We start from the raw sequence: 72089 nt of genomic DNA, 5'->3' as shown, positions 1-72089 counted from the left end.
TTACTTCATGTGTTTCTTGACTTCCTACTTTTGCATTCCAGTCCCCTATAATGAAAAGGACATCTTTTTTTGGTATTAGTTCTAGAAGGTCTTGTAGGTCTTTGTAGGACCATTCAGCTTCAAACTTCTTCATTACTGATTGGCACATAGACTTGGATTACTGTGATACTGAATATTTCGCCTTGGAAACTAACAGATCATTCTGTTGTTTTTGAGATTGCATCCAAGTACTGTATTTTGGACTCTTTTGTTGACTATGACAGCTACTCCATTTCTTCTAAAGGATTCTTGCCCACAGTAGTAGATATAAAGGTCATCTGAGTTAAAATCACCCCTTCCAGTCCATTCTAGTTCGCTGATCCCTAAAATGTCAATGTTCACTCTTGTCATCTCCTGTTTGACCACTTCCAATTTGCCTTGATTCATGGACCTAACATTCCAGGTTCCTATGCAAAATTGCTCTTTACAGCATCGACTTTGCTTCTATCACCAGTCACATTCACAACTGGGTGTTGTCTTTGCTTTGTCTTTATTATACTAATAAAGTGGAGGAAATCAAAATATATCAAAAACTGTTTCTTAAAACAGCATCCCAACATCTCAGTTTGTAAGACATTTTCATCCTGAAGAATTCTGTTTAACAGGCAAAGCATTAGCAATCCTTTTCCCTCTCCCATCTACCCTCTTTGAAAAGTTCTCATCTTATTCCATAGGCCAGCAGATACCTTTAGCTGAATGGGTAAAGATCAGATACTCATAAAAGTAATCATAAAGACAAAAAGAGATAATTGCTTTCAGAATTGTCTAAATATAGCCTCCTTATATTGGACTCCTTCACACTGAACTCGAAATTAAGAGGAATGGTAAACTTTGGTACAGATGTTAAGTCATTCAAGAGAAAACATATGAAAAAAAGAGACCTTAAAATGTATTTCGATATGACTATGAATTCAGTTCATCATATATGAATTATGCTGGGTTAGCAGGTAATTTTAGTTTCTGAAGTTCAAGGTGCTGAGTATGAATCTGCTTTCAGTACACAGTAGTCTGCCCTGGTTGGCAATATTTAAATTCAAAAGTTGTTGTCTGCTCAATCTTCTCAACCTCAAATTCTCCTCTGTACGTCCTGCACACATTCAATCTCTTGTCTCTGATTTTGCCTGATTTAGTGAGGAGCAACGTCTATGTAAAGATGTTGCTCAGTCAGCACTTAGAAAAGGAAGTAAAATTTGTAGCATTGGCTCTGCTGGTAGATAAGCTGTAAGAAAAGATTGCAGTTATTAAAATAAGATAGTGACTGTTGGGTGCCTTTGCCAAGAAGTTTATTATAATAGGATATGGATCTTGTTAATTAACTCAGTAAAAAGTACTAAATCTAGAAGGTTCTTTCTGGAAAATATAGATGAGACAATTTATATGCTCTAAAGTGTGTTATAAAATTGGCACCTTTTCATTCAAAAATGAGTAGTGCCTACTAGGTGCTTGCTGGCAGGCAGGATAAATTGAACATTCAACTGAGGCACCAGGATACAAGATTTAAATTCCAAAGTAAAGGTTTAGGTATAAAAGAATATTTTTAGAGGTTATATCAAGATTCAACTACATACTTGAAATGTCTGATTTACTTTGAGGCATAAAATTATCAAGTAGGGTTATTGAAATGGCAACCCACTCCAGTATTCTTGCCTGGAAAATCCCATGGAAAGAGGAGCCTGGAGGGCTCTAGTCCATGGGTTACAAAGAGTCGGACACAACTGAGTGACTAACACACGTGGATATTGAATGAAAGAAAATTTGAAGATTGACTTTTTTTGGAGCAGTGGTGTTGGGGGTGGGGATGGTGGTATATTTCAAAACCTGTGCTCTCCAGTGGAGCACATGTCTTCAGGTGTTGTGTCTCCAGGTGTTGTGGGGAGGGACTGATGGTGTTAAACATGGTGGAAGTGTCTCAAGGCTGGAGGTTGCCGCTATCAATCTAAGGCTAAAGGCAGATGGGATGGGTTTGGTGTACTGGAAGTAACTTCACTCTCTTCCAGTGGGGATCCTGTGCTAGAAATGCCAGCCCTGATCAATTTAAAGTGTGTTCTCCACTTAAAACTTTCTATTAGAAAGCAAGGAGATTCGAGTAAAGAGGTACTCTCTCCAGTGACCACCAAATAACCAATAGTTGCAGAAGAGGAGAGGCGGAGGGAGAATAATCAGGTGGGGAAAGAAAGTGGAGGCCCCCAGCAGGAGCGGGATCCACAAACCCATGAAATCATCTATGAAAGAAAAGGTCAACTTTAAACAACATTATGCCTGCTGCTGTTGCTGCTGCTGCTAAGTCGCTTCAGTCGTGTCCGACTCTGTGCGACCCCATAGACGGCAGCCCACCAGGCTCCGCCGTCCCTGGGATTCTCCAGGCAAGAACACTGGAGTGGGTTGCCATTTCCTTCTCCAATTCATGAAAATGGAAAGTGAAAGTGAAGTCTCTCAGTCGTGTCCGACTCTTAGAGACCCCATGGACTGCAGCCTATTAGGCTCCTCCGCCTAAGGGATTTTCCAGGCAAGAGTACTGGAGTGGGGTGCCATTGCCTAGAGTATATAAAAAGTCAAGTTAAACTTTCTGGACAGTTTCTTTTTCTTCTCCTGCACGCAAATTATAAAGGTTCCAGGAAGGGTAGACAGTGAGCTGGATGAGGACATGCAGAGAAAGAGAAAAAAAAAAAAATGCTTATACCCCTCCCCAGAAGTCAGCTACCTGCCTAAATCCAGACCTAGCTGATAGAAGGTCCAACTGCAACTCATATTCAAAGTTTTTATTATTGCTTTGGATGTATTTTAATTGATAAATGGAAATAATTCTCATTTCAGTTTGTCTAAGAGTAAGCAAAAAGACATAAGTTCTACCAGTGTTTTCATTTAGAGGAAGAGGAATTTTTCCCTAATTGAGGTGTTTAAAGGGAGACAAGGAAATAAATATAAAGTTTGTATAAAAACATCATTCATGATTACATTAGCTCTTAGAGAAACAAAAAAGATGTGATGCAGTTCCTGTCCTCAAAGAGTTAAGTCTGTGATATCATATATTTAAGAGAAGACTGATACTAAAATGGGTACAGTGGAGATGCTTGGAGGGACATTTAACCTATACACAGAGGGATACAAGAACATTTCCCAGGAAGATGCACCATCAGTTGAGTCTTGAAGATGAGATGCTGTGAGCTGTGTTCTGGGCAGACAGAGCTGCACAGGCAGCATCGGGATCTCTTTTTCTAGAGAGAGAACCTTTGCCTAAATGCACTGACATTCTTGCTCTATTTAGTGGACTGAGCTGGACTCGAGACCCAAAAGGAGCTGCAAAAGTGGTTTCTGCATTGAGTCTGCAAAGGGTGGAGCCCTCTGCTTTCTGCTTCCTCTCTTCTCCCCTCCACCTTCACCTGTCTGCATTCCTGGGATGAAAATTTCCTTAAGACAGAGGACATTCTTAGCCTAAACTAGAGCATAGAGAGACATATTACATATTTGAAGTCTAAGAGGCTTCCTCCAGATCTTTCCAGTTAAATCCCTGTTCCCTGCCTTCTTCCACTCTCCCTCACCCCGCTCCCCGCCAACTGCCCCACCCCACTCCACCAGGACACCAGTTCAAGGTTCTAATTTGGGGGAATGAGAGGTGGGGGAGAGTCTGTTGACCATTTCTGACCCAAGTAAACCATTCTTATTAACATTTCATTGCTTTGATGGGATGCACTATTTTGACTTATTTGGAAGTCTAGATTGGCTTTTTACTTATTTTTAAGTCCATCAGTTTATTGTATATATTGTATATCTACAAAACTCCTCCAAGAGGAAAATAAGGTGGACCATAGGAAGGCAGATACTAACCAGCAGTCCCTATGCATTTAAGATTCTTGAGATTTTTTTCAAGAGGATAGAATAAACTAAAAAACAGTCCACAAAGAACCACAGGTGCCACATGAACTCCCAGGAATCAAGTTGGGGATAATCTAAACAAATGAAGAAATGAGCATTTTACCCCACAGGTCATTATTCTGGTCTTCTCTACTAACTCTGCAGTGGGCAGCAAAAAGTTATGGAGTTCTGATTTTCATTTCTGTGTCTCTGAATTTGAGGAACCACATGAAATAAGACAAGAGGGCTCAGTTTAGGGTCAACACTCTGCTTCTTGGTCTTGGGTCTCTTACTGTCCAGTCAAATGGCTCAATGAAAACCACTCATTCTCTCTGGGTCTCCTCTTTGTTTTCCAGAAAAGTGCCTTTTCCATTTCAAAATGCTGTTTTTACAGTCTGAGATAGTGATGCACTTTATACTGTCAGATGCCATACCAATGTTAGTTATTTTAAGAGGAGACTTAGTTTTAAATCCTGGATACCATGCAAGCTCTGGAGCATTGGAAATCTTTCACATCCTACAGGCTGTACTTGGCTGGGCAGGTTATTTAATCTCTCCATGCAAATGTTTCTGCCTATGTACAATGAAAACAGTGACTGTTTTGCAAGATTGTTGTAGGTTCTAGCCATATGGATAATGTAGATTATCCATATGGAGTAACCAGCTGAGTGCCTGACACTTATAAGTATTCAAAGTTTAAGGCTAATTATTTATTATATTAAAGTAATAATAATTGCCTTTATTTTTTCTGTCCTTCTAGAGTTGCTCCAATTATCTAAGGCTGGAACTGGCAATAGATCCCTGGGAGTTATGTCTAGTTTCTGGATACTGTCCTCTCTCTATCTAGCTGAATGATAGACAACATCTGGCCAAATAAAGCAACAGAGCCTTGTCTCATTATGCTGTTGTATGGTGGTTGCGTACATTCTCACTTTCTGAACTCTGTAGATGTGGGCATGATGGCACTCTCATGCTTGATTCCCTCTCTACCTTTTGATGAAGGATCTAGCAGGGATCTCACTGGGCACAGAGATCTAAGATCATTCAAAAGTCAAACAGATATGAGGGTTTGATTCCTCCACTCCAGGAAGGTGGTTAGAACTCTTTTTTTCTTTTTTTCCTGGTATATGGTAGCAGCTGTTACTTCTTACCAAGCAGACAGGCCCAAGTTACCAAGTTCTTCTCTTTCTGGGTGCCAGGTGCTCTGTTAGTGGGAACACATGGCTGTAGTTATGCTGAAGTTCCTTACTTATTTATGTATTTATTTGGTCGTACTGGGTCTTAGTTGTGGCATGTAGGATCTTTAGATACAGCATGTGAGATCTTTAGTTGAAGTCCTCAAACGTTTAGCTGCACCACACGGGATCTTCAATCTTCCTTATGGCATATGGGATCTTCTAGTAGCACATATCAGAGAAGGCAATGGCACCCCACTCCAGTACTCTTGCCTGGAAAATGCCATGGGTGGAGGAGCCTGGTGGGCTGCAGTCCATGGGGTCGCTAAGGGTTGGACACGACTGAACGACTTCACTTTCAGTTTTCACTTTCATGCATTGGAGAAGGAAATGGCAACCCACTCCAGTGTTCTTGCCTGGAGAATCCCAGGGACAGGAGAGCCTGTTGGGCTGCCATCTATGGGGCCGCACAGAGTCGGACACAAATGAAGCGACTTAGCAGCAGCAGCAGCGGCAGCAGTAGCACATATGGGATCTAGTTCCCTGACCAGGGATTGAACCCAGGCTCCTGCATTAGGAGTACAGGGTATTAACCATTGAGCCACCAGGGATCTTTCAGGTTTTGTCCTTCCTACATGCAGGCTGATTCATGTCAGTCATGACCAACTCTGTGCGACCCCATGGACTGTAGCCTGCCAGGCTCCTCTGTCCACGGGATTCTCCAGGCAAGAATACCAGAGTGGGTTGCTACTACCTTCTGCAAACTAGAACCAAAGTCAAGTGAAGATTTGGGGAAGGACCAATAATTAACTTTGTCTTTTCACTCAGCTAGCATTTTTGGATTCATTTAGTCTATAACAAGGGGCTTCCTTGGTGGTTCAGACAATAAAGAACTTGGCTTTATGGAAGACCCTGATTTGATCCTTGGGTCAGGAAGATCCTCTAGAGAAGGAAATGGCAACGCACTCCAGTATTCTTGCCTAGAGAACTCCATGGACAGAAGAGCCTGGTAGGCTACAGTCCCTGGGGATGCAAAGAATTGGACACAACTGAGTGACACTTTTACTTTCAGTCTATAACAAAAAACAAACAAACAAACAAACAAGAAAAACTTTGGAATTGATTTCATTCTCATTTTTGTAAATAGTGAAATTATTATATTTTTGGATCAATTTGCATAAAATTTACATTTTTTACATATTGAGTTTTATAATTCATGGCCGTGGATTATTCCTATGTCTACTTACATCCACTTTGATTTTTCTCAGTAATGCTTTCTACTTGCACTTAAAAAAAAATTTTTTTTTTAAAAGTTTGATTTATATTGGAGTATAGTTGATTAGGGCTTCCCTAGAGGCTTAGCAGTAAAGAGTCACCTGCTAATGCAGCAGACATTGATTCAATCACCTTCATAGATCACAGCTTTGTCATGTTGAAGTGGCTTGAATAACTCAGTGAAGCTATGAGACATGTGCAGGGCCACCCAAGATGGATGGATCATAGTGAAGAGTTCTGAAAAAAACATGGTCCACTGGGAAGAAAACAGCAATTCTAATATTCTTGCCTGGAGAACCCCATGAACAGTGAAAGTGAAGTCACTCAGTCATGTCTGACTCTTTGCGACCCCATGGACTGTAGCCTATCAGGCTCCTCTATCCATGAGATTTTCCAGGCAAGAGTACTGGAGAGGGCTGCCACTTCCTTCTCTAGGGGATCTTTCTGACCCAGGGATCGAACCCAGATCTACATGAACAGTATGAAAAGGCAAAAAGATATGATTCTAGAAGATAAACCCCAGCCTCCCCCCAGGGTGAAAGGTATCCAATATGCTACTTGGAATGAGCAGAGGCCAATTACTGATAGTTCCCATAAGAATGAAGTGACTGGGTGAAATTGGGAACGATGCTCAGTTGTGGATATGTCTATTAGTGAAAGTAAAGTCTGGTTCTGTGAAGAAAATATTCCGTAGCAACATGAAATGTTGGGTCCATGAATCAAGGGAAATTGGACGTGGTCAAGCAGGAGATGGCAAGATTGAACATATACATTTTAGGAATCAGTGAACTAAAATGGACAGGAATGGGCAATTAATTCAGATGACCATTATAGCAACTTCTGTGGGCAAGAAATGGAGTAGACATCATAGTCAACAAGAGTCTGAAATGCACTATACTGTACTTAGTTGCTCAGTCATGTCTGACCCTTTGTGACCCCATGGAGAGCAGCCTGCCAGGCTCCTCTGTCCTTAGGGATTTTCCAGGCAAGAGTACTGGAGTGGATTGCCATTTCCTTCTCCAGGGAATTTTCCCAACCCAGGGATCAAAAACAGGTCTCCCACATTGCATGTGTATTCTTTACTGACTGAGCCACCAGGGAAACCCAAGAATATTAGAGTGGGTACCCTATCTCACCCAGGAATTGAATTCAGGGTCTCCTGCACTGCAGGTGGATTCTTTGCCACCTGAGCTACCAGGGAAGCCTGAAATGCACTACTTGGGTGCAATCTCAAAAAATAAGAGAATGATGTGGGTTCGTTTCCAAAGCAAACCAAACAATATCACAGTATCCAGGTATATGTCTCAACTACCGATGCCAAAGCAGCTGAAGTTGACCAGTTCTATGAAGACTTACAACACTTTGTAGAAATAACACCAAAAAAAGATGTCTTTTTCACCATAGGGATTGGAATGCAAAAATATGAAGTCAAGAGATACCCAGAAAACAGGCACGTTTGGCCTTGGAGTACAAAATGAAGCAGGGCAAAGGCTAAAAGAGTTTTGTGTCAAGAGAACATGCTGGTCATAACAAATACCCTTTCCCAACAATACAAGAGAAAACTCTACACAAGGGCATCACCAGATGGTCAATACTAGACTGATTTTGTTCTTTGCAGCCAAAGATGGAGAAGCTCTATACAACGATTAAAAGCAATACTTAAAACTAACTGTGGCTCAGATCATGAGCTCCTTATTACAAAATTCAGGCTTAAATTGAAGAAAGTAGGGAAAACCACTAGATCATTCAGGTAAAAATTGTGATGAATAATTCAAGGGATTAGATCTGATAGAATGCTGGAAGAACTATGGATGGAGATTCTTAACATTGTACAGGAGGCAGTGACCAAAACCATCCCAAAGAAAAAAGAAATGTGGTTGTCTGAGAAGGCTTAACAAATAGCTGAGGAAAGAAGAGAAGTGAAAGGCAGGGGAGAATGGAAAAGATATACCCAACTGAATGCAGAGTTTCAAAGAATAGCAAGGAGAGATAACAAGGCTATCTTAAATGAACAATGCAAAAAATAAAAATAAAAAAATAAAGAGGAAAACAATAGAATGGAAAAAGCTAGTGATATCTTCAAGAAAATTGGAGATATCAAGAGAATATGTCATGCAAGGATGAGCATGATAAAGGACAGAAATGGTGAGGACCTAATACAGGCAGAAGAGATTAAGAAGTGGCAAGAATACACAGAAGTATATAAGAAAGGTCTTAATGACCCAGATTTATCACAATGGTGTGATAAATCACCTAGAGCTGGACATCCTGCAGTGTGAAGTCAAGTGGGCCTTAGGAAGCATTACTATGAACAAAACTAGTGGAGATGATGGAATTCCAGCTGTGCTACTTAAAATCCTAAAAGATGATGCTGTTAAAGTGCTGCACTCAATTCGTCAGCAGATTTGGAAAGCTCAGCAATGACTGCAAGACTGGAAAAGGTCAGCTTTCATTCCAATAGCAAAGAAGGGCAATGCCAAAGAATGTTCAGACTACTGTACAATTGAGCTCACTTCACATGCTAGCAAGATTATACTCAAAATCCTTCAATCCTGGCTTTAGCAGTATGTGAACTGAGAACTTCCAGATATACAGGCTAGATTTCAAAGAGGCAGGGGAACCAGACATCAAATTGCCAACAGTTGCTGAATCATGGAGAAAGCAAGGGAGTTTCAGGGAAAATGTCTACTTCTGCATCATCAACTACACTGAAGCCTTTGACTGTGTGGCTCACAACAAACTGGAAAATTCTTCAAGAAATGTGAGTGCAAGACCACCTTACTGTCTCTTGAGAAACATGTGTGCAGATCCAGGAGCAACAGTTAGAAAATTATAACTGGACACAGAACAAATGACTGGTTCAAAATTGGGAAAAGAGTACAAGGATGTATGTTGTCATCCTGCTTATTTAACTTACATGCAGTGTGTGTGTGTGTGTGTGTGTGTGTGCATGCAGGCACGCGTGCTCAGTTGCTAAGTTGTGTCCAACTCTGTGCACCTCCCTGGACTGGAGCCCACCAGGCTCCTTTGTTCATGGAATTTTTCAGCCATGAGTACTGGAATGGGTTGCCATTTCTTCCCCCAGTGGATCTTCTTGACCCAGGGTTGAACCCATGTCTCCTGCATTGGCAGCTGGATTACTTACCAGTGAGCCACCTGAGAAGCCCTATATGCAAAGGACATCATGCAAAATTCCAGGATAAATCACAAGTCAGAATCAAAATTGCCAGGAGAAATATTAACAACCTCAGATATTCAGATGATACCACTGTAATAGAAACTGAGGAAGAAATAAAAAACGTCTTGATGAGGGTTAAAGAAGAGAGTGAAAAAGTTGATTTGAAACTCAACATTCAAAAAACTAAGATCATGGCATCCACTGTCATCATGTTATAGCAAATAGAAGGGAAAAAAGTGGAAGCAGTGACAAGATTTTATTTTCTTGGGCTCCAAAATCACTGTGGACGGTGACTGCAGCCATAATCTTTAAAGATGCTTGCTCCTTGGGAGGAAAGCTATGACAAACCTAGACACCATATTAAAAAGTAGAGACATCACTTTGCCAGCAAAATATCTGTATAATTAAAGCTATGGTTTTGAGAGTATTAACAGCCTCAGTAGGAAGGCCAGAGGTCCCCAAGAGGCAGGAGGAAATAAACTGCAAATGACAGACTTTAAAAAATATATATTTTTTTCTTTTCTCTTCTAATCCTGTGTTGTCATGGAGACACCTGGTTCCACCTGAACTTAACTTTATCTCAAACCTTGAGGTGACCAATGCATTCTTCTTATGGGAATGTTTTCTTAAGTTACATCAATAAACTATGTATTTGCTTGGAAATCTGCCTTTCTTCAAGATTCATGTCAATTGTTTTATGGCTGGGGATGACTCACCTTGTGCCAAGATTATCTCAAAATGCATGCTGTGAGTGACGGGCTGGGTGCAACTATCTCAGTTTTGAGATGATTCCTTTCTCTGATTAGCAGCTTGCTAACAGGTATATAACTCCATGTCTCTATCAGAAGCTTCACTATCTCTTTTATACTTTAATAAAACTTTGCTGCACGAAAAGCTCTGAGTGATCAAGCCTCGTCTCTGGCCCCAGATTGAATGACTCTCCTCTGGAGGCCATTAATCCCAGAATCATTCATGGCGCATAGCATCAACCTTTCAGCTTTCTCAGTAGTGACATATGGATGTGAGTGCTGGTCCATAAAGAAGACTGAGAGCCAAGGAATTGATGCTTTTGAATTGCGGTGCTGGAGAAGTCTCTTGAGATTCTCTGAGACTGTGAGTTGATCAAAGCAGTCAATCCTAAAGGAAATCAGCTCTAAATATTCATTGGAAGTACTGTCGCTGAAGCTGCAGCTCCAATACTTTGGCCACCTGAGGCAAAGAGTCAACTCATTGGAGAAGACTCTGATTGAAGGCAAAAGGAGGAGGTGACAGAGGATGAGATGCTTCTATAGCATCACTGACTCAATAGGCATGAATTTGAGCAAATTCCAGGAGATAGTAGAGGACAGAGTAGCCTGGTATGCTGCAGTCCATGGGGTAGCAAAGAGTTGGGCATGACTTAGAAATTGAACAGCAACACAGTTGAAGAACAATGTTGTGTTAATTTCAGGTGTATACAGACTGATTCAGTTATACATATACACATATATAATCTTTTTCAAATTCCTTTCCCATTTATGTTATTAGAGAATATTGAGCAGAGTTCCCTGTGCTATGCAGTGGGTCCTTGTTGATTATCAGTTGTAAACACAGTAGTGTTTACATGTCAGTACCAAACTTCCAATCTCTCCTCCTCTCCCAAATCCCATTTTTTAAAAAATTTTATTTTGTGGTTGAGATGAAGGCAGTTGACAACTCTTTATTAGGATACCATGCTTCCAAATCTACCTCCAGAATGCAACAAAAATAGAAAAAAATATTTTTCTTGTCCATTGCTAATCAATTAATATTTGCTAATATTTATTGGTTGATAAATATTCAGTGATTCTCCAGAAAGTGTATATCATTACAGTCCCACATTCCTGTATCTGAAATTCTTGGGGTCAGAGGTGCCTCTGGGTTCTGAGTTTTTAAGATTCAAGAAATGCAATAAAGCACATTTATATTACATGATGTTGTTGGAGGGGTATATAGTAGCATCTCATAATCAAATATGTTCTTATTTCTGTTTACACTTCTGTGAAACATGCACAGTCAAGGTAGGCAGGGTGAATAAAGGCTCTGAAGTCTCCCATCAGTTCAGCATATGGGCTTTGCTGCCAAATTTGGTTTTTGAAAGAGTTTTAGAATCACACATCAAGTTTATGATTTTTAGATCTTGAAATTTCACATAAAAGATTGTGGACCTTATAATCCTAACCAAGTTGTACTGAAACGAAAGATCTAGATGGAAAGGTTTCACTTGTGCCCAAGTTGTGCAAACATTTGGAGCAATTCATCTCATACAAAAGGGGACATTTACTGACTTTCAGATTATGTATTTCAGTATTTGGGGCCCCAGTGTCCTTTGTGTACCTTTGTACATTGTTAGAACATTAATCTTCAACCTTAGCAAGTTGCCAGCTACACTCTTTTTTTTTTTAACTTTACAATACTGTATTGGTTTTGCCATACATTGACATGAATCCACCACCGGTGTACATGCGTTCCCAAACATGAACCCCCCTCCCACCTCCCTCCCCATATGCGAGACAGCAATAGAGACACAGATGTGTAGAGCCAGCTACACGCTTGACTTCTGCTGCTGCTTTCAGCCTGCTGCCATCTGTTGGCCATTCCCACTGCAGCACAGCACCACCATCCAGCTTCTCCTGAGTCAGAAACTCAAACATTATTTCTGTGACATGTTTTCTTCCTCACACTGCTCCGACTCTTAATTCACCATGCATTTTTCTCTTCTCTTTTCTTTTTCAGTCACAAAATCAGGTCTCAAATCTGCTCCACACAGGCACTGAAGTGTTTGTTTATAAACATTGTTCGTATTATGTCAAGCTATTTCTTAATATACTTTAATAGTTTTCTACTGCACTTAGAATATAAAACAACATTCTTTGTAAGAAGTTTAATTTTGTCAGCAATCTGGCCCCAGCTTGTCTCTCCAAAATTATATTACATCATTCTCTTCTACCTATTTGTTTTTCTTGGAGAACTCAAAATTATTTCTCTTTTAAGCAATCTATCTATCGTGTCCTATACTTGATTCTTAATCTCCAGTTCATTGTCTATGTCTTCTGCGTGTGTGTGCTAAGTTGCTTCAGCTGTTTCTGACTCTTTGTGATCTTATAGATGGTAGCCCATCAGGCTCCTCTGTCCATAGGATTCTTTAGGCAAGAAAACTGTGCATTCTTGCCTAAATGCTATTAACTTGAGAGACTTTCCCTGAAGCTTAAGTAGCTCTCCACTCTGATTCTTGCTCACAGTATTCTGGTCTCTCACTTCAGTTTATCACAATTTGATGATTAACTTATTTCTGTGCTTTTTGGTTAATGTCTGTCTCCCCCATTATGCCATAAGACCCATAGAAGCGGACTCTGTATTTTTGGAATCATGACTATGTGCCTAGTATTCAGCAGAAAGCCTGACATAGGGTAGGAGCTCAAAAATGTTAGATAAATGAGTGTTTGAATAAATGAATAACTGGTAGTGACTAAGAGCTAACAAAGCACTCATACGCATTATCACATTTAATTGCAAATCAACCATGTCCTAGCAGGGCAGGTATTATTAGCTTTAGGTTATAGGTAAACATGCCAAGCTTAAAAAGATTAAATGATGTGATTCCAATTACCTAAGACTAAGAATAATGTCTTAGCTTCAGATTCTTAGCCTACCTTTTGTTATTATTTTCCTCCAATTCCTCTATGCTATTTCTCTCTCAGTCTTGGGAAATGAAAGTGGATTTTGAAATCATGCTTATGGATTTCAATAGGAAAAAATTTATACAACAGAGTCATAAGTTGTTGACTTACAATGCTGAAATGCATCTTGCTCCTAGTTGTTTCCTTTACCAACTTTTGCAAAATTTCAGAAGGATATAATATTAAAAATAACTTACATGGGTTCTCAGAAGCACATCTATAAAGTGGTTAAAGAGTACACTAAGATACACCTAACCTTGCATTCAAGGTTGTGCTCAGGGTTGAAAATCAAGTGAAAGGAATGAAAATCTGCCTATTATAAGGGAAAGGTATTTATACTAAAGAATGAAGTAAAAGCAGCTTCATTTTATTTAAGAAATTTATTTAATGAGAAATCTTACTGAGGCTTCTTTGTTGATTAGGGAGTGTTTTCCAGGTCTTATGCATGCTAAAACCTTGTAGACACAAATAAAGAATATGTGAAAGTGAAAGTGAAGTCGCTCAGTTGTGTCCGACTCTTTGCGACCCCATGGACTGTAGTCTACTAGGCTCCTCCGTCCATGGGATTTTCCAGGCAAGAGTACTGGAGTGGGTTGCCATTTCCTTTTCCAGGAGATATTCCCGACCCAGGGATTGAACCCTGGTCTCCTGCATTGTAGGCAGATGCTTTACCATCTGAGCCACGAGGGAAGCCCCCAAAATGTGTAATTGTCACCAAATAACTCTGAATGAGGACATCAAGAAATGAATTTGTATTTCAATGGGGAAAGTTATCCTAGGAGACACATCTCCTCTTGACTTTGTATTTCTTACCTATAAAGTGAAAGACTTGACTAGATATTTTATAAAGTAATTTCAGTTCCTAATAGTCTTTGATATGGATCCAAGAATTAGGAGGGAGATACTGTAAGCATTCTATAATTCTTAATATCAAACATGCAAAGTGGACTGACCTATTTCTCAGCCTCATATCATTCAGGTTTTAAAATAATGTTTAACAGATAGAGTAAGTGAGGGCAAAATTATGTTATAGATTTGGGCAATTTCACAAACCAGAGGCAATTGCCCAAATCTATAAGAGACCAACAAACAGCTTCCCTCATCATTTCAGTTCAAAATCCACTAAGTACCAGAAATGGGTTGGCACTAAGAGAACCAGTATGGGTCAAAAACAAGGCATCTATTACCAACAAAAGATATTACAGTGGACTTCCAAATATACCTTATTTTTTTCAGGGAGTATAAATGTTAGTTTTTCAAGAGTGTGTTCTTGAACTCTTACATGGGAGACGAGTCTGACTGGAGAATGGCTATAGGCACAGTGGCATATTGTGCAGTCTATTTGCTCATGATTCATACAGGAAAGGATAATGACATCATGATTCAGCCAGTTAAGAGCCTGGGCCCTGAAATCATAGAGACCTGGGGGTTTGAATTCTGACTCTGGCATTTGCTTTTCTTTGTGGTCTTGAGAAAGTACTATTTTGTCTGTTGCAGTCTATTTAATGATAGGAATTGCTCTTTCTATAAATGAGATGATTCATGTAAATAGTTATACCCTAAATGCTACCTTTTGTCATGTAGATTGTTTCCTGTTTAGGAAAATTATCTCTATTTCAATACAAATTGTTCACACTCCCAGATTATAGATAAAATGAAAGGAAAGACCATATTTATTATTAAAAGTTACTAAGAAATGTGTAAGTTTTAATTATTATAAGTCAATCTGACAAATAGATAACACATTATTTGAGATAATAAAGAACTGCTTTAATTAGATAATAATCCTGCCTCCTATTTTGTTGTCATTGTGGTTACTTCAGTCTCATTTCCACGACTTTGCAGAGAGTCTTTTTCCCACCTGAGCCCAGGCTTTCTGGGGGCTGTTCTTTATGGTCACACGATTATGTTAGACTATAAAGCTCACAGATTGCAAAGCAGCAAAAGCTGTGTGCTTAGTGTCCATAATTGTAAATCCACCCATTCTTCTTCCATTTTTGTTCATTGTAAATAATCACATTTTTGTACTCAACTGGAGAGCATCATGTACATTAATTGGTACTTAGGTTGCTACTGGCTACTACTTTTATTTTGGATAGGTATTTAAGACAAACACATGTAAATTCCAATGCAAGCAGCACTTCAGTTATTTGAATTCTTTATATGCAGTCCTCAGAGAAAGCATACAGGCATTGGTCTTGACTATCTAGATATAAATAGAAACTTATTGCACAAGAAATAATGTGAGAACTGGCATCTCACATCTCGCACAGGGTGACGTATCTTGTGAAGGAGTGAAGAGACAGGAAAAGATATAAACACCTTCTAAGCAAGTCCTACATTTCAAGCAATTTGCAGTGAAAAACAAAAGTGCTTAGTGCTTTTATTGAAAATGTTAATTTTATGACCAAGAATTTTGACTGGATCATTTAGAAAATCTTGATGTGGATGTTTGTGGCTGCAGGCTGTAAGTAGGATAACTAATTTTGGATGATACCTAAAATATGAAGGAATATACACCAGAAAGATTAGAGTCCATTGCTAGCTGCATCATATTCTGGAATTTATGGTCACTCTGGGTATCAGGGTTTCCCTGGTATGAATCATAGAACTCAAGATCTGGAAGTTGCTTAAAAGATCCAATCAAGTTCTAAAATTCTTTTACAAAGTACATGAGCATGTTAAAGAATTAGGAGAATTAATATAGGAAATAATTCTTTTCACTTCTGTTTAACACAGCATTTCCCAGATTTGGCTGTGGAAACATATTTTTGAATAAAATATCTATTAAAATCAAGGAGTCAAATAAAAGGAACATCTGCTTAAGCACTGACTGCAAAAAGAGAGCTCATCAGTTGAAAATATTCACCTGATTGTTAACACATGTTGCTGCTCCTGCTGCTGCTAAGTCGCTTCAGTCATGTCCGACTCTGTGTGACCCCATAGATGGCAGCCCACCAGGCTCCCCCGTCCTGGGATCCTCCAGGCAAGAATACTGGAGTGGGTTGCCATTTCCTTCTCCAGTGCATGAAAGTGAAAAGTGAAAGTGAAGTCGCTCAGAAATGTCCGAATCCTAGTGACCCCATGGACTACAGCCTACCAGGCTCCTTTGTCCATGGGATTTGCCAGGCAAGCGTACTGGAGTGGAGTGCCATTGCCTTCTCCTGTTAACACATAGCATCAGTCAAATTCACAGCATTAGCATTTAAGAATATGTCATTATCAATTAATTTTCAGGTTTTAGGGCCTCTCATTTTCCCGAGGACAGTATTCTAGTAGAGTGGGGATAGTAATAATTATACTAATAGCTGTTATGTTTTGAAAAACTACTAGATGTCTGTCATTATGCAAGCTATTAAGCATGTGCAAATTTATTTAAACAAGTCTGTAGGGGATTAAAGATATTATTTCTTATTTTAAATAAAAGAGATTTCAAAAATGCTATATGACCTACAAAAAACTTACACTTAATTAAAGTAGATTTGAAAATTATATCCATGCTTTCTGCCTCTAATTCGAGTGCAGAGGGTAAGAAATGAAAATCTACAGAAGGAGGTCTACCTTCACTGAAGTTTCTGCACAGTTAGGGAGTAGCAAAGGTCGAAGGACACTGAATCCTAAAAAGATTGGTCAGCTGAGCCATGGGTAGGGAGGAAGGCATATATATATATACCCTGGTTGATAGCTTGTCCATTCTGAAGCTGATGATCAGTCTGTAGGATTATGGGGCTCAGAGAACTTCCTAAGCTAATTTCATGTATCACTTTGTCCTTTAATAAATCAATCATTTGAGTCTGTTTTTCTGAGGGATCCCTTCTAACACCTAATTTTGCAGTAACACAACATATAATGTATACATTAAGGAGAATGCTTTTCCTAGTGGAAAATCTGCAGCTGTTATTCTTAATTATGTGCATCTCTAAATATTATTTGAAAAATTACCAAGCTCATTCTTATATTAATAGCTGCTAATAATAAATCAATAAAGTGAGAGTTAATTTTTTCCAGTATATGAGGTAGGTTTAAGATGATAGAATTTAATTATATTGGAAGGTTAGAAAGAAAAAAAAAGAAGTCTTACCTTCAGGGTGTTGGATGATAGAGGAGAAAACTATGTTTTGTGTTAAATCTTTGGTCCTTTCACAACATTTGCTCACTTTTCATGGATAATCAGTGATCAAAACTTATGTCTTCCCTTTAATCTCTATTGCTATTGCTTGTTTTCTACTCTTCAGCTCTGGTTCATGGACTGGTCATTTCTTGACCTGGGCTGTCATGCCTCTGGGATAACTGCCTCTCTTGACTTCAACCACAAAACAGCTTGTAGACTAATCTTTGAATGACAGCTTGGAAACCTTACTACCCAACTGAAGTGTTTTGATGTCACAATGCTCCACATCATGATCATTCACCAATGGGGCACAGCCTTACTTTTTTGGGAATCATTTTCAAATGTGCTCTAGATTGCAAATATATCTCTAGCTACATGACATACTTCTAACCCTCAAGTATGGCAAGGAATCTCAATTATTCTGCTCAGTTCTCTTCCTCAATGCTCTCCTTCACCTGGGTAGACACTACCCAATTCAAAGTTCACCTCAGATGTTACTTCTAGAAAACATCTTCTGAGATGAGTAAAGTGCTCTTGTAATAATTTGATGCTATTGGATATAAATGTTTTCACCTCTCCTTTGAGTAAAATGATGGAAAGGATTCTGATTTATCCCTGAATCTCAATTAGCCAAACCAGTAAATATCTATTAAGTTTTTAAGAGTTGAGCATTGGATACCACAATGCAGTTCCTGAGCTTACATGAGTTATAGTGTCATTGGAAAACAGAAATGTATGGACGATTTAATATCATAAAGTAAGCATTGCGGTAGGTACTCAGTGAACCATGAAAGCACAGATGAGATGCAAACTCAGTGTGAAAGAGAAGGGTAATTTCATGATAACCATCCCTGGTTCCAAAAGACTAAATATGTTCAATAAATAATTATGTCACCCACCACTTTTTGTATACATGCATTGCTCAAGATTTAGCTAGGCTACAGCTCTGTGGACATCACAGATAATCCTTAATAGGTTAATCCACTGGGATAAAATCCATTTAGGTTTACAAAATCAAGTATCATTGACCTAGTTCTTCAGGAATAAATCTAGGGTTTTTCTTTATTTTTTATTTTTTCTCTATGTAGAAATATAAAATATATCTTGTAGTTTTTTAAAAAATGTTACAGCTGTAAGAGATTTAGAAGTGTTTCAATTGATTATAAAGTGGAAATTAACTGTTTGTGGCTTCCTGGAGGATAATGTTAAGAATGATTCTGAAGTTGTGTCTTGGCTGCATGGGAAATGGTGCTATAACAGGTTGGCAATGTCTGCCAGGGGGTGAGTGATAACAGCATGAAAAGTGCTCACTCAGCCTTAGAGGTTGTTGATTTGATTCAAAGCAGGATTTCATACTTGAAGAAACTGAGGCATAGAGAGGAAGTGACTTTGTAATACAATAAATAAGGGTCAGAAATAGGAACAAATATTATTTATTTTGTTTTCAAGGCCAGTGAACTCTCTCTTGAATAGAAGTATTATTTCTGATATTTTTCAGGGCAGAGAAAACCAATTTTGAGAATTTTTTTTCCTCAAAGACTGCAAGTAAAACAATACAAAGGGCTCATGAATTTTAAGGAAAAATTAGCAGTACTTTTATATAATTATCAATTCTGGATTCTTTATTCTCATTAGAGATTAAAAAGGGAATAACAACTTTTATACTGCCCTTGAATAACACTTTATCGTGTATAAGTTGGCATTTTTTGGAAATCTTAGAAAGCCCAACATATATATGACATAGGGAGCCAAATTTGGTGCTCTGTAATGACCTAGAGAGGTGGTATGGGGTGGGTTTTTGTGGGAGGGAGGCTCAAGAAGGAGGGTTTGTGTATATATATATATATATATATATATAACTGATTTATGTTGTTGTATGTCAGAAATCAATACAACATTGTAAAGCAATTGTTCTCCAATTAAAAATTGTAAAAAAAAGAAAGCTCAATTTACCAAAGAAGGTAGGGAAATGTTAACTAAACAAACAGATGTAAAATAAAAAGTTCAATCTCCATATTTTTTGGATTTTCTCAGTATTATTATTTCTTTTTTTCTCCAAATGTAATTATTCATAATGCACAAAATATCTTCTGAGTTTTAATTAATAGATCCAATTAAGTAGTTTCTACATTTTACAAAAAGAAAAATATATGAAAATGTACTTTTAGCTTTTACCTTTAGCTTTCTTATTTACCATCTATTTCTTTCTTATGTGATAACCTCCTTCCCAAGTCATTTCAATAGAAGATTTTTTAAATTGTGAATTGTTCAAAATACATTGTTTTATTATTTAACACTATTCAGAATGCTGCATTTTACTACACTGTCCAGTAGCACTTTCTGAAATGATGAGGATGTTCTTCATTGCCCAGTATGGTATGTGCAGCCATTGTGCATGTGACTAGTGCAACTGAGGAACTGAATTTTTAGGTTTTACTTAATTAAAATTATCCTTAATAGGGCTGTTTCTGCACTTAAGTATCCTAGAAGCAGCCACTCTGTCCTCATAACAAGTCAAAACCTGAACAGACTGAAAAATCTACAGCTCTTCTAGAATCTTGGAAGAGAGGCGAGGACACAGGAAAATCACTGCTCTGCAACATTTGAGAGACAGAAAAATTCAGCGAACAACAACTTACCTAAGCAGAGACACAGATGGAAACATCTGTGAGAACCAATACTGGTATAGGAAAATTTGAACTGTACTGATGAATTTCTAGAAGCTCAGTGTGGAGAACTCTGAGACTTAAAATCTCCAGGGGGACCCAGTTATAATGAGGCCCCCACAGTTTTGTGAGATTTACTTTCAGGAGTTTGATTGACCAGGTTTCCCTAGTAAATGCTGGAGAAAAGTTCCCTCATGCTTCTGGCAGGGGGAGAGGAAAAACAATGATTTTGAAATTCACCAGAGCACTTTGCTTCTCTTAAGAAGGTCAGCTCTTAGGAGAAGCCAGGTAATCAGCGTGTAACCTGCAGGGGTATTACTGCAGCCTTACTGATCTGGGTAAGGGAAATACCCAATTCTAGTGAGGTCTAGTCCTCCATGGGGGAGAGGGAAAACAGCCATCTCCAGCCAACTATAGCCGTCCTCCCCCCCACCTAAGCTGTGGAGAGAAAATAACCAAAAACACTTATGAAAGTCACAGTCCAGAGGTATAGGCCGACTAAGACTGAGACCTGATCATAGAACTATACAGTGCTTCCCCTTCTCCTATACCTCACTGCTACATTACTAAAGTCCTATTTACAGCAGTTCCTTTTTCTGGTGTATCATGTCTGCTTATAAAGAAAAAAATTACAAGCATACTGATGGTGAAAACCCAAATTGAAGAGACAGAGCAAGGATCATAACCACACATGGCAAAGATGTTGGAATGATCAGACTGGGAATTTAACACAACTAAGGTTAACACACTAAGGGTTCTACTGGTTAAAGTAGACTGTTGTTAAGTTGCTCAGTAATGTCCAACTCTTTGTGACCCCATGGACTGCAGCATGCCAGGCTTCCCTGCATGCAAGAACAGATGGACATGTAAGCAGTTATGGAGATCTTAAGATAAACCAGAAAGAAATAGCAGACATAGAAAACCCTATAGCAAAAGAATGTTTACAGAAATGAAGAATTTATTTGATAGACTTGTTAATAGACAGGACATGTTTGAGAAAAGAATCTTTAAGCTTGAGAATACAACAGAAACCTCAAAAACTGCAAAAAAAAGAAGAAGAAGAAGAAAAAAAAAAAAGAAACAGAAAAGATATCCAAAGATTCTTGGGACAACTATAAACAGACAAAAAGACAACTCTCAGAGTAGGAGACAATATTTAGAAACAAAGCAACCAACAAAGGATTAATCTCCAAAATAAACAAGCAGCTCATGCAATTCAATATAAAAAATAAACAAACAACCCAATCAAAAAATGGGGAGGGGAATCTAAGTAGACATTTCTTCAAAAAATACATAGGCATGGCCAATAAATACATGAAAAGACTATCAACACCACTAATTATTAGAGAAATACAATTAAAACTACCAGGAGGTATCATCTCATACTGGTCAGAATGGCCATCATCAAAATAATCTAAAAACTGTAAATGCTGGGAAGGGTGTGGAGAAAAAGGGAACCTTCCTACACTGTTGGTGGGAATGTAAATTGGTGCAGTCACTATGGAGAACAGTTTGGAGGTTCTTCAAAAAGCTAAATGTAGAACTGGCATCAGTAGAGTTCAATTCAGTTCATTCGCTCAGTCATGTCCGACTCTTTGCAACCCCATGAATCGCAGTACACCAGGCCTCCCTGTCGATCACCAACTTCCAGAGTTCACTCAGACTCACGTCTATCGAGTCAGAGATGCCATTCAGCCATCTAATCCTCTGTTGTCCCCTTCTCCTACTGTCCCCAATCCTTCCCAGCATCAGAGTCTTCCAATGAGTCAACTCTTTGCATGAGGTGGCCAAAGTACTGGAGTTTCAGCTTTAGCATCATTCCTTCCAAAGAAATCCCAGGACTGATCTCCTTTAGAATGGACTGTTTGGACCTCCTTGCAGTCCAAGGGACTCTTAAGAGTCTTCTCCAACACCACTGTTTAAAAGCATCAATTCTTCGGCACTCAGCTTTCTTCACAGTCCAACTCTCACATCCATACATGACTACAGGAAAAACCATAGCCTTGACTAGATGGACCTTTGTTGGCAAAGTAATGTCTCTGCTTTTGAATATGCTATCTAGGTTGGTCATAACTTTTCTTCCAAGGAGTAAGCGTTTTTTAATTTCATGGCTGCAGTCACCGTCTGCAGTGATTTGGAGACCCCCAAAATAAAGTCTGACACTGTTTCCCCATCTATTTTCCATGAAGTGATGGGACCAGATGCCATGATCTTCGTTTTCTGAATATTGAGCTTTAAGCCAACTTTTTCACTCTCCTCTTTCACTTTCATCAAGAGGCTTTTGAGTTCCTCTTCACTTTCTGCCATAAGGGTAGTGTCATCTGCATATCTGAGGTTATTGATATTTCTCCCAGCAATCTTGATTCCAGCTTGTGCTTTTTCCAGCCCAGCATTTCTCATGATGTACTCTATGTAAGTTAAATAAGCAGGGTGACAATATACAGCCTTGATGTACTCCTTTTCCTGTTTGTAACCAGTCTGTTGTTCCATGTCCAGTTCTAACTGTTGCTTCCTGACCTGCATGTAGGTTTCTGCCATATGACCCAGTAATTCCATTCCTGGGCATATACCCAGGGAAAACCATAATTCAAAAAGATGTATGCACCTGAAACTTCATTGCAGCACTATTTACAATAGCCAGGATATGGAAGCAACAAAAATATCCATCAGCAGAAGAATGGACAAAGAAGATGTGGCACAGATATGCAATTTAATATTACTCAACCATAAAATTAATTAAATAGTGACATTTACAGAGACATGGATAAACCTAGAGACTGTCATATAAAGTGAAGTAAGAAAGAGAAAACCAAATATCATATAATATAGCTGGTATATGTAATCTAGAAAAATATTCAGGTGGGCTTATTTGCAAAGCAGAAATAGAGGCACAGATGTAGACAACAAACTTATTGATACCATGAGGGGAAGGGAATGAGATGAATTGGGAGATTGGGATTGACATATATACACTGTGCGTGTGTGCGTGCTTAGTCACTTCAGTCGTGTCCAACTCTTTGCAGTCCTATGGACTATAGCCCACCAGGCTCCTCTGTCCATGGGATTCTCCAGGGAAGAATACATGAGTGGGTTGCCCGTGCCCTCCTCCAGGGTATCTTAATGACCCAAGAATTGAATCTGCATCTCTTTTTTTAAAAAACAATTAATAATTTATTTGGTATCAATACAAATAATATTTTTGCTTTTACTAGAAACACCTTATTGTAATAGTATTTTAAGTGAGATCAACAAAACTGAATACCATCATTGTTTCCCTCTGTTTTCTTTTTTTTTTTAAATTTTACTTTATTTTACTTTACAATACTGTATTGGTGTTGTCATACATCAACATGAATCTGCCACGGGTGTACATGAGTTCCCAATCCTGAACCCCCCTCCCTCCTCCCTCCCCATACCATCTCTCTGGGTCATCCCCGTGCACCACCCCAAGCATCCTGTATCCTGCATTGAACATAGACTGGCGATTCATTTCTTGCATGATATTATACGTTTCAATGCCATTCTCCCAAATAATCCCACCCTCTCCCTCTCCCACAGTGTCCAAAAGTCTGTTCTATACATCTGTGTCTCTTTTGCTGTCTCGCATACAGGGTTATCATTACCATCTTTCTAAATTCCATATATATGTGTTAGTATACTATATTGGTGTTTTTCTTTCTGGCTTACTTCACTCTGTATAATCGGCTCCAGTTTCATCCACCTCATTAGAACCGTGAATCTGCATCTCTTAAATCTCCTGCATTGGCTGACAGGTTCTTTACCACTAGCACCACTTGGGAAGTCCATATATACACTACCATGAATAACTAACGAGAACCTACTGTATATCACAGGGAACTCTATTCAAAGCTCTGTGGTGACCGAAATGGGAAGGAAATCCAAAAAACAGGGGATGTATGTACATATATAACTGATTCATTTTGCTTTACATAATTAACATAAGATTATAAAGCAACTATATTGCAATAAATATTAATAAAACGTGAAAAAATACAACATTGAAATTTGTAGGATGCAGCAAAAGGAGTATTTAGAAGGAAATTTATAGCATTATGCAAGCATTTTAGAAGAAAAAAACCCAATAATCTAAATTTCCATTTTAGGAATCCTAAAAGGATGAGCAAATTAAATCTAAAATAACTAGAAAAAAATAAATAATAAGAATTAGAGCAAAAACCAATGAAATTTAAAACTGGAAATCAAAAGAAAAAGTAAAAAAAAAACAAAGAAAGATTATTTGGACATATTAATGAAATCAATAAAATTCTAGCAAAGCTAACTAGGAAAATAAGAAAGAGAACACAAATTACTAGTATCAGAAGTGAAAGGGGAGCATTACCACAGATATTGTGGAAATTAAAAGGATAATACGGAATGCTGTTCAGTCACAAATTTGTGTCCAGCTTTTTGTGACTCCATGCACTGTGTAGCTCACCAGGCTTCTCTGTCCTTACCATCTCCCAGAGTTTGCTCAAACTCATGTCCATTGAGTTGAAGATGCCATCCAACCATCTCATTCTCTGTTGTCCCCTTCTTCTTTTGCCTTCAGTTTTTCCCAGTATCAGTCTTTTTCAATGCGTAGGCTCTTTACATCAAGTGGCCAAAGTAGTGGAGCTTCTGCTTCAGTGTCAAAACTTCCAATGAATAGTCAGTGTTGATTTTCTTTAGGGTTGACAGATGCGATCTCCTTGCAATCCAGGGGACTCTCAACCATCTTCTCCAGTCCCACAGTTCAAAAGCATCAGTTCTTTGGTGCTCAGCCTTTTTCACGGTCCAACACTCATATCCCATACATGACTACTGGAAAAACCATAGATTTGACTATACAGATTTTTGTCAGCAAAGTGATGTTTATGGTTTTTAATAATACACTGTCTAGGCTTGTCATCTTTCTTTCCAACGAGCAAGAGTCTTTTAACTTCAAGGCTTCAGTCACCATCAACAGTGATTTTAGAGCCTGAGAATATAAGATCTATCACTGCTGCAACTGTTTCCCCTTCTATTTGCCATGAAGTGATGGGACTGGATACCATGATCTTAGTTTTTTGAATGCTGAGTTTCAAGCCAGTTTTTTCACTCTTCTTTTCACCTTCATCAAGAGGCTTTTTAGTTCCTTTTTACTTTCTGCCATTAAACTGGTATCATCTGCATGTTTGAGGTTATTGATATTTCTCCTGGAAATCTTGATTCCAGCTTATGACTCATCAAGCTCAGCATTTCTCATGATGTACTCTGCATAGAAGTTAAATAAGCAGGATGACAGTATATAGCTTTGTCATATGCCTTTCCCAATTTGGAACCAGCCAGTTGTTCAATATCCAGTTCTAACTGTTACTTCTTGACCCACGTACAGGTTTCTCAGGAGATAGGTAAGGTGGTCTGGTATTCCCATCCCTTGAAATATTTTCCACAGTTTGTTGTGATCCACACAGTTAAAGGCTTTAGTGTAGTCAGTGAAGCAGAAGTAGCTGCTTTTTTGGAACTCCCTCACTTTCTCTGGGATCCAACAAATGTTGGCAATTTAATGTCTGGTTCCTCTGCCTTTTCTTTTATTTATTTTTAAAATTTTACTTTACAATACTGTATTGGTTTTGCCATACATCAACATGAATCTGCCATGGGTGTACACGTGTTCCCAATCCTGAACCCCCTCCCACCTTCCTCCCCATACCATCTCTCTGGGTTGTCCTTTTGGAAGTCCTTGGTTTAGATACTGCTGAAGCCTAGCTTGAAGGATTTTCAGCTTAACATTCCTAGCTTGTAAAGTGAGCACAATTATAATGGTGTTTTGAAATTCTTTGGCATTATCCTTCTTTGGAATTGGAATAAAATTGGAATAAAAATTGACCTTTTCAGTCTTCTGGTCTCCGCTGAGTATTTCAGGTTTGCTGACATATTGAGTACAACATTTTAACAACATCATCTTTTTAAGATTTTAAATAGTTCAGTTGGAACTCAGTTACCTCTACTAGCTTTGTTTGTAAGTAATGGTTCCTAAGGCCCACTTGACTTCACACTCCAGGATGTTTAGCTCTGGGTGAGTGACAATACTACCGTGGTTATCTGGGTCATTATTTAGTTCCTGTCTGTATAAGAAATACTATAACCAATTCAACGCTCACAAATTTGATACCTTAGTTGAAATAAATCAGTTCCTTGAGAGATGGTATGGGGAGGGAGGTGGGAGGGGGGTTCAGGATTGGGAGCTCATGTACACCCATGGCGGATTCATGTTGATGTATGGCAAAATCAATACAGTATTGTAAAGTAAAATAAAGCAAAAAAAAAAAAAAATCAGTTCCTTGAAAGACACAACCTGCCAAGATTCACACAAGAAGAAACAATCTGAATAGTCCTATATCTATTAAATAAATTGAGTTAAAAATTAATAACTTTCTAAAACAACACCAGTCTCTGGTACAGAAATTCACTGGTGAATTCTACCAAGCTTTTAAGGAAGAAATTATAGCAATTTTCTACTATCTATTTCAGAGGAAAGAAGTCCCAGGACTCATTTTATGAGGCCTCCATTATCCTAACCAAAATCAGACAAAGATACTACAAGAAAAGAAAACTACAGGCAAATGTCTTTCATGAACACAGATGCAAAAATTCCCAACATAATATTAGCAAATAATATCCAACAACATATACAAAGAATTATACATCACAATGAAGTGGGATTCATACCAGGTTTACAATGATGGTTCAACACTCCAAAGTCAATTAATGTAATCCATCATATCAATAGGCTTACATTTTTTTCATGCAATCCAATAGATGTGGGAAAAAGTATTTGACAAAAATCCACCATACGTTCATAATTATAAAAAACTCTGAGTAAACTAGGAATAAAAGGAAACTTTCTCAAGTTCTTAAAAAAACCTACAGAACCATTAAAACTAATGTTACAAATTAAATTTTTTTTCACTAAGACCAGGTACAAAGCAAGGATTTCCCTTCTCATCACTCTTTTCAGCTTCATACTGTAATGAATGAAGACAAGATAAGAAAATAAAGGTATACAGACTGAGAAGGAAGAAATAAAACTACAATTGTTCAGAGATGAGATGCTGATTTATGTAGAAAATCCAAAAGAATCAACAAAAATCTCCTTGAACTATTAATAATAAGCCACTAGAATAAGATTGCAGATTACAGGATGCAAAAGTCAATTGTTTTCCTATATACCAGTAATAAACAAGTGGAATAAGCAAGATGAAAAGACAGCCTTCAGAATGGGAGAAAATAATAGCAAATGAAGCAACAGACAAATAATTAATGTCAAAGATATACAAGCAACTCCTGTAGCTCAATTCCAGAAAAATAAACGACCCAATCAAAAAATGGGCCAAAGAACTAAATAGACATTTCTCCAAAGAAGACATACAGATGGCTATCAAACACATGAAAACATGCTCAACATCACTCATTATCAGAGAAATGCAAATCAAAACCACATTGAGGTACCATTTCATGCCAGTCAGAATGGCTGCGATCCAAAAGTCTACAAGCAATAAACGCTGGAGAGGGTGTGGAGAAAAGGGAACCCTCTTACACTGTTGGTGGGAATGCAAACTGGTACAGCCACTATGGAGAACAGTGTGGAGATTCCTTAAAAAATTGGAAATAGAACTGCCTTATGATCCAACAATCCCACTGCTGGGCATACACACTGAGGAAACCAGAACTGAAAGACACACCTGCACCCCAACGTTCATTGCAGCACTGTTCATAATAGCCAGGACATGGAAACAACCTAGATGTCCATCAGCAGATGAATGGATAAGAAAGCTGTGGTACATATACACAATGGAGTATTACTCAGCCATTAAAAGGAATACATCTGAATCAGTTCTAATGATGTGGATGAAACTGGAGCCAATTATACAGAGTGAAGTAAGCCAGAAAGAAAAACACCAATACAGTATACTAACGCATATACATGGAATTTAGAAAGATGGTAATGATAACCCTGTATGCGAGATAGCAAAAGAGACACACACGTATAAACAGTCTTTTGGACTCTGTGGGAGAGGGAGAGGGTGGGATAATTTGTGAGAATGGCATTGAAACATGTATAATATCATATAAAGAAATGAATCACCAGTCCAGGTTCGATGCATGATACAGGATGCTCAGGGCTGGTGCACTGGGATGACCCAGAGGGATTGTATGGGGAGATAGGTGGGAGGGGGGTTCAGGATTGGGAACATGTGTACACTCGTGGTGGATTCATGTTGATGAATATTGTAAAGTAATTAGCCTCCAATAAAAATAAATAAATTTAAATAAAAATGCATTTACATTATGAGATCTATATGAAGGAAACTACAAAACTTTGATGAACAAAATCAGAGATGAACTAACTAAATAATATTATTGTCATGATTAGGAAGATACACTATTTTCAAGCTGCCAATTCTTTTCAATTTGATTTATAGAGTCAATACAATCTTAATCCAAATCCCAGCAAGTTATTTTATGAATAACATGAAACTGATTTTCATGTTTATAGGGACTGACAAAATACTCAGAGTAGCCAACTTAATATTGAAGAAGAAGAGCAAAGTTGGAGGACTGATGCTCCTTGACTTCAAAATGTACTGTAAAGCTATCACAATCTATATGACATGGTATTGGTTAAAAAATGGACAAATAGATCAATGGAGCAGAATACAGAGAACAGAAACAGACTCACATTAATACAGACAACTGACCATTGGTAAAGGAGCAAAGGCAATACAATGAAACAAAGTTTCTTCAAAAGTGATGCTAAAACAACTGGATACACTACATGCAGAATACACCAAGAACTCTTAGAACTTCACAATAAGAAAATAAACAAACTGATTTTTTAAAGGACTAGAGATCTTAACAGACATGTCACCAAAGAAGATGTACAGATAGATGGCAAACAAACATATGAAAATGATATGCTACATAAATGCCATTAAGGAAATTTAAATTCAAACAATACATACCATTACATACATAGTTAAATGCCCCAAGTCTGGAACACTTACAATAGCAAATGTTGGCAAGGATACAGAGCAATGGGCTTGCCTGGTGGCTCAGACAGTAAAGAATATGCCCACAGTGTGGGAGATGTAAGAAATGCATGTTTAATCCCTGGTTCAGGAAGATCCCCTGGAAAAGGGCATGGCAACAATTCCTGTATCATGCCTGGAGAATCCCATGGACAGAGGAACCTGGTGGGCTACAGTAGTCCATGTAGTTGCAAAGAGTCTGACGTGATAGTGATGAACACTTTCACAGAGCAACAGGAGTTTTGTTACATTGTTGGTGAGAATGCAAAATGTGCACTTTGGAATGCAGATAAAGAAGCAACAGTTAGAACCAGACATGAAACAATGGACTGGTTCCAAATCGGGAAAGAAGTACATCAAAGTTGTATATTGTCACCCTGCTTGTTTAACTTGTATGCACAGTACACTATGCAAAATGCCAGGCTAGATCAATCAGAAGCTGGAATCAAGATTGCTGGGAGAAATATCAACAACCTCATATATGCAGGTGACACCACCCTTATGGGAGAAACCAAAAAGGAACTAAAGAGCCTTCTGATGAAAGGTGAAAAGGGAGAGTGAAAAACCTGGCTTAAAACTTAGCATTCAAGAAAGTAGGATCATGGCATCTGGTCCCATCACTTCATGGCAAATAGATGGGGAGAAAGCAGAAACAGTGACATATTTCATTTTTTTTAGGCTCTAAAATCACCGTACATGGTCACTTCAGCCACAAAATTAAAAGATGCTTGCTCCTTGGAAGAAAAGCTATGACAAACCGAGACAACGTATTAAAAAACTGAAACATTACATTGCCAACAAAGGTCCATACAGTCAAATCTATGATTTTCCAGTAGTCATGCATGGATGTGAGAGTTGGCCCATAAATAAGGCTGAGCACCAAAGAATTGATGAGTTTGAACTGCGGTGTTAGAGAAGACTCTTGAGAGTCCTTCGGACAGCAAGAAAATCAGATCAGTCAATCCTAAAGGAAATCAATCCTGAATATTCATTGAAGGGACTGATCCTGAAGCTGAAGCCACAATACTTTGACCACCTGATGCGAAGTTCCTACTCACTAGAAAAGACCCTGATGCTGGGAAAGACTGAAGGCAGGAAGAGAAGGGGGTGACAGGATGAGATGGTTGGATGACATCACTGCCTCAATAGACATAAGTTTGAGCAAGCTCTAGGAGTTGGTGAAAGACAGGGAAGCCTGGCATGGTGCAGCCCGCGGGGTCACAAAGAGTCAGACACAACTGAGTGACTGAACAACCACAAATAATTCAGAAATTGTGACACTTGATATTTATCCAAAGAATCTGAAAGCTTACGTCCATAAAAAAGCCTATACAAAGATACTTACAGTAGCTTTATTCATAATTGCCAGCCAGTCCTTTAGTAGGTGAATGGATAAATAAATTATAGCAGATCTTGACAATGAAATATTATTCAATTCAAAAGAAATAAGTTATGGAGCCACAAAAATATATGGAGGAGATTTAAATGCACATGACTAAGTGAAAGAAGCCAATCTGCAAAGACTGAATATACTGTTTGATTCCAACAATATCCTAGTGAGGAAAATGAAAAACTATTGAGATAGTAAGAAATTCAGTAGTTATCCAGAATTGGAGGAGGAGAGGTGAGAGTCAGAGGACGGAACATTTTTAGGAAATTGAAAATGGTCCTTATGATATTATAATGATGAATGCATGTCATTCATTATACATTTGTCTGAATCTGACTATGCCGAAGCCTTTGACTGTGTGGATCACAAGAAACTGTGGAAAATTCTGAAAGAGATGGGAATACCAGACCACCTGACCTGTCTCTTGAGAAACCTATATGTAGGTCAGGAAGCAACAGTTAGAACTGGACATGGAACAACAGACTGGTTCCAAATAGGAAAAGGAGTACGTCAAAGCTGTATATTGTCACCCTGCTTCTTTAACTTCCATGCAGAGTACATCATGAGAAACACTGGGCTGGAAAAAGCACAAGCTGGAATTAAGATTGCTGGGAGAAATATCAATCACCTCAGATATGCAGATGACACCACCCTTATGGAAGAAAGTGAAGAGGAACTAAAAAGTCTCTTGATGAAAGTGAAAGAGGAGAGTGAAAAAGTTGGCTTAAAACTCAACATTCAGAAAACGAAGATCATGGCATCTGGTCCCATCACTTCATGGGAAATAGATGGGGAAACAGTGGAAACAGTGTCAGACTTTATTTTGGGGGGCTCCAAAATCACTGCAGATGGCGATTGCAGCCATGAAATGAAAAGATGCTTACTCCTTGGAAGGAAAGTTATGACCAACCTAGATAGCATATTCAAAAGCAGAGACATTACTTTGCCAACAAAGGTCCACCTAGTCAAGGCTATGGTTTTTCCTGTGGTCATGCATGGATGTGAGAGTTGGACTGTGAAGAAAGGTGAGTGCCGAAGAATTGATGCTTTTGAACTGTGGTGTTGGAGAAGACTCTTGAGCATCCCTTGGACTGCAAGGAGATCCAATGGACTGCAATTCAGTCCATTCTGAAGGAGATCAGCCCTGGGTGTTCTTTGGAAGGAATGATGCTAAAGCTGAAGCTCCAGTACTCTGGCCACCTCATGCGAAGAGTTGACTTATTGGAAAAGACCCTGATGCTGGGAGGGATTGGGAGCAGGAGGAAAAGGGGACAAAAGAGGATGAGATGGCTGGATGGCATCACGGACTTGATGGACGTGAGTCTGAGTGAACTCCGGGAGTTGGTGATGGACAGGGAGGCCTGGCGTGCTGCGATTCATGGGGTTGCAAAGAGTCGAACTTGACTGAGCAACTGAATTGAACTGAACAATAGTAAAACATCAAGAGAGAACCCTAATGTAAACTGTGGATTTTTTTGGTCATGATATATCCATGTAGGTTCATCACATAACAAATATGAAAGGCTAGTTAGACACGTTGATGATGGGTGAGGCTGTGTGTACGTGGGAAATCACTGTACTTCCCTCCCACCTTTGTTATGAACATGAAATTGTTCTAAAACATGAAGTTCTTTAAGGAAATTAAATAGCCACATATGACAAATGACTTTTGTATGGGGCAACACATATCTACCAGGTACTGTTAGAGTTACTCACTCTATATTCAAAGGATACATGAATAAATTTTGAAAATTCTTGCTTACTTCTGAGTTATTTGCATTAACTCTTTTTTTAAATAGGATTTTATTTTTTATCTATTTAAATATTTAGTTATCCATTTGTATATTTGGCTATGCTGAGTCTCAGCATGCGGATCTTTTAGTTGTGGCATGTAGAAATTAGTTCCCTGACCAGAGACTGATTCCAGGCCCTCTGCATTGGGAGCTCAGAGGTCTTAGCCACTGGACCACCAGGGAAGTCCCCTACATTATGTATTCTTAAACACATTCTCCCTAGACGGCAGCAAATTCCTTAAGTTCCTTTTTGATCCAATCCTCAAATTATTTCTTCTGTGGACCAGCTCTTTTGACTATTATGGTATTAATTTAACATTATTTAAGAAGATAAGACACTTATCTTTTATTTTTCTTTCCTGAGCACTGTCTTTACTGTAGCAGAACTGTTTCCTTCTGAGCCACCAGGGAAACCCACTGTAGGAGGTATCTGGATGCAAAACTCTGTCTAACTTTGGGGTATGCAGCCATAAGTATGCACATGTGTCTTATTGATGAAAATGAAGACACTGCAATGGGGTCAACAGTTCTAGGATTCAAGTAAAGATATGCCCTTGATAACCTTTTCCATAAATGATATAAGACCAATGATTTTTTGCCTTGAAATAAGCTGGCTTTGGCCTAAGTTGTATGAAAACGCATATTTTAAGTAGTGAGAGGAAATTGGGACACCCATTCCTCTAGGGTAAGTGTTCTGAGCTTTGTTACATTTTAGTGGTTTTTATTCTCTAACTGTAATTGCTGACATTATTTCCTGGGCTTATAAAATAGTTTAATCATGGGACAGACAAGAAAAGAAGAGAAACACCTTCAGAGTTGGAAAATTAATGATAAAAGAAGAAAGTGATAAAAGAAACAAGTGATAGAAAATCAAATAATAAATGCAGAGAAAGTATAAATGCAGATAAAATAGCTAAAAAAGCTATTCTGTCAAAAGTTCAGTTAATAATCTTTTTGCCTGACAGTAAGAACAAAGTAAAATAATGAGCTTTTAGACCCCCGCTGCTCTTTTCACAGTGTATCTCTTTCTTGCGTTATTTGTGGTCTATGTTTTAATTTATTACAAGCTATTGGAGTTGGACACGACTGAGCGATTTTATTTTCACTTTTCACTTTCATGCACTGGAGAAGAAAATGGCAACCGACTCCAGTGTTCTTGCCTGGAGAATCCCAGGGACGGCAGAGACTGGTGGGCTGCCATCTATGGGGTAGCACAGAGTCGGACACTACTGAAGTGACTTAGCAGCAAAAGTCATTAAATTACATGTCTGTACAATGGATTTAAACCAAAGTGAATAAGCCTTCCATTTCAACTATTGGAAGAAAATTAAAAATATAGATACCATATATGATAAAAATGAAAACAAAAGGGTGTTTTTTTAATCAATGGGAGTAATTCAGTAAGAAAAATAATTCTAAGTATCTGTATTATGTAAACCAGAGATATTTTATCAACCTTTTGTCACTGTAACTCCTTCCAATAACTGGATGGCATATTTCAAGGCATCAGTCCTATAAAGGAATGTGACATTTTTTCATTCATTTGTAAAATGAAAACATACCAAGACCTAGTATATGTCATTTCCTGTGCTAGTTGTCTGAGATAAGGAGAGTAGGTCATGGCACATGCCACTAAGTTGCTCATAGTCACCTTGAAGTCCCTTCCAAATCTATCCTTTGTTTTTGAAACAGACTATCAGGGCACCAACAGAGTTATGAAAAAGAGGTCCTGTAGCAGTAGAGGAGAGGCGAAAGTTAGGGAGTTAAGGAAAGCTTACCATAGGAGATGATATCTGACATAAGCCTTAAATGAGGGAATAGATAAAGAGCATTTGTTTAAGTGGAAGCACAAAGAAAGGCATGAAAAACTGAAGACACTTCCAGAAGTTCAATATTGCAGGAATCAATGGTTTATGTGGACAAGTAAAAGGCTTAAAGCATCCAGATGTTGCAACATCTTATATGACATGTAAAAGACCTTCATTTTGTGTATGCAGGTAACAGGAAAGTAGAGTTTAAAAATTCTACTTTTCATCCAGTTTTTCAAAAGTGGTCTTTTCAAACTAGATGAAGTATGTGGTTTGGGAAGTAATATGTCAGATCTTTAAATTAAAGGTACTTCACCTTTTGGTAGTTCATTATTTGATAGATCACTATTATGGTCCATAGAGACCATGTCCTAAGTGATGTATAAATCATAAAATCCACTCTGCTATCTCTAGTATGAGGCCAAGATTCAGAGATAATTAATAGTTGTATTTATTAAGAAATAATAATACTAACTCAGTCTTTATGAACATTAATCAGATCTTCCCTAAATGACTAAACTTCTATTTGATTTAATCATTGTATGAACCTAGAACTCACCAAGACCCTATACACCCATGTATTTACTATTGCCTTTCCAACCATGGTAAGACTTCACATCCAGACTTAAATCAATTTGTTTAAGTCTTTAAAAATAATTACAGAGGTTTTTCTTCCAGATAAATGAAACTAAACAGTTTAAAAATTAAGATAAATCTAACCACACAAGTGATTGCTACTTTCCCACTCCATTTCCTGATCAACCATGCAGATAATCAAAACAATGGAAGATGTCTTGGATCAGTTAGCATGATATAGTTGAAATACATTTACATACCAAATATACAGAGGATGTTCCTCTTTGGCTTAAACTTTCTTTTCTCTTAATTAATTTTAAATAGGAAGAGTCTTGTATTTTTAACGTTAAAAATATGGCTGATTCATGTTGAGGTCTGACAGAAAAATTCTGTAAAGCAATTATCCTTCAATAAAAAATAAATTAATTAAAAAACAGGCAACAAAAATTTGATTTTTAAAATAAGAATATTTTTTAAAATGATGACTTTGAAAACTTTTACATAGGGATCTTTTTATCAGTTTGAGTTTGAAATATACAGTTTAAATTAACTTTCTCAATATTTTCTCATAGTACTTTATTATACAGTTTAGCAATTTCTTCTGGATTTGCTCTTAATGCAAACTAAAGTAAATCATTAATGGGAAATGTATATTTCTTTTTTAACATGTGATATTGGTCAGATTAAAAAAATGTGCAATTGTGAGATGTACATTTGAATTTTAAACCAGGTTTACAAAAATGACTGGTATTAGAAAGATTAAAAAATGTCATATGGACTTAGATGTAGATAAATTATAAAACTCATGCACTTATAATTTTTAACTTAAAAATATACATTACATTTATTTTATTGACAGTGATAAAGTAAGCACCTTAAAGGAATATGCTGGAAAGATACAAAGGATCAAGGTTTGGCAATGACACGTATCAGGAAGCTCTAAATGGTCTCAGAGAAATATTGACAAGAGTTTCATGGGTTCTCCATCATGTTCGGGTTACCAATTCCAAATTTCCCAAGTTTCCCTTGGGACTCTTAGCTGCTACATAGACCTGGTACATCTGCACGAATCTTCCTCCCTTAGCGGGCATGACATTTATTGAATGGATATTAGGGATTCATGGAACTGGTTGGAGGCAGAAAGCTACATTGGAAGAACAGGCAGGGACCTGGAAGCTTGCGAGGACTTCACTCCAGGATCCACAGGCATGGTCACCCTGCAGAAACACTCTGATCCAAATGCTGGCACTGTGATGAAGGTCATCTCCACCAGTTTGGCAACTCAGGTTCAAAGTCCAGGAAGTGAACTTCCGAGGAGCCTGTTCAGTAATTGTGCCAGAGCAGGAATGTAACATTATTGCTTTGGCTTCCATAGTGGGATGCGGGAGCCACCTTGCAGGATGTTACACAAGGATCCCCAAAGATAGGGACTGACACTATCTTTTGAGGGCTTGAGGCTGGACAATTAAGAAACAACACATGTTTATAACACAGATCTATCTTTTCTGCCCTTCAGATACACACAGTTGACATACATCTCTATTTATGTGTTTATTCATTTATTGGTGGTGAGATGATGACTAACAATGATGTATGCAAATCTCATTAAAATAGTTAGTTGAGGGATATGCTGGCTCTAAACCAACATATGTAGTGGAAAGAAATATATCAATAATCAACCTTCTGAAATATTGGCATTTTTCTCTTCCGACATATTTTTTATATCTTAACTCTATTTTTTTAATCTTCACTTATAAATTCATCTTTTGCTTATTTTTCCCCTTACTCCTATATTCCATCACCACCTAAAATTTGTCCCTTTAGGTATGTTTGAACTAATATAACTGTTTACAATTGGGCTATCCATGAACCAGGCCAATACATAAGGATTTGCCTTTAAGTAGTATATTTGGGAGACAATCTCAGAAACCTTCATCAGGGAGTTGCCACAGAGAAGGGAAGTGGTAACCAAGTCACCACTGTGGGTAACTGGAGTTTGAGCCCACTGGGAAAATCTGGTAGCCAGGGCAGAACACACATATCAGTAGGATTCCAGATGAGGAGAACGAGATCTGAGATATTTTATATTCCAGTTTACATTAATCATTGGTTTAGATTCTCCCATGCTTCCCTGGTTTGTATACAGATGGTCAAAATGAGCTCTTGCAAAACAGAAAATCATAAGGCAACAGAATGCAGTGCTAGCGGTTGGCATTCAGCCCATGTAAAGTGAAATGGTAGGGATGAGGGATTATGCGTGGAACACCTGTGGCATCCACTACAGTCATAGAACTCCCTCTTTCCCTGCCTCTAGGGATGCATCAGCTGCCTTGTTGGCTCTACTGGAATAAGATGAAAGTCCTGACTGAGTACAGAAATCGTAAATATTTGCTGCTGCTGCTCCTAAGCCGCTTTAGTCGCGTCCGACTCTGTGTGACACCATAGATGGCAGCCCACCAGGCTCCCCCATCCCTGGGATTCTCCAGGCAAGAACACTGGAGTGGCTTGCCATTTCCTTCTCCAATGCATGAAAGTGGAAAGAGAAAGTGAAGTCACTCAGTCGTGTCCGACTTTTAGTGACCCTATGGACTGCAGCCCACCAGGCTCCTCCGTCCATGGGAGTTTCCAGGCAAGAGTACTAGAGTGGGGTGCCATTGCCTTTTCTGAGTTAATATTTAGGGACATGGATACAGACCATAAGCCATCAGGATCAAGACTTGTAAAAGGGTGAGAAGATTTAGGATGTGAGCAGGATATGGGAGTGGCATTAAGTAAACAAAGATGGGAAAACTGGGGACCAATGGGAAACTAAGGTAAATGCAGAGATGCTCTTCCCAATCCTCCCATCTGGGCTGTGACCCTCATCCCCAGATGATGGGTTGTTGCTGGCTGACAGCCCACCACTGAGTCCTTCTCTGCCAATTGCCTTTGAAAGAGAGTTGTCTCTCCTGGTGTTAAGCCATGTCCCCATCAGCAGCCACTTCTAATGACTCATTAATATAGGGTTAAAAGGCTCTGATTTCTTTCTTGGGGCATCTTTGAAGGGTCAGGCCTACTTAAGAACTCCCTGGTTGAAACCACTTTTGAGACTGAATCCACTCAATGTCTCCTTCTGCCCAATCCTTCTCACTTTACTTTTTAAGGCAAATTTTTATTATTTTCCTAACAATAATAACTGGCAAACATCCTATAAACAAAAGTACTTCTAAAAGTCTGTTTTCTGGGAACCACAGCCAAAACACAAACAACAGTGGAGTGGACTATTGACAAAAGTGAAAGTATGAATCTTATTGAACTTTGCACAGGCATAGTAGATGGTAATTGCCATTACGTGTATTTATTTACTCCAAGCATACACAGAGATGAGTTCTGATGCTTACTCTTAGCCCATGTATAGTTGTTAGTTTTTATTGATGCAGGGCTTCCCTGGTGGCTCAGACTGTAACTGGGTTCAATGCCTGGGTGGGGAAGATGCCCTGGAGGAGAAAATGGCCAGCCATTCCAGTATTCTTGCCTGGAGAATACCATGGACAGAGGACCCTGGTGGGCTATAGTCAGAGGGTTGCAAAGAGTCATACATGATGGAACAACTAACACTTTATTTCATCCTACCTGTATTCTAATATTGAGCACTTGCAGCTTACTTTGAATTCTATTGTATGCAAATACCAAATAAATGTTGAACCATGGGGAATTATGAAAAAGGAATTATTTTATGGGTTGTCAAGAGTAAAAGCAGCTCAGAAAAGATTTCAACAGAAAAGTAAGGTTGTTATCCAGGGAGTTGGTGTTGTTGGGTGTATCACTCACTTGTCAGGTCTTATTTTGTTAGTGCCAATCTATTTCTTTCTCAGCAATATTGAGAGGAAAATACTAAGCAGGTTATTGCAATTGCTTTTCTGTAAAAATAATGACCTACATTACCAGGAATCTTAATGTCACCATGTTATTTACCTTCCATAGTTTCTGGTTCACAGGTAATTAAAGCCTGCAGTCGACTTAGCAGACATTTATTTTAGTATGATGTTCTCCAGCCCCTCCCCATTTTAAATTAAAAAAGAACTTTTACTTCCAGTGATTTTGCCTTATCTATAGTGTGAAATCACTTCTCTACTGTAGGAACTCAAATATCTTGCTGAAAAGGCGCTCTCATTTTCTCACTGTTAAAATCTCATTTCTTCCTTATTTATCTTAATATATCTTACATTAATAGTTCCATGGGTAAAGAAGTAGGAATGAGAGTGGGGGAAAATATTGCAATTCTCAAGACCTTCTTTTCAGAATAAAAGTAGGTTTGGCCTCTTTTTTTCAGTAGACTATCTTGGAGCATTTCATAGATTTTAGAAACAAAAATAGTGTTGGGAAGACTGGGACCAAAGACCCTTTATATTCTCTTCTTCTCAGCCATGTTAACTTTAGATAAAAGATTTAATTACAGGAGAAACCTTAATATGATTGTCTGGTGTGTATTTTTACTTTTTGTCAAAAAAGTAAATGAAAGAAGTTTTAGAGTTTCACCAAAGTGATGTCAAGGACATAATGAGGTTAAGTAGCTAAAATTAGGCTCTTGGGCTTAGAAAAGAAAATAATTGACTTGTGAAAGGAATTGTTAATTAATGAAAGTGACTTCATCCAAATAGCACAATTTGCTAGTCAGAGATGAGAAGCTGTGATAGGTCTGATAAGAGTAGATGATGATAATGTGATGTTTTCTGAGATCAAGAATCAGTGCTCATTTCAACACCCCTGCATCCATCAGCAGTCTGCAACTGCTGGAGAAAAAGAAATACAATGGAATTAGTTCTGAGAAAGACACAAGCACCACGTTCATTCTGGTGTATCGCCCACCCTGCAAATCTGTATGCATTCATTTCCTAGGTCTGCCAGAACAAATTACCATAAACTTGGTGGCTTAAAACAACAAGACTTGTTCTCTTACAGTTCCGGAGGCTAGAAGCCTGAAATCAAGAGGTTGCCAGGACAATGCTAATTGCTAAAGGCTTTAGGGAAAGATTTCCCTTCTTGTGGATACCACTTGCCTTTTTTTGGCCTGGTAGCTGCATCACTGCAGTCTTTCTTTCCAGTGTCACTTGGCATCATATGTCTGATTTTCTCTGTGTGTCTGTATGTTGTGTCTATTTCTTCTCTTTTTCTCACCATGTGTCTGTTTTGTTTTCCTATAAGGATTCCAGTCATTGAATTAGGGCCAACCCTGTTCCAGGATGATTCACCTAATCATATCCTCAAGGACTCTATTTCCAAGTAAGTTCACAGTGTGAGGTTACTGTGAACATGAATTTTGAGGGGCAATATGCAAAACGGTACACTGTATAAAAATATTTCTGACAGAACTCTTCAAATTAGGACATTTCTTAACAGTAAATGATAAGATTTTGACTTCTTTCCCTTTTTTCTTGGACACCCTGTTATAATAATTTAAAAGGAATATACAATCTATAACACTATGCATATTTGAGTTTCATGATTAAAACAAAATAGACATCTAGGGTAAAGCTCTTTAAACCTCTGTTCAAATTATTGTGTTTAATAATTCACTTGGAAATGAAAATGAGAATAATTGGTTCCTAGAAAATTGAAGATATATTCTATTGAGTTTGAATTTGTGACTAACTTTTAAGAATACCAATGGGGCAATGTGTTTTTTTATTACTTTTTAAAATTGAAGTATAGTTAATTTACAATGTTGTGTCAATTTTAGGTATACAGTAAAGTGATTCAGTTATACATATATGTCATATATGTGTGTGTATATATATATATATATTATATATTATATATATGCAACTCCTGATGGCTGAGACAGTAAAGAACTTGCCTGTGATGTGGAAGCCTCACATTATCAACTCAATAGATGTGAGTTTGAGCAAACTCTGGGAGATAGTGAAGGACAGGAAAGCCTGGCCTGCTGGAGTCCATGGGGCTGCAAAGAGTTGGACACAAGTGAGCAGCTGAACAAAATGTATATACATATATATATATGTCTCTCTCTATATATTCTTTTGCAGATTATTTTCCTTTTATATGTCATTAAAAGATATTGAATATAATTCCTTGTGCTATACTGTAGGTCCCTGCTGTTTATATATTTTGTATTAACTACATAAAAATTCACAATGTGAAAATTGTTAGTTAAGTTGCATGTGGGACAAAATGAGGACTATAGCCCAGGATGCAGCACCTCAGATAGCTCTGAGAAACTGCTCCAAAGAGGTGGACAGTGGGGCATGGTGGGGGTGGTGCAGGTCAGTAATGTCTGTGGCTTTGGTGGAGGAGGAATACATGCAATCAAGCACATATTTTTTCCAGGTTTCTGCAAGTCTCATGAAGGTTTCTGCCAGTCACAAGGAACATGAAGGACTTTAGTGCTTTTCTAAATATGAGGAGATGGAAGAATAGGACTCATAAAATCTTCTGAAATTATCTAACTGAAGACCTGTTCTGCCAGTTTTTCCCAGAGCACAAAATGCCTCATTTCTTCTCTCCACCTTGAATTATTCTCTCCACCTTGAATTCCTTTCAGGGGTGCTGAAGGTCAGCAGCTGCAGAGGCACATGATTTAATCCTTGTAGAGGTTGATGGCCAGTGCCAAAGGCAAGTACCAATTTGTAGTTGACAGTATATCATTGGATGTATCTGTTAATTCCAAACTTCTAATTTATTCCTTCCCCCCCAACTCTTTTCCTTTTGATAATCATAATTTGTATCCTATGTCTGTGGTTCTGTTTCAGTCTTGTATTTAAGTTCATTTATATCAATTTCTTTAAATACCACATATAAATGATACCATACAATATTTGCCTTTCTATGTCTTACTTCACTTACTGTGATAATTTCTAGGTCCTTATATGTTGCTACAAATGGCATTATTTCATTCTTTTTATGTTGTTTTTGTTGTTCAGTTGCTCATTCATGTCTGACTCTTTGTGATCACATGGACTGCATCAGATTAGGTTTCACTGTCCTTCACCATCTCCCTGAATTTGATCAAACTCATGTCCATTGAGTCATTGATGCCATCCAACTATCTCATCTTCTCCCACCCCCTTCTCATCTTGCCCTCAATCTTTCTCAGCATCAGGGTCTTTTCCATTCACATCAGGTGGCCAAAGTATTGGAGCTTCAGCTTCAGCATCCATCCTTCCAACGAATATTACGGTTGGTTTCCTTTAAGATTGACTGGTTTGATCTCCTTGCTGTTCAAGGGACTCTCAAGATTCTCCTCTAGCACCACAGTTCAAAAGCATCAGTTCTTCAGCATTCAGCCTTCTTTATAGTCCAACTGTCACATTCAGACATGAATACTGAAAACACCATAGCTTTGACTATGCAGACCTTAATCAGCAAAGCGATGTCTTGGCTTTTAAACACTCTCTCAGCTGTCATAGCTTTTCTTCTAAGGAGTCTTTTAATTTTGTGGCTGCAGTCACCATCTCCAGTGATTTTGGGGCCCAAGAAAATGAAATCTGTCACTGTTTCCAATTGTTCCCCATCTATTTGCCATGAAGTGATGGGACCAGATTGCATGACCTTTTTTTTGTTGTTGCTGTGTTTCAAGCTAGCTTTTTCTCTCTCCTCTTTCACCTTTATAAGTGGCTTTTTAGTTCCTCCTTGTTTTCCACCATCAGGGTGGTATCATCTGCATATCTGAGGTTGTTGATATTTCTCCCAGCTTGTGCTTCATTCAGTCTGGCATTTCTCATGATGCACTCTGCATGTAAATTAAATAAGCAGAGTGACAATATACAACTTTGAACTACGCCTTTCCAGTTTTAAACCAGTTCACTGTTTCATGTCCGGTTCTTTCTATTGCTTCTTGACGTGTATAGAGGTTTCTCAGGAGACAGGTAAGGCGGTCTGGTACTCTCATCTCTAAAGAATTTTTCACAGTTTGTGGTGATCCACACAGTCAAAGGCTTTAGCATAGTCAATGAAGCTAAAGTAGATTTTTAAAAAAATTCCCTTGCTTTTTCTATGATCTAGTGGATGCTGGCAATTTGATCTCTGGTTCCTTTGCCTTTTCTAAATCCAGCTTGTACTTCTGGAATTTCTCAGTTCATGCATTGTTGAAGTCTAGCTTGAGCATAATCTTGCTAGCATGTGAAAAGCATACAATTGTGCAGTAGTTTGAACATTCTTAGGTATTTCCCTCTTTGATATTGGAATGAAAATTGACCTTTCCTAGTCCTGTGGCCACTGCTCAGTTTTCCAAATTTGCTGACATATTGAGTGTGGCACATTAATAGCATCATCGTTTAGGATTTGAAATAACTCTGCTGTAATTCCATCACCTCCACTGGCTTTGTTTCTAGTAATACTTCCTAAGGCCCACTTGACTTCACATTCCAGGATGTCTAGCTCTAGGTGAGTGACCACACCATTGTGGTTATCTTGGTCTTTAATATCTTTTTCATACAGTTCTTCTGTGTATCTTGCCATCTCTTCTTAATCTCTTTTTCTGTTAGGTTCTTGCCATTTCTGTTCTTTATTGGGCCCATCTTGCATGAAATATTCCCTTGTTATCTCAAATTTTTTTGAAGAGATCTCTAGTCTTTCCCATTCTATTGTTTTCCTTCATTTCTTTGCATCATTCACTTAGGAAGGCTCTTTTATCTTTCCTTGCTATTCTCCGGAACTCTGCATTCAGATGAATGTAACTTTCCTTTTGTCCTTTGCCATTAGCATCTCTTCTTTTCTCAGTTGTTTGTAAGACCTCCTCAGATAACCACTTTGCCTTCTTGCATATCTTTTTCTTGGGAGTGGTTTTAGTCACCACCTCTTGTACAATGGTATAAACCTAAGTCCATAGTTCTGAGGGCACTTTGTCTACCAGATTTAGTCCCTTGAATTTATTCATCACCTACATTATATAATCACAAGGGATATGATTTAGGTCATTCCTGAATAGCCTAGTGGTTTTTGCTACTTTCTTCGATTTGAGCCTGATTTTGCAATAAGGAGCTAATGATATGAGTCACAGTAGGCTCCAGGTCTTGATTTTGCTGACTGTATAGAGCTTCTCCATCTTCGGCAGCAAAGAATATAATCAATCTGATTTCAGTATTGACCATCTGGTGATGTCCATGTGTAGAGTCCTCTCTTGTGTTGTTGGATGAAGGTGCTTGCTATGACCAGTGTGTTCTCTTGGCAAAACTCTTTTAACCTTTTCCCTGCTTCATTTTGTACTTCAAGGCCAAACTTGCCTGTTACTCCAGGTATCTCTTGTCTTCCTATTTTTGCATTTCAATACCCTATGGGAAAAGGACATCTATTTTCAGTGTTAGTTCTAGGAGGTCCTATAGGTCTTCATAGAATCATTCATCTTCAGCTTCTTTGGCATTTGGGGTTGGGGCATAGACTTGGATTACTGTGATATTGAATGGTTTGCCTTGGAAATGGACAGAGATCATTCTGTCATTTTTGAGATCGCACCCAATTACTGCATTTCAGACTATTTTGTTGACTATGAGGGCTATTCTATTCCTTCTAAGGAATTCCTGCCCTTAGGTATAATGTAGATATAATGGTCATCTTGATTAAATGTGCCCTTTCCCATCCATTTCAGTTCATTGTTTTCTAAAATGTCAATGTTCACTCTTGCCATCTCCTGTTCGATCACTTCCAATATCCCTTGATTCATGGACTAACATTCCAGGTTCCTATGCAATATTGTTCTTTACAGCATCAGACTTTACTTGCACAACCAGACACAACCACAACTCGGCATGTTTTCTGCTCTGGCTCAGGCTCTTCATTTTTTCTGGAATTATTTCTCCACTCTTTTCCAGTGGCGTATTGGAGACCTACTGACTCAGTGGCCTCATCTTTCAGAATCATATCTTTTTGTCTTTTCATACTTTCCATGGGGTTCTCAAGGTAAGAATACTGAAGTGGTTTGCCATTCCCTTCTCCAGTGGACCACGTTTTGCCACGTTTTGACTAGCAGAGACATGTCCTTCTGGTGCTCTGTGTAGCTAGATTACATGCCTGGTGCCCTGGTTGTCCCACTGCTGGTCCTCCTTGAGTGTGTATACTTTCACCAGCTGTCAGAGATCGGTCTACATGGCTGCTGGTGGACTGAGGCAGCGGCCCTGCTGGAGTCACCAGGAAGAGGGTCCAGGGAAGGCTGGAGACAACACTGGAGGACGCCAAGGAGTGGAGGGTTCTCTGGCCTCACTGCTGCCACTGGCCGCCCTGGGACTGACCCATTAACCAAGAGTGGAGAGTACCCTGTCCTCTTCTCTGTCATTGATATAAATTGATGTACAACCTTTTTAGAGACCTATTTTGACAGTAGTTATTAAATTTTTAAATGCTATTGACACCGAAGACGATTCTCTTATTAGGTCAAACCATTTTAAATTTCTGTTTTTTTAATGTCAAAACTGGCTTAATTTCCACTAATTGCTTATGGTGCAATCCAGTGCTAGAGCAGGTTGAGTAATATTCCATTATATGTGTACATATATATACAGTATGTATTGCTTCCATGTTTTGGCTACTGTAAATAGTATTGCTATGAACATTAGGGTGCATGTATCTTTTCAAGTCAGAGTTTTCATCTTTTCCAAATATAAGGGCAATTTTTTAGTAATTTTTCTATTTTAGGAAATTTCTAGATTTATAGAAAAGGTATAAATACACTATACAGAGTTCTCATATTCTGCATCTTTTTTTTAAATTTTAATTTTTACTTTATTTTGCTTTACAATACTGTATTGGTTTTGCCATACATTGACGTGAATCTGCCACGGGTGTACATGAGTTCCCAAACATGAACCCCCCTCCCATCTCTCACCCCATATCATCTCTCTGGATTTTCCCCGTGCACCAGCCCCAAGCATCTTGTATCCTGTATTGAACATAGACTGGCAATTCGTTTCTTACATGATAGTATACATGTTTCAATGCCATTCTCCCAAATCATCCCACCCTCTCCCTCTCCCAGAGTCCAAAAGTCCGTTCTATACATGTGTGTCTCTTTTGCTGTCTCACATACAGGGTTATCATTACCATCTTTCTAAATTCCATATATTCTGCATCTTATTTCCCTGATTGCTAACATCTTATCTATGTCTGAAATATTTGTTGTATTAGTGAATTAGTATTGATGCAATATTATTAACTCAAGACCATATTTTTAAAATTTCTTTAATTTTTTTCTTATGCTGTTCTATCCCAGGATCCAAACAAGATGCCATATCAACATTCATTAGCTGTGTTTGCATGGAATACTTTTGGCTGTGATCATTTCTCAGACTTACCTTGTTTTCAAGGACCTTGACAATTTTGAATAGTACTTGTCAGATATTTTGTAGAATGTGGTTCAGTCTGGGTTTGTCTTACTTTTTCTATTTCCCATGAATAGACTGAGGATATGTGTCTTGGGAGAAAAGTCACAGATAAAGTGACATTTTCATCAAATCACATCAAGGATATGTATTCTCAACATGATATGTATTCTCAACATGATTTATCATTGTTGATGCCAACCTTGATCACCTGGCTCAGATAATATTTGTCCACTACAGTTTCCAAATTAGTTACTCCTTTGCCGCCTTTTCATCCTGTATTCTTTGGAAGGAAGTCACTGAAGACTGGTGGGAGGGAAGGATGTGATGTTCCACCAGCTCCACCATATTAAGAGGAGAGTATCTACATAAATTATTTGGAATTCTTCTATACTGGGCATATTCTCAGTCATTTATTTATTTACTCAATCATGTATTTAGATGAGTATGGACTCAAGGTATTTATTTTATGCTTTGAGTCATAATCCAATAATATGTTATTTGCTTAATTGTTAGAATGGTTACAGTTTTGGCCATTGGGAACTTTTTCAATTGATTTCTGTTCCCCCTTTACATGCTCCCATCAGTGTGTGTATGTGTGTGTGTGTGTGTGTGTGTGTGTGTGTGTGTGCATGTGTGCGTGTTTAATATAGCATTTCCTACTTTTTGGATTAATTATGCTCCAGGCTCATATTGTGTATTACATTCCCCAGGCCTAGAATCAACCATTCTTTGCAAGGAGCTCTGATTCTGTACTGATGTGCTCATTGCACCTAAGTCTTCCCAGGCAACATCTTGCTCTAAGTATTGCTGAATCTCTCCATCTGTATTTATGTTAAATTGAACATGAGTTCATGCTAGAGGCACCATGTCCAATCCATGACCATATGGGTTCTTCTAGCTACTCCCCCTGCTTCTATGTAAACTCCGCCTTGCCCCCCTCCCCCCCCAAGCAGTGAGGCTCCTGGCTCTGTCATTTGGCATCCGTTTACCTATCTGTTCAATTCCAGCATAATCTAGGGTTTCACAGTTATCAACCTATACCCTTGTAAGAAACAATGCTACTTACTGGAGTACAGTGCTTACATGCAGTTTCTTTTTTTCTCCACTTATTTCCAAATTTGCTTCAGTTCAGTTCTGTCTCTCAGTCGTGTCTGACTCTTTGTGACCCCATGAATCCCAGCACGCCAGGCCTCCCTGTCCATCACCAACTCTCAGAGTTCATTCAGACTCGCGTCCATTGAGTCAGTGATGCCATCCAGCCATCTCATCCTCGGCCATCCCCTTCTTCTCCTGCCCCCAATCCCTCCCAGCATCAAAGTCTTTTCCAACGAGTCAACTCTTTGCATGAGTCAGAACATTTTCCACACCCTTCTCTGAGAGGTTGGGTGTTCCCTGGTGGTTCAGATGGTAAAAAGTCTGCCTGCAATGCGGGAGACCCAGGTTCAAACCTTGGGTCAGAAAGATCCCCTGGAGAAGAAAATGGCAACCCACTCCAGTATTCCTGCCTGGAAAATTCCATGGATGCAGGAGCCTGGTAGGCTACAGTCCATGGGGTCGCAAAGAGTTGGATATGACTGAGTGATTTCTCTTCACTTCTCTGAGAGTTTATATTACACATTTGTAATACAGTTAGATTCTCTTGCCACAGTTTGCATTCCATTTTGGGATCCCTGACCTCCTTGAATTTTTGCTTGTGTATGTTAAAGTTCACTTCCTGTCGTGAAAGATTCTATGAGTTATGACAACTACATAGTAATATGTGTCTGACACTAGTATCAAGCAAAATAGTTACAGCACTAAAAATTCCTCTGTGCTTCAACCAACCAACCCCTCCCTTACCCCCAAGACCCTGACAATCACTAATCTGTTTTCCTTCTCCATAGTTTTGTCTTTTTCAGAATGTCATTTAAATGGGATCATAAAGTATGCTGCCATTTCAAGACTTGCTTCATTCACTTAGTGATATTCTTACAGTTCATATATATTGTTTTTTGGGTTGATAGTTCATCCATTCATATCACTGGGTAATATTCCATTATACTAATATACCATGGTTTATTCATTTATTCATCTATTCAAATACATCTAGGTTGCTACCAGTTTTTAATGGTGCTAAGTAAAGCTGATTTATAATTTATTCATGTGCAGATTTCTGTATAGGTTTCAAATCAGTTGGGTAAAACTGGAGTTATTCTCTAGCAAGCTATGTTTAGCTTATAAGAAACTGCCAACATATATCTCAAAGCGGTTGTAACATTTTGCTTTCCTACCAGCAATAAATGGGAGTTACTGTTGGTCCACATATTCATCAGTGATGGATACTGTCAGATTTTAGGTTTTAGCCATTCCAGTAGGTGCACAGTAGTATGCCGTTACTGTTTAATTTCTATTTCCTTAAAGATACATGACATTGAGAATGTTTTCATATGCTTATTTGCCACCTGTATATTTTCAGTGGTGAGTTGTTTATTCAGTTTTTTTGTTTATTATTGTTTTCTTAGTATAGAGGACTGAGACACTTTATTATTATGTAATTTTGTATATTTTGGATATTAGTTATTTACTAGCTAAGTGATTTGCAAATGTTTTTTTAATCTGTGATGTTTCATCCTCTTAACAGTGTTTTTTTGCAGAACACTGCTTTTTAAAATTTTTTAAAAAATTAAATAAATTCCACTTTTTGCCTGTGGATGCTGCTGGGTAAGCATCATTGAAGCCTCTCCCTCTCCACTGCAATCAAGTCTAAGTCAGAGTTTCCCAAAGAGTCCGAACAGCTGCAGAAGTTCTTCAGCGGAGGACTGAGCTTTGCAACAACCAATGAGAGTCTGAGGAGCCATTTTGAGCAATGCAAAATGCTCACAGACTGTGTGGTAATGAGGGTTCCAAGCACCAAGTGCTCCAGAGGCTTCGGGTTTGTCACACAGGTCACTGTGGAGGAGGTGGATGTGGCCATGAATGCAAGACCATACAAGGTAGATGGAAGAGTTGTGGAGCCAAGGAGGGCCGTCTCCAGAGAAGATTCTCAAAGAGCTGGTGCCCACTTAACTGTGAAAAGATGTTTATTGGCGGCATTAAAGACAACACTGAAGAACATCACCTGAGGGGTTATTTTGAACAGTTTGGTAAAATTGAAGTGGTTGAAATCATGACTGATTGAGGCAGTGGCAAAGAGAGAGGCTTTTCAACTTTTGATTACCATGACTCCGTAGACAAGATTGTCATTAGAAGTACTACACTGTGAATAGCCACAACTGGGAGGTAAGAAAAGCCCTATTTAAGCAAGAGATGGCTGGTGCTTCATCCATCCAGAGAGGTCGAAGTGGTTCTGGAAACTTTGGTGGTGGTCGTGAAGGTAGTTTCAGTGGGAGTGACAACTCTGGTCATGGAGAAAACTTCGGTGGTCGAGGTGGCTTTGGTGGCAGTCATGGTGGTGGTGGTGGATATGGCGGCAGTGGGGATGGCTATAATGATGGAAGCAGTTTTGGAGGTGGCAGGAAGCTACAAGGATTTTGGTAATTACAACCATCAGTCTTAAATTTTGGACCCATGAAAGGAGGAAACTTTGGAGGCAGAAGTTCTGACCCCCATTATGGAGGTCAATGCTTTGCTAAACCATGAAACCAAGGTGGCTATGGTGGTTCCAGCAGCAACAGTAGCTATGGCAGTGGCAAATGGTTTCAATTACTGCCAGGAAACCAAGCTTAGCAGGAGAGGAGAGCCAGAGAAGTGACAGCTTCTCCACCAAAGCAGGTTGCAAATAAATTTCAAATGGAACCTGGCATTACCCTGAAGGAATTCTAACTTCATACTGTTGGGATAGTTTATCAAAATGGCTTCAGAGTAGACAAACTTTACATAGCACATTAAAAAAAAGAGACATACATTTATTCAATGTCATGATCAGCTTATTACATTTAGCCATCAACAGCATGGGTACAAAAAAGAAATCTACATTAAAACCCTTTGTTGAAATGCTTTATGCTTTCCACAGAACAGAAACTGAAATGACCTGTTATACAATTGGTTACAAGTATAGTCCTCAATTTTTTTGCCCATATACATGAGTATTGTCTAAAGCATTTCTTCTTTGTAGCAGCTAGGCCCTGTCCCAGATTTGTGAACTCAGCCAGGGAATGAAGCTTGTGTATCATCCATTATTATGTGTAAACAAAAAAGATTTAATACCCTCCAAAAAATTAATAAGTTCCAACTTATATGTATATTTTTCTTCCATGGATTTGCTTTCAATGTCGAATTATATCTAAAAACATATCACTAAATTGCAGGTAATGCAGAGTTTTTCCTATGTATTCTTCTAGAAGTTTTGTAACTTTGCATTACATTTAGGTCAATTGTATATTTTGAGTAATATTTGCAGAAAACATGAGATCCATGTCCAGTTTCTTTATTATTTTTTCTTTATTTAAAAAGATGGGGGCTTCTTATTATTCCATCATCATCAATGGAAAAGACTATCCTTGTGTTATATCTGTTATATTGCCTTTTTGCTTTTGCCAAAAATCAGTTGACTTTATCTGTGTGGGGCTATTTCTAAGTTCTCTGTTTATTGCTTAGGCTATATGTCTATTCTTTCACCAATGCCATGCTCTCCTGATTACTGTTGCATGACAGTGAATCTTGAAATTGAGTGTTTGCTTTCTTAGTGTACAATTATTGTAATTGGTTTGTTGTTACCACCAAACAGATTGCTAGTATTTTGACAGTGTTGTATTAAGTCAATACATCAATTTGGAAAAAAAAAAATGACTTCTTTACTACTAAGAAAAATAGTAATTGAGTTCTCCAATCCATGAACACAAAATCTCTCCATTTACTTCAGTTCAGTTCAGTTCAATTCAGTTCAGTCGCTCATTCGTGTCCGACTCTTTGTGACCCCATGAATCGCAGCACCCCAGGCCTCCCTGTCCATCCACTAACTCCCGGAGTTCACCCAAACTCACGTCCATCGAGTCAGTGATGCCATCCAGCCATCTCATCCTCTGTTGTCCCCTTCTCCTCCTGCCCCCAATCCCTCCCAGCATCAGAGTCTTTTCCAATGAGTCAATTCGCATGAGGTGGCCAAAGTACTGGAGTTTCAGCTTTAGCATCATTTCCTCCAAAGAAATCCCAGGGCTGATCTCCTTCAGAATGGACTGGTTGGATCTCCTTGCAGTCCAAGGGACTCTCAAGAGTCTTCTCCAACACCACAGTTCAAACGCATCAATTCTTCAGTGCTCAGCTTTCTTCACAGTCCAACTTTCACATCCATACATGACTACTGGAAAAACCATAGCCTTGACTAGACAGACCTTTGTTGGCAAAGTAATGTCTCTGCTTTTGAATATACTATCTAGGTTGGTCATAACCTTCCTTCCAAGAAGTAAGTGTCTTTTAATTTCATGGCTGCAATCACCATCTGCAGTGATTTTGGAGCCCCAAAAAATAAAGTCTGCCACTGTTTCCACTGTTTCCCCATCTATTTCCCATTTACTTAGTTTTTTTTTTTTTTTTTAATCAGCATTTTTTGTTTAAAATTTTTGGTACAATTGTAAATGGAATTTTAAAATTTAATATTCCAATTTTCTTTGTTGATTATAGGAAATCAACTGATTTTTTAAAAACATGCTAACTTTATATCAGCTACCATGCTGTCTTCATTAATTATTTTTCATTGTCTATCCATTTTATTGGTTATTTTTCATGCTATCTACACAGACAGTCAATCACCTTTGAGTAAAAACTGTTTCATTCTTTCTTTTAAATTTTGGGTATCTTTATTTTTCTCTTCCTCTTCTTATTGAATGTTAGGACTTCCAGTACAATGCTGAATAGGAACTCAGAAACAAGATATTCTTGTCTTACCCCTGAATTTATGTGAAAAGAGTTAGTCCTACTCCACAAAAGATGATATTAGCTATAAGGTTTTTATTTTTTTTTAATATGTATAACTTGTATAACTTATATTTCTCATTTTCTTTGAAAGTTTTTATTATAATTGATTACTTTTTTCAAATGGTTTTCTGCAATTATTTTTGAAATTTTTCCATAAAATGTTATGGAAGAACCCCAGAGGAATACTTGGTGAACTCAGAATTTCTTTACTAACCATTTAATGTGAATGGGATCAGCAGTAAAAACTTCTCTCCTTAGTGGCTAATAGTTGTAATATATGTCTTCTTCTTTTTCTTATCTAGCCTGCATAGAGGTATCAATTTTATTGATTTTTCAAGAAACCAGCTTTTGATATAGACTAATTTTTTTTTTTTAGTTTTACTATTTTTAAATCCATTGATTCTTTCATTCTAATTTTTCATCATTTCTTTTCCTCTTATTGTTTTAGAGCTTTGTTTTGTAGCTTCCTAAAGTAATTACTTAGGTTGTGGCCAGTGTACTTTCTGCAAAATCAGGTTTGATAATGAGATATGTGATGGGGGTTCTGATACATACCTGGGATTTGACATTGCTTTGGTGATGGCAGAAGGCAGAGGGGACAGCAGTCATCAGCTGCCTCTGATATTTCAACCTTAGGTAATAGACCAACATGGATCATATTGCTAAGAGTGCAGATGAGGAAAACAGAGGGCTAAGAACAAATTAAATGTCTGTATAAAGTCAATATGTTTTCAAAGGCAGATTCAACTTCCAGTCCTTTTGAGAGAAAGGACCATTCTGCTCATGACTTCCACACATTCCTACTGATACAACAGTTCCAGGATGGTATCAGAGTTGAATCATTACTTAGTGAATTCAGGATTTCAGACCATCCAGAGGATGAGTAGAATCCTCAGTTAACCATGAATGGCCAACCATCTGAACTGAGCAGAAAAGGGTCCTTCCACAGAAACGATGCTGTTCATGGCTGCCATGATTTTGCTACCTAAAGCTGATTTACAGGACCACGTGACAGTGTTATATATTGACATAGATGTAGAATAGAATAACTGAGAAGGCAATGGCACCCCACTCCAGTACCCTTGCCTGGAAAATCCCATGGACGGAGGAGCCTGGTAGTCTTCAGTCCATGGGGTCGATGGACGTGAGACTGAGTGAACTCCAGGAGTTGGTGATGGACAGGGAGGCCTGGCGTGCTGCGATTCATGGGGTCGCAAAGAGTCGGACACGACTGGGCGACTAAACTGAAACTGATGGACTGAATCTCAAGGCTGTGTTGTTAAAATAATCAAAGAGATAGAGAGGATTATTAGAGAAAATGATGAATGATTTTAGTTTTGTCTTATAACTGAGCTAATGGCCAGGATTGGATATCAGCTGGGATGAGGAGTAACTGTGCTCTTGCGCTTGGAGAGAGTCAACAAATGCATCCTCAAGAACCTGTGCTGACAGGAAGTGACTTGGGACCTTGGAGAGTGGGGTCCCCTGAGTCCTAGTTCTGAAACTTTGTGAGACAAGCTTCTTGGACCTCTACCTTTGATATCTCCTTTACTGTCACGTCTTTTAGTTATTGCCTCAGCCATGTGGAAACATGGATGCTGTCTATTCCTGGAAGGACAAATAATCCCATGACTAATCCCATAGTAGAGTATGTATAGACAGTTGAAGCTTTGTAACTGTTTTAAATAAGGAATGTAAAGGTTGGTTTCTGCTAAGCTGGGTGGTGATGTCCTGTTATTGAGGTCCTATACTAAAGAACTTGAGGAGAGCTATTATCATTCACCTACACAAATCCTCTGTGCTTAAAGTTCATCACATTCAATGCTCATTTTCAGGATAACAGAACAGGATAAACTAAATTTATAACAAGTAGATTCTTTCACATCATCTGGTCCCGTGCTTTTTTCCAGCAGGCAGTTTAGTCTACTTCTCCTTTCATGTGTAAATCTAAGGTTTGCATCATGTTTTGTATTTATAATCTGTGAATTTTTCTACCATCCCTACCACATTGTTTCTTATTTATTTATATTTTGTTTTTGCACTGTATTTAATGAAATGATTATCTAGAGCAGTTGAACACTACTCTCATATTCTATGATAATGTACACAGTGTATTTTTTCTATTTCAGTTCAGTTCAGTTACTTAGTCGTGTCCGGCTCTTTGCAACCCAGTGGACTGCAGCACTCCAGGCATCCATAAATATTAGAGAAATGACTCATTATGGATAGTGTAGCTGTTCATTAATTTACCTGTTGTTTTTATTCATTCATTTCCTTATTTATTTACTGTCTTACATTTAATAGAGTTCCGGCATTTATCTGTAAAAATACTGGAGGATGCATGTACAAAAGATGAGTAAGGTATAGTTAGATGAGCTGACCTTCTAGTAGAGATAATCATAGTAGAATTTAATGAGGACTTTGTGACAAAGGAAAAAAAATGCAGAAGTAGCATAGATGCAGGAAGCATTTCTTACTAGGAAGGATAAGAAAAGTCTTTTTGAAAAGAAGCAAATTTTTGAGGGAGATTTTCAAGGTGAACTAGGATTTGTTTATGTAGAGGATCAAGATGACCCTAAGGGCACAGAGGCATACAAACACAAGGCATAATCAGGAGAAACCAAATTTCTCCCTTGGAATTGAAGTAAGAGATAGCAATTAGGGACTGCGAAGTTGATTGGAGGCATTTAGCACAGAGGAGCCTGGTGGACCACGGTCCATGGGGTCACAAAGAGTTGGACACAACTGATTATGAACATGCACCTTTTGACCACCTTCATCCAGTTCCCCTTCCCTCACCCCTGCCTTGGATAATCACAAATCTGATCTTGTCAAGTTTAGTCTTTTTGGTTTTGTTAGTAGATCCTGAGTTATCACAAGGAAAACAAATTTTTTTTTTCTATTTAATTTTGTATCTGTATGGAATTATGGATATTTGCTAAACTTATGTGATAATCATTTCATGTATATGTAGGTCAAATTATTATACTGTACACCTTAAACTTATGGATGGCTCTATGTCAATTATAATCTCAATAAAATTGAAAAAAATTAAAAATGAGGCCATAAGAATGGGGCCTTAATCTAATATAACGTGTTATATTTAGAACACCTTAGAATATAATATATTATATTAGAAAGAAACAGCAGGATGTGCATAAGCAGGGGCAAGCCCATGTGAGCAATGATGAGAAGGCGGCTGTCTGCAAGCCAGGGAGGGAGCCAGAGAAGCCAAACCTGTCAACGCCCCAATCTTGGGCATCCAGCCTCCAGGACTGTGAGAAAACAGTCACCTAGTCTGTAGTGTCTCGTTGTAGCAGCCCTAGAAGGTCAAGACAATTACTAAATTATTTCACAGTATTTTTTCTCTCTTTGACCTCAATTATTGCTCTCTTTGGTCATCTTTCTGTCTCTTTCCTGACTACTTCTTTCCTGTTTTCTTCTTTGGCTCACTTTCTTTCTTAGTCTCCTTAAATGTTCTCTTTCTAGATGTTGGTATTCTCCTGGTGTTTGCTGCTGGTGATGTTGTGTCCTCAACCTGTCTCATTCTCAGTCTATATGTCTCCTTGGTCGATTTTATCTGATTCTGTGATTTAAATACTGCTCATACACTGATGACTTTAAATCCCGGTCTTAAGTTCAGACTTTCCTTCTGAGCTCCTGACTGATACAGACAGCTTCCCATTCCACGTCTTCACATATGCTACTCACACAAGTGGCTTAAACATAGCACATTCCAAAATGAATTATGATATTCCAATCTGTTTCTATTTGTGTGACCTAATTCAGAATATATTATAGCCATTCACCTAAACTGAAATAATGAGTCATTCTATACTCATCCAGTAGTCCACATTCCGCACACAGGTTCAATTAATCACCAGCATCCAAAGGCACTCTCTGTATAGCATTTCTACTATTGGATTTTCCTGTTAATTCCTTTGGTACTGCTTTAAATTAAACAACTGATTCTTAGACACCCTGGCCTTTCTGATCAGGGGGGCATTTCATTCTATTAAAGTTAGTTATTTTCTAATATCTTATAATTTGAGATACTGACTCAGTAGAAGATCTCTGTGATTGGACAATTTAAATTCTGTTTAGTTTTTGATGTTTCGTGTAATGTAGGGTTTCCTACCCAAGATGAATAATCACTGTGAAGTTGATGTATATGCCTCCAGGGTTATTTCAGCTTAAAAATTTTAGACTGCTTAGTGTGATATTGAGTCATTAAGGATCATTAGTATAGCACAACTTCCTAGAATAAGAGACATAATTTTCTCTTATAATGTGATCTTTGCCTTATAATTTACATGTGTGACTCAGACTGAAATTTAAATAATGCCTTTTGGAAACTCTTGGTGCACTATCTTCCTTAAGCAAAGCTGCAAGAGAAACATAACAGCTAGTTAGTTAGTTAGAAATGAATTAACATGTTCATTCACCTAACACACTTGGTCAGTCACCGTTGCCTAGAATAAAATTTTAACTTCTAGAATCTTCTAACTTTTTAGTTCATTTCTTTTCCCTGCAAGATAGACTCAGATCTGCTTTATAGTTCCATTCATTTCTTTTTCCTGCTCTATTTTTGCTTCTCTAGGTCATAAATCTGGTAAAAGTTTCCAATGTCTTGGTCTTCACAATTCATGAGTGGTGGTAGTTCAGATCTTTCAGGCTGCGATATAGTAGTGTGTCAACTGAATGTGAAAAGAAAACCATAAACTTTTGAACTAGAAGCCAAATGTACACAAATAAAAGCTCCCTTATTTCTTCTGTAGTTTCAGTCCTTACTAAGAAGTTTCTTATATCATTTTCACGGATTTTGTGATGCTTCATCAATGTACTGTGAACCATTCAGTTGGAACATGGGAAAAAAGCTACTGAGAAAATGCAAATGTCAGTAGATATCATTTTTATCAATCATTTTTATTCATAGCTGCCTTCTAAGTTCTATCATATTTTCCATTGGATATATATGATTTTGCATTGCTGTTGTTTTTATAGATGGGAAACAATCATTGGACTAATTGGTTGGGCAAATCAATAAGGTAGTACAGATTGCTTGTCTGTGACAGAAAGAAAAGCTATGATTCTGAAAGCACAGCATTTCTGTTACCTATAAAGAAGAATTACTGGTATGCAGATAATAAAGAAGCTAATTAGAACTGTTTACCTCATGCTTGATGTTGTAGTGAAAATTGGCAAAAGAAGAAGTGGACATTTCCCTCTAACCCCTTACCCTTCCACTATCAAATATAATTTAGAGCTCAAAAGCAAGCCATGAGCAGTTCTATACTTTCAGTCTTGACATAATGAATAGAACAGTCCTTCTGTCTCCCACTATGACTTAGCCAGTTGAAAAGAAAGCACAAATAAAAGCAAGTGCCTCCCAGATCTGATGCTTGCTTTCAGTACTGCTGTAGCTTTAGGCTTCTGCAAGATGCCAGTGTTTTAGAACACAGTCATTTCTGAATAGATCGTTGGTAAGCACAGTCCAGTTACTGAAAGGAAAGGCAACGGTGCTTAGAAAAGGAACACTGTCCATATATTTTTTCTCTAGATACATGTATTCCATGCAAAAGAAATCACGAATTATTGATAGTAAAGCCCTTGAGAATGAAAAAATGTAGAGGAATCATCCTTTAAGCAAGAGAGACTGAACAGTTATCTTTACGTCGCTATCTGCTCTCTCATGATGTGTGACACAGCACAGGATGAAATACTATCAGCCCTCTGTGTCCACAGGTTCCACATTGTCAAAAAAAAATGGCTTCCAGAAACCTCCAAAATGTAACACTTTAATTTTCTGTGCAACAGCAACTATTTATATAACATTTACATGCATTAGGTTTTATAAGTAATACAGAGATAAAGTATATGGGAGAATGTATGTAGGTTATATGTCAACATTATGCTATTTCATATAAGAGACTTGAGCATCTATGGATTTTGGTATTGGAAGGTTGTTCCTGGAACCAATCCATCATGGGTACAATGAGATGACTGTATATTATGTATTTAAAACTTTGGATCCTTGGATTAAGAAATGACTGGATTGAAATCTTCGTGCTCTTTCTTAACAGTATTTTCCTAAGCAAGTGAGGTAACTCCTCCAAGTGTCAATTTTCTCATACGTAAAATGAGTAAAATTACCTGCTTGACCCATTTGTTGTAAGGATTAAAGGAGATAATGTATTTTAACACTTACTGAGCACTCAGGAGAGGGCAGTGATGATCAATAAAGTGGAATTTCCTCTAGAGTAAGTTTATAATTCTTTTTCATAAAATGAACAAAGAAGTCCCGATAAGGTGCATTTCCCTCTAAAGTTAGACAGTCTTCAACTACATCCGTGTCACTGTTCTAATTTATATTGTTTTGTATCCAGTATAGAAGCTGGATTTAGACTAGGGATATTTAAAACAGATTTATTAAAACAGTAAAATGAGAGCTACCATTTATTGAATATAGATTATGCCCAACATTTTGGTATGTGCTTTATAAGAAAGTTAAAGAAAAAACTGACTAAAATCACATAACTTAGAAACTACAAATGCAGTATTCAAGTCCATATAAAAACTCATGCTCTTAACCACTTTTGACAAAATTCTTTTTAAACTGCTGTTTTCCTTCTAAGCTCTAGAGCAGCTTAGTACCAGGAATGTTGATATGTCTGGTAACTGAGGTGAAATTTGGTATAAAGTTGGTGGATAAAATTGGAAAAGCTTTATGGGAAACAAAAACAACTGTGTTTCCAAGTTATTTTGGGGATTAGATCAAACTATCTCAACTCTTGCCTATGAGTTCTGATTTCTCTGCAATAGAAGTTTGAGGATGCTCCTTGGAAACCAGCTTCTCTGTGACTTAATATACTTATCCAGTATGGACCCTCACAACTACAGTTTACCTCGGATCACTCATTGTCTAAGACCCATTCAAAGAAAAGACATGATCGCAATTTCTCAAATGCTGATACGAGTCCTACACCAAGTTGGACTTTCAGGATGTATCCAACTTGCATACTATTTAGAGTGAAATCTTGAGCATGTGTAACATTCAATGCCTGCTCTCTTTTTAGTAAACGATACTACAGATTATATGCTTGGTCCACGTGAAACCATTATCAAACATGAGTGGTGATGGCCTTTCTGTGACAATCTTTCTGACTGCATATATGCAGCCATTTTTACGATTAGTTATTGAAGCTGAAATAATATTTGTTAGCATCCTGCACATTCAGTTTTGAAAAGGAAAGTGTTATTGGGCCCTGAGCACTTCCCCAAACTTAAAATTCCTTTGTATCAAAAAGCTCCAGCAATCTCATAGAAGCCTCTTCCTCAGCTCCGTACTGATGATTTGGTGAGCTTTGATCTTCTCTATAAAGCTGCAATCCCTTTTGAGCAAACAAACAAACAAACAAAAACCAGATGAGAAGAAAAGCTGGCTTTTTACAAGGCTGCAGGAAAATGGTACCCTAGGAGTGAGCGTGAGAGACTGAAACAGATCAAACATGCCTTTTTGTTATGTATTATTAATGTGACAGATGACGGTAAGATCGAACCTGTCTCTCGATGCGAAATTAAGGAAGTAAAGCAAGGGACATATAGTTTGTATAGAATGGGGAGGTGTTACAGTTGGGGTTTCTTGCTTTTCTTGTGAGGAAGGAGGACATAGCTCTAGGGAAGGATATATAAATGTGTTCAGTGTATAGATAGCATGTGTATACATACTATATAGGATATATTGTATATAATGTATATATGTGTATGGATATGAACGTATATGAAAACACACATTAAAAAAACAACTAGATGACTGGTTTTATATCAGTTTTCCTAGTTTTATCTCATTATTTTTGATATAGCTTTGCTCTAATTGGTACATAAATAACAATTTGGCACAGACTTGAATAAAAAAAAAAGGACACCCCATTCTGAGAAGCTTGGTCTTAAAATCTCAAAACTTATTTACACATTGAGGTCAGTTAGAGGTAGGGTAGGAATATCACTGAAGCTGGAAAGTTGGGTAGGAGAATTTTACCGCTTTGATTAAAAAACCATCTGAGTACTTACTATACTCAACATTTATGTTAGACTCTGTCAAGTAGAAATATGCCACTAAAGGACATTACTTCTCCTGCAATCTGCCCTGAAATATCTGATAGAAAATGAAGAACCATTATGGCTCCCTGGTAGCAAGTCCAATTACAAATGACTCCAGAGCCCTTTGCAACGCGACCTGACTCTAAATCGTCCTTTAGGGTCGTCATCCGGGCTGCCGGCCTCTGCATTCTGCCTGCTCACGGGTAATTGGGAAGTGGAAGGCACTTATCTGTCTTGTTGATGGCACTGTGCTCATTTGATAACAGTTTCTCCACAAGTGCACAAGATGGAGAGTACATTTGCTGGAGCTCTAAATTCACGCACTGGAGTGAGTAAAGCCTAGGTACTGCAATTGGACAAACAGACATAGGGCAAAGAGGGTAGGGTAGGACTAACAGAGCTTCTCTTTTTAAAAAAAAAAAAAAAGGGAAAGAAAGGGTGCAATAAAATAAACCTCCCTGTGACCATCTTTCTTGACCTCTTTTATCTTATTCGTGAAAAGTACAGACGAAAGGAGAAAGAAATAAGAGAACAGCAAGGACTTAGGAAATTCACAGACATTTGTATTCTTGGCGGAAGGAGATTCGAGACATTGGAGAAGATTTCACTCTCTTGATCCAGTTATCCTTCCAGGATTCTCCTGCTCCCATCTGAGGTTCACTTTGTTGCTGTCATGTCACTGCACGTAATTCCAGCAGGCTGGTCAGGAGTCAAGTCTTATTTTGCAGTGGAATCCTGCACAGGACCCATTTCTTGTTGGTCTGGAGAACTGGAGCTTTGTGAATATTCACTGCTGGTGCCTGGTTCAAGAAGCTGATTTTCATAGACTGAACAGGTAGTAAAAGAGTCTATTTAGATGTAAGGGTTGAATGGAGGGGTTTTACGTTTCTATACATTTTTTATGAATTATAAAAAATAAATGAACACACAAAACCACATCTGCAAATAATCAGAAAGATCTGACTGTGTTTAGAGACTTGAAGAGAATTTTCACTTCAGCAAGCATCGAGAAGGAGTGTTTTGCTAAAGTGCTGTCACAGCCATAAAAACAAAAATTTTACATCTTTTATTAGCACTTCTGATTTAGGAAGCTGAAAAGCACTTTGACTCATATGTGAAAATGAAAATACTGAAACCCAAACGTCTTTCTTTCTGGTAATAAATCTCCATTTACTTCTGAGGGTTGTCTTATATGCTTTTTTGGCATGTTAGTAGCAAAACTGTTTCTTACAAACCGAAACAAATACCTTTATGTGTGTCTTTGCAAGAATGCTTTATTTCTAAAGGAAAAAAAAAGAGGAGTAGGATTTGGTGAATCCATAGACATTGTTGCTTCAATGACTTAAAATTCTTTGAAGAATTCAAATCACTGATTTCTCATCAGTATAGTATTAAAGCATCAGAATACTAATAACACAATTGACAACTGGAAATCACATAAACTTGATAAATCCTTTCCAATTTAATATTACAAAATACCAAATTCGTTCAAGCACTGCTGAAGTGAGTATTCTGAGTTTCCTTTTGCACCTGAAGTTTTGTAAGATGAGGACACTTGCCTTAAGCCCAGACACAGCTGGGACTGAAATGATTGGGCCCTTATTCCTGGTCTTGCCTTTCTTTCTCTTCACTTGACAACACATCGTCCAGCAAAGGAGCAAATCAATAATAGTGAAAACTTCCTCTTTTTCCCTGGAGTGTTAAAGAGAACAGGTTCGCAGACCAGTATACATAGCAGCACTGGCTGTTCCTTGACCAAGACTAGCCATTTTAGTGTGGATCTAGTAGGGAGATGAAAAAGACAGTAAATAATGACAGTGGCAGACAGTACAGCCCTGTGGGCTAAACACAGGCCATCTGAGCTCCGAAACCAATTGGCTGTGTGACTTTGGGCTAATGGCATAATTCCTCTGTGCCTTAACTTGGCCACAAGCAAAATGGGACCTGGAGGCAGAACAGTCTTGCTTTCCACAGTTGTGGTATTAGATCAATCTTTGCCAAATACTTGCAAAACCCAGGTGCTGGGGGTAGTATTTTCTGTATTGATTTTCATTTTAAATCAAGCTGGCATTTAAACAATCTTTTTTGGAGGCTTTATTAATGTCTAAATTGTTTGGGACAAAGTATGATGAGTTTGAAAATAATGACAAGTGTAAATGAGACCAATGTGGAGAGTGCAAAAGATTTTTAAATGCTAAAAGGAATATTTAATTTTTTTCCCTAAATGACAATGTTTCAATCTAGCACAAGTTTCCCTTAATGAAGTCCCTATGTACTGTTTTAGGAACTGCAATGTGCCTATCCAAATATTTCCATTACTCACCTTGGCATCTGTTGCTTATGGTAAATTAGTCCTCAACCCTGGTGCTCTGCACACTGCATCCACTGGTGAAAGGACCACTGAAACACCCTCCTGGTCACTGCTGTGTTTATCTCTTGGTGGCCACCTAACCGGATGCTCTCTTCCAGCGCTTGTTGAGGTTGAAATGATCCAAGAGCTAAAATTCTTTCAAAGATGCCAAAATGTGTCTGTTTTCCTTTCAACTTCCATAGGATCCACAGGAGCAGATCCCTATCTCTACCTCCTATTCACTCGGTTGGGCATGGAAAACATTTCCTACATGAGGGTGGATGCAGAGTTTGAAACCTTCTATGCTGATCTCCCTTTCCAGTGATTTTGCACAAAATTCTTCCATCTTTTTATCCAAAATAGAAACTTAAATAAAATTAAAAAAAAGCAACTCAGCTTATAGTAGTTGGTGGGATGTGATAGAGGGATGAGAAGAGGACAAAGCTGAAAGATTGTAGGAGTCAGTAGTCATTGGTAAAGCATGGACCCTTACATGTGTTGCCTAGATACACCTGGCATTAACATACATAGAACAGTGCGTACAGATTCCCACCATTGCCAAACTATAGCAGGGGTGGGAGGGACCACTCCTCCACTTTGCAACCATCTGCACTTACCCCTTCAGATTCCACAGGCACACTTGATGATTTCTGAAGTTCTTCAAGACCTCTTGAGATATTCATTTTGGTATTGATTAGACTACGTAAGAGTGTCATGTTTGTCAAATGAGCAGCTGTCAAGAGAGTTCTGCAAGACTGAGTAGAGGAAACTGCAGCACTGAAACCAAGCAGGACCATGAGGGGCCTTCCTGGAAACAGACACACTGACTCTTCTTTGTAGGAAAGCTTTAGCCTTATAGTCTTCCCTGTGTTTGAAGAGCTAATTTTATAAGAGAAATGAGAAAATTCAGAAACAAAGGAAAACAAATTAAGATAAAATAATGAGTTTAGCCATAAAACAAAGTCTCAGGGCTATAGATAATATCTCGAGCCATGCCCTTAAGTTGTTTTGCAGATACTGAAACCCCCATGAGGTGGAGAGCATTAACTACTTCCTGCCCACCAGCATGTAGACTGCAGACAGGATGATGATTGAAAGTCTTAAAACACCACCCTGTTACCTCATTACCAACCAATCAAAGAATTGGTCATGAGCTGATCAGGCACTCCATGATCCTCTCTATTACACTGTCCTAAAAACCCTTCCCTGAAAGGCATTGGAAAGCTTGAGTCTTTTGAGCATGAGCAGCCTATTTTCCCTGCTTGGCATCTGCAATAAGTGCTGTATTTTCCTTCACCACTACCCAGTGTCAGTAGATTGACTTTGCTGCATGTTGGCCAAGCAGACTCAAGGTTGGTTTGACAATAGCATCTATAGTGAGAACTGATAAAGTCATCCCTTAGGACAAAGACAATTTGATACCTGACCTCTTATACATTTGCTATTGAAAAATAGTGGCTAAGGTCTCAGAGCTGTACACATACAAGGACATCTCAGTTAGGTGGAAAGTGAAAGCACAATGGTTGTGAGTCGACTTCAGGCATGAGCAAGCCAGAAAGAGAAAATGTGGCAGTAAGTACTTTGAGGACTAAGCATGTTCAATTCACCATGATTTTGAAGAATAGAATTCTCAGAAGGATTCTGAGGCCCTATTGCTTGATCATAAGATCAGTTCTGAGGCCTCCCTGGTGGCTCAGATGGTAAAGCATCTGCCTGCAGTGCGGGAGACCTGGGTTCAATCCCTGGGTTGGGAAGATCCCCTGGAGAAGGAAATGGTAACCCACTCCAGTACTCTTGCCTGGAAAATTCCATGGACTGAGGAGCCTGGTGGGCTATACAGTCCATGGGGTTGCAAAGAGTCAGACATGACTGAGCAACTTGGATTAATTAATTAATTAATTAAGATCAGTTCTAAAATATTGTCTCCTTTCTTCTTGCGATGGATACCTTAAAGGATGATTTTCTGAATGGCTTTCTCTAAGGAAATTTTTCGTGTGCAATTCTATTTAGAGTTGCCTCGGTCATATCTGTTAAGATTTCCCTCTCCACCCACTTTCTTTTCAGTTACTCTTGCCTCAAAATCCTCATCCTGCTTTTCCCACTTTTGTGAGGTCCTCCGCCTGCACCTCTCTGTCCCCGTTTTCACTGTGTCTGCAATTGTTATTTGCCCAAGCTGGGTGAGACTTTCAATCTGCTGGAACGTGGGCAGTGTGGACCTAGCAAGTTGAAGCTGTCTCTTGGTGTGGATTCTGGGATGATTCCAGCAGCCTGTCTGCTCATTTTCAAAAGAAAACACATTATCAGCAGAGTTGAAGCTGACCTCCTTAGGAAAATAAACATCTCTGACTGCTCTTATAAAACTCACAAATTTTGTCAGAGTAAGTTCGATGTTGCTGACAGATCATCAATTAGAGGGTGCATATGTGAAAACAAATGTGGGAAGTGACTGGTGTGTGGCTTTTCATGGGGGTGACAATGGCTCTCACCAGATTGAGAGACAAACTGAAATCCATTTTCCACTCGGTTTTGACTGAAACACAGTGGAGCTAGGTTTCAAAGAGCAGGGATTAACTTACAAAGCCTCATCACCTCTTCCCCTTAACTAATATCCATGGATTCCAGAAAAGTACCAGCATAAAATTAGCTAATATTGTATCTTTACTGTATTTTGTCCTTACTTAAGAATACTATAATTTATCTGTATGTGTTGTACCAGTTTCATTCGAGTAGTGTGGACTGATTTGGACTGTGCTGCTAAGATTAATCTGATTCATGTCTGCTATAGAGTAGATGGTTTTGATTCACCAAGGGATGGCTCTAAGGACTTACTGGTGATTATTTCAAATTTTTAATATTTAATCACAGTGACAAACTCTTCTTGCTCCATCTACACTGGAACATTACTAATGTGGCAATTATGCCTCAGCTGAATATGATGCATCAGAAAGAGTATTGTTATGGAGGCAGACTGACTTGTGCTATGTACGCTGCCTAAAAACTGCAACTTTGGCAATTTATTTTCTTAGAGCTTTGGTTTTAATATCAGTAAACTGGGAATAATAGCACCTATGTTGCAATCTATTGTTAAGATTGGAGAGGTGAAGCAAAACAAACACAGAGACATTTCTTTAGTCCTTGGCAATCTGTTCAGTTCAGTTGCTTTATTGTGTCCTTGACACATAATTGGTATTTAATGGTTCTTCAGTCAGTTCAGTCACTCAGTCATGTCTGACTCTTTGTGACCCCATGGACAGTGCCATGCCAGGCATCCCTGTCTATCATCAACTCCCAGAGCCTGCTCAAACTCATGTCCATCTAGCTGGTGATGCCATCCAATCATCTCATCCTCTGTCATCCCCTTCTCCTCGTGCCTTCAATCTGTCCCAGCATCAGGGTCTTTTCCAAGGAGTCAGTTCTTTGCATCAGACAGCCAAAATTGGAGCTTCAGCTTCAGTATCAGTCCTTCCAAAGAATATTCAGGACTGATTTCCTTTAGGATTCAGGAAATCAGTATAGGATTTAGGATTTAGAATTTAGGATTGATCTCCATGCTGCTGCTGCTGCTGCTAAGTTGCATCAGTCGTGTCCGATTCTGTGCGACCCCAGAGACAGCAGCCTACCAGGCTCCCCCGTCCTTGGGATGCTCTAGGCAAGAACACTGGAGTGGGTTGTCATTTCCTTCTCCAATGCATGAAAGTGAAAAGTGAAAGTGAAGTCGCTCAGCCGTGTCCGACTCTTAGCGACCCCATGGACTGCAGCCTACCAGGCTCCTCTGTCCATGGGATTTTCCAGGCAAGAGTACTGGAGTGGGGTGCCATTGCCTTCTCCATTGATCTCCATGAATAGCGACAAAAACCCACGAGACTGCACTAATAGAAATTTATTGAGAATCTGGACACTAAAATTCAGTGATGAAAGACATTGCACTTAAGAGTTCAGGAATTTACAGCTTTGTAGCCAAGGTATATCTTGAACCATTTCCACAGGTTAAATTGCTAGAAGTACTGCTAGGATTCCTCATAATTCCTGTGTAACATAATCTGAGGCATGGACCTCTGAATTTAATCTTAGGGCCATATACAGAGGAATCAATAAAAATAATCTGCCAAAAAGTTTTTGCCTCTAGTAAATGAAACTGTCTTTAGAAAGAAATCACTTTATAGATGTTTTTCCTGAGTTTTCACAAAATATTAGTTTCAGAATGACTATATTCCTACTTTCTAAAAAAGTAATTGAAGGACAGAGTTTTAAACTTGTGTCAGCAAGACAGATTTCAGGCTTTGTAATCTCCCAATCTTTGTCCATCCATTATCGCTCACTTCTTATCTTTTCTTTGTTTCTTTCCACTGAAAAGACGAATGTTTCAAACAACACACAAGACAATATGTAGTTACTCATCAGTGATTTAAAATATAAAAGCTACTTTTTCGTATCCAGCAGAAGCTTATGGTTTCAACAGGCTTGTGCATTTAGAGATTTTTTTTTCCATTTAGAGATTTTTAAAGAATACAAGAGAAAACCGAATATTTGGAGGTAGACTTTTCTATTATAGTGACAACATTTATTAGAAGAAAATAAATGCAATGCATGGGTTAAAAATTGAAAAGTGTAATTGAATTGTATTCTTGCTTTGTTCCTTTCTCATAAATGAATTTAATTTAATAAAAAAATTTTTCTTTGAGACAGTCAAAATTAAATTTATCCAGAAAGGTATTAAGGAGACTTTGATAATTACTTAACTTTATATTGGTAGTTTTCAAAACAATTTTAGGCCGTGTGTGTATGTAGTTAATAAATCTCATTATTAGGACCACCTTAATATGTATATATGTATAAAGTCTTTGAAATATTTCTAGGGTATGATATATTTCAGTAAATTCCATCAATATTGCCAAAAATTGGGAAAAAAAGATACTCTAGTTATTCAGCAAGGTTTAATTAAGCCCATAACACAGGTAATTGAATACATAAATATTTCACTGAGTGATAAACTTCACACAAGGAACTCTTCTAAGAGTTGGTAATATCGAACTTGGTGACACTACAAGTTCATCAGAGAGCTAATCTATGTGAATGATTGTGTCTCTAAGAAGGGACAATGAGCTTAAACTAGAAATAAAAGTGACCTGAAAGATAGCTTGAAGCCTGAATTGATCTCTTTTTTGAACTGCTTTTGATATATATCTATTTCTTTCTCAGAGGGTAATTGTAATTTTTAGCATCTCTGCATTTAAAAGTGCCATATAAAAATACCAGTATGCTACTGGAGATTTAAATGTCTTTATAAGGAAAAGATATTGGCATCACTGAATTACAATCTAATTTACAAGACTTTCACTTACATATTTGGATATGTGGTGTTTCCAGATAGATAACTGATAAATACAAAGATATATATTTTTTTATGAATTTAGATCTATGTCTTATAATTATCATTCACATGCCTTGATGAACTTAATAAAGAATCTTATTTGAACCGCAGAACAAAACCAACATTAAACTTACCCTATTTTAATAATTCCTTTTGGAACTATCTTTCACTGCATCTTAACCCTCAAGTCTTGAGTAGTCTGGGATGTTCATAATGCAGAAACCCATCATACAGTATTGTCTTCAGAGACTGGTTTAGCTCCTTACCATGCTGCAACTCTTATATTTGTCAAATATGTTTGTAGGGGAAACAAAGCAGAGGAAGTGAATACTGGAGAGAAGAGATGCCTGTTTCCAGATGCAGAGGGCACTGGAAGCTGCAGCTGTCCTTTCCATGTGCTCTCGGTGGTTATGTTAAAGGGTGGATGGGGCCTCTTTGTGTCTGCCATTCATCCTCCTACTGTGCCTCCATCCTGCACTTTTACACCACATAAGGCTTTTCATTAAATCTTCCATATGTATTTCAACTAGGCTTCCCTGGTGGCTCAGTCAGTAAAGAGTCTACCCACAATGTAGGAGACCTGGGTTCGATCTCTGGGTCATGAAGATTCCCTGGAGAAGGAAATGGCAATCTACTCCAGTATTTTTGCCTAGAGAATTCCATGGACAGAGGAGCCTGGTGGGCTACAGTCCATGGGGTCACAAAGAGTCAGACATGACTGAAGTGACTTAGCACATGTATTTCAACATTCAGTATGGAAACATTAATCTTATTTCCAAACAAATAACATTTGCAATTCCTTTCAATAGTGGATGGGAGGTACAGTTTGCAACTGTTGTTTTGATAGATTTGCCTTGTAGGCTGCCTGATATCTGTTGAAAATTCATCTCCTCGCAGACAGTGTATTTTGTAGCCTTTTTCAGCTTGATTCAAAGTCAGGGATAGAAAGGCAAGAGGTCAAATAAGCAGGAATCATGTAAATTCTAACCTGGTTTCTGCAAGGTCTTGGGAGCCTTGGCTTTAACCTTCAATTGGGAATATAAACATAGAACACCCTCTGGAAAACTCATTCTATAATCATCAAATATTGCTTTCTAGTCTAAAAATAGTACCTACATCTTAGAATTAATGAATATTAAAAAGACACCTTTTTTTTTTTTTTTTTTTTGGTGATGCTGGAGTGTGGAATCTTAGTTCCCCAACCAGATATTGAACCCACAGCCCCTGCAGTGGAAACACTGAGCCCTAGACACTGTATCACCAGGGAAGTCCCCAAAAAAGTCAATTTAAAGAACTTAACCAGTTTTAAGTATATACAAATTAGTAAATGTTATTCTTGATGAAAGTGAAAGAGAAAAGTGAAAAAGTTGGCTTAAAGCTCAACATTCAGAAAACGAAGAACAAGGCATCTGGTCCCATCACTTCATGGGAAATAGATGGGGAAACAGTGGAAACAGTGTCAGACTTTATTTTTGGGGGCTCCAAAATCACTGCAGATGATGATTTCAGCCATGAAATTAAAAGACGCTTACTCCTTGGAAGAAAAGTTATGACCAACCTAGATAGCATACTCAAAAGCAGAGACATTACTTTGCCAACAAAGGTCCATCTAGTCAAGGCTATGGTTTTTCCAGTAGTCACGTATGGATGTGAGAGTTGGACTGTGAAGAAGGCTGAGTGCCGAAGAATTGATGCATTTGAACTGTGGTGTTGGAGAAAACTCTTGAGTCCGTTGGACTGCAAGGGGATCCAACCAGTCCATTCTAAGGGAGATCAGCCCTGGGATTTCTTTGGAAGGAATGATGCTAAAGCTGAAACTCCAGTACTTTGGCCACCTCATGTGAAGAGCTGAGTCATTGGAAAAGACCCTGATGCTGGGAGGGATTGGGGGCAGGAGGAGAAGGGGACGACAGAAGATGAGATGGCTGGGTGGCATCACCGACTTAATGGACGTGAGTTTGAGTAAACTCTGGGAGTTGGTGATGGACAGGGAGGCTTGGTGTGCTGCAATTCATGGGGTAGCAAAGAGTTGGACACAATTGAGTGACTGAACTGAACTGAAATGTTATTCTTATACATATAGCTTGATCATTCAGGAAATTAAGTTCCAACCTTGTTGATTCTAGCATAACATGAGTTAAAAAGCTTCCCCTTGAGATTTCCCTGGTTTTCCAGTGGTTAAGACTTCACCTTCGAATTCAGGGGTGCCAGTTCAATCTCTGGTAGGGGAGCTAAAATGCCTCATGGCCAAAAAATGAGAACAAAAATAACAGGCAATATTGTAACAAGTTCAATAAAGATGTTACATCAAAAAAAAAAAATTCTTTAAAAAGCCTCCTGTCCTCTTAATCCATTAGCCCCCATTTCTAGTAGTTAGTGTGTCCAGTATTTCTTGTAGATTTGCAAACTGGAATTCACTTGTTACTTAGAGTACTTGACAAACTAGGGAATATTAATAAAACAGCTTCTTATTCACCTACTCAACATCAAAATGTAACAGACTGATTAAAGAGAAGGAAGACATGGATAAAATGACAGAATGCACATTAAATTTTAATCACTGCAGGTTCATCAAAGACATGAAGCTGACATGCTGAAAAGGAATTATATTTAGGTCAGGGAGATGGCAGTGTTGTTTTAGAAGCTGATTGAGTTCATCCAAATTAATGGAAAGGTAGTGGTGGGATTAGGGCATGAAGAATAAAAGTAACTTTCTTTTTTTTTTTTTTTTTCTTTAGTTTAAATTTTATTTATTTTTTTTTTACTTTACAATACTGTATTGGTTTTGCCATACATTGACATGAATCCACCACAGGTGTACATGAGTTCCCAACCTTGAACCCCCCTCCCACCACCCTCACCGTATCATCTCTCTGCGTCATCCCAGTGCACCAGCCCCAAGCATTCTGTATCCTAACTTTCTGATTTGTAACACAAACATTTAGACTTTTTGAGCCCCAAACTAAGCCAGATGGTGTTTTTAATGTCTATGCATTTGGAAAAAAAAAAATGTGTATGACATTTCAAGAAATTTTACTGGAGTAGAATCTTTTGTCACCTATATAATTTAACTGAAGAAAAGTTCCCAGCAAGTCTGTGGGGAAAGAAATACCTGAAACAGCCCCTATCTGTCAGAGACAAGCAGTAAGATGAATTTCAACTGACAAAATGTTTATTACAGAATGCTAGGCTATCGATTAGTGTGAAGTTGTACATTTTTTAAACCATGTCATTTAATTTATTCCTTCAAAGAAACTGACATGTTTGTCAGAATGAGGCATAAAGCTATTTTAACTGCCTACCTAAAAGTTCTCAAATTCCTCAGCATAAAATTTAATGGAATCCACAATCTGAATCCAATCTACCTTACTATCCACTTCTCATCTACAGTTTCAGTAACTCATTAACCATCAGAATACCCACTGACCTCAAACAGTGGGGAAGGGTCATGCTAGAAAAATCTACCCCCTTTTTTTTAAAGATCAAAATGTATGTTGTATTCAAGGCTGGACTCAAATATTTCATTCTAAAATCTTTTCTGCTCTCTTATATTTTATTTTCCAGGAAAAGAATACATAGCGTCTCTTTGCAAGCTTCTGTCAATTTGTCTGTATTTACCATTTGGAACTTATTACTTTTGGAAACTGAAGAATGTCAGTCACCATTTGCCTTTATAAGGATTAGATCATTAACCACTGTAGTCACTGATCTTTAACACCCCCTGAAAGGAGTTCAGGAATGAGGTACTCTGTAAGAAAACTGGTGGAATAGGCCTTCACATAATTAGATATTTTCAGGAGAAGATCTTATGAACTCAATTTCTTGCATCTTTTCATACCTAGAAAAGCACTAAAATTATTAATGGAGGCATCTGCTCCTCACGGCTAGTAGTGAGTTTCTACAGAGATGTGTGCTTGACTACATGTACCCCCTTCACCAAAATCACATATGGACTGACCTCGCTGTTACCACTTGGGAGCAGTTACTCAGAGCTAGAGAGGCCATCTCCTGGGCTATAGTCCTCATTTTGTCTCAAATAAAACTGATCTCCCAGATCTCACATTGTACATTTTTTTCATTAGACAGTTTTCTTCTTTTATGCTAAAGCTGAAACTCCTGTACTTTGGCCACCTCATGCAAAGAGTTGACTCATTGGAAAAGACTCTGATGCTGGGAGGGATTGGGGGCAGGAGGAGAAGGGGACGACCCAGGATGAGATGGCTGGATGGCATCACCGACTCGATGGACGTGAGTTTGAGTGAATTCCGGGAGTTGGTCATGGACAGGGAGGCCTGGCGTGCTGCAATTCATGGGGTCGCAAAGAGTCGGACACGACTGAGTGACTGAACTGAACTGAACTGACTGAATAATTATTAATGTATACTCCTTACTAATCGTTAAATAATGTGTTGTAAAGTAATTCCTTACTAAT

General features: G+C 38.3%; 1 pseudogene; it reads left to right on the top strand.

Annotated features, from left to right (window-relative positions):
• The first annotated feature begins 35840 nt into the window (after nt 1-35840).
• LOC138093539 (heterogeneous nuclear ribonucleoprotein A1-like) lies at nt 35841-49649 on the top strand (annotated as a pseudogene).
• Nucleotides 49650-72089: the final 22440 nt, after the last annotated feature.

This window comes from Capricornis sumatraensis, chromosome 17 (genome assembly GCF_032405125.1).
Source record: "Capricornis sumatraensis isolate serow.1 chromosome 17, serow.2, whole genome shotgun sequence".
Classification (NCBI taxonomy): Eukaryota; Metazoa; Chordata; class Mammalia; order Artiodactyla; family Bovidae; genus Capricornis; species Capricornis sumatraensis.
Note: the sequence above shows the minus strand (reverse complement) of the source record. Positions and strands in the feature narration are given on the sequence as shown.